The 71,607-nt window shown below is 44.5% G+C and overlaps 2 protein-coding genes and 1 pseudogene across 2 annotated transcripts; 1 reads left to right on the plus strand and 2 right to left on the minus strand.

The window, feature by feature from the left end:
• Window positions 1–9,712: 9,712 nt before the first annotated feature.
• Window positions 9,713–20,975, minus strand: LOC142069422 (ficolin-2-like). Its single transcript, XM_075120410.1, has 10 exons — window positions 20,894–20,975; window positions 18,946–19,059; window positions 18,156–18,209; window positions 17,857–17,892; window positions 16,790–16,834; window positions 15,890–15,925; window positions 14,902–15,029; window positions 13,976–14,105; window positions 13,233–13,367; window positions 9,713–10,107 (listed from the first exon to the last, which is right to left on the minus strand). The coding sequence occupies exons 1-10, from the start codon at window positions 20,973–20,975 to the stop codon at window positions 9,860–9,862; spliced, it is 1,008 nt and encodes a 335-aa protein (XP_074976511.1). The 3' UTR covers window positions 9,713–9,859.
• A 6,259-nt stretch (window positions 20,976–27,234) lies between these two features.
• On the minus strand, window positions 27,235–41,517 carry LOC125623572 (ficolin-2-like). Its single transcript, XM_075120591.1, has 10 exons — window positions 41,424–41,517; window positions 39,671–39,784; window positions 38,711–38,764; window positions 38,413–38,448; window positions 37,457–37,501; window positions 36,537–36,572; window positions 35,577–35,704; window positions 34,446–34,575; window positions 33,721–33,855; window positions 27,235–27,846 (listed from the first exon to the last, which is right to left on the minus strand). Exons 1-10 carry the CDS (start codon window positions 41,503–41,505, stop codon window positions 27,599–27,601), a joined length of 1,008 nt encoding a protein of 335 aa, XP_074976692.1. The 5' UTR covers window positions 41,506–41,517; the 3' UTR covers window positions 27,235–27,598.
• A 29,473-nt stretch (window positions 41,518–70,990) lies between these two features.
• LOC142069455 (ficolin-2-like) overlaps window positions 70,991–71,607 on the plus strand; it is a 3,292-nt pseudogene continuing 2,675 nt past the window's right edge.

Here is a 71,607-nt window from a genome sequence, read left to right on the forward strand (position 1 = left end):
CAAACAGGGAGAACTTTCCCCGCCCCTGTAACAGGATGTCTTGCATCACTTTTTGTTGGCTTTCCCCTCCCTTAAGCAAGCATCGGAATGTGCCCAGAACATACCTGACTCACCCTTAGCAGAATCTCCAGAAATCAGCTTGTATTTCTTACTCTCCTGAAGTTCTGAATTATTTGTACTTGTCAAATAATTTGCTGTCAAAACTCAAAAATCGATGTGTAGCTCACAGTTTCCTGTTAAGCAATTTGGAAATAAAAATAGTCATCCCAATCTTTGGGCTCCCTTTTGGTTCACATAGGTTGATATCCCAGGCCAATCATTGTCTTTGCTTTTACTGGCCCAAATGTCATCATCTGTACCAGCAGCAAATTACAACGCTCTTTGCACCAGATCAGCTGTGCTGCTTCCATAAGGCCCTGGCTCTACCCACTCTTTCCACCTGCTCTGGTAGGACTGTGGAAGTATCCTGACAGTGTTCAGATCCAGGTTGCCCTTATAGAGGTGTAAGTGGTGGTGATGGTGGTAGCTCTTACTCCTCCTTGTATAGCCCAAGACACAAACTACCTCTACCTCTGAGATTCCGGTTTGATCGTATTTATAATACGTGCATGCTGAAAGGTGTTAATGGCTGCCATCAAGCATGACTGCTCTGTAGCTCAAAGACACAGTTCTGATTAGAGCTCTTTCATTCAGGCTAAATGGATGGAACAATTAAATTTCCCTTTCCATTGTGATTGCTGACATCATAAACCAACCCGGTAACATGCTGCTGGTTTTCTGCCTCCTTTTCCTTCACGCTCAGGTCCGGTTCTCTGGCTTGCTGGTTTCCTTCCTACTTCTGGTGGTCACAGTCCTGTTCTCTATTAGTCATTTCCATCCTTTTGGCCCACTCTCCCAGACTCCCACCTCTGATGTCTGTAATTCTGTCTCAGCTAGTTCAAGTTGTGTGCTCACTGAGGGCTCTCTGTCTTTGTCCACATTGCCTTCAGCATGTCCACTCACGTTTACACTTCCTTGGTTCTGTTTGCTCACCTGAAATAAACAGAAACTAACTGTCACCTTTCTGGAACTTTCCCCAGCCTCTGCCCTTGAGAGTCACCTACAGCTGTCTTACCAGTGCTGGAAGTATAAATCTCTGTTACAATAGCAAGCTGTGCGTAAATCCTGTTCAGCTACACCCAAGTAGCATATTGCTGCTGGGGATACCCCGAGCTGCGAGCTGCTGTTACCCTCTGCCTCAGCAAGAGTGAGCTTTGCTGGAGATTAGGCTTGTCAGCTCCCCGCCACGCCGCAAGGCTCTCCTGGCCCAGACCTTGCCTAGAAGGTAACAACCAGTCAACTCCAGGCTGAGGCCCAGCGGGAAGGCCTAAGGAGGTACTCGGGCTGCAGGGAGACAGCTGGGGCTAGAAAGGCAGCAGGTCCAACCCCCTTGCCAGTGATGTTTGGCCATTACAGGTGGCAGTCTGCCCCAGGGGGTGGGGGCGAGATGATGACTGGCAGTAGCCATACAGGCAAGGTGGGCTTAGAGGGTTGAGGGTTCCCCTGGGAGGGGAGACCTAGAGCATAAGGACTGAGGTGGGGCAGCATCTCAAGGTACAGGGCACCGGGGTTCGGGAGGGACATGGGGCCTGAGGCAGGTGAGACACCGGCCAACAGCGGGTGCTCTGAGGCTGAAGAGCTAATTCCCAAGATGACCAGCAGGAGGTGCCATACCACTGAGTCCATGAACTGCTACAGCTGTACTCATAGGTATGTTTCTCTTTGCCAAAAAAAAAAAAAAAAAAAAAAACCAACAAAAAAAAAGTCTGCAGGGTTCTTACTCTTCCCTCTCTCCCACAAAAATGAACTTTTCTGTGATTTAAACAAACTAGATGGAGGAAAGCAGCTGATAAAACTACCCCCAAATCTCCTGCAGTTAACTAAACAGGCCAATAAGTAGAACATCTGTTTGTTTTTTTGTGCTTTATTCAGTTACACAAATGATCAGCAGGGCAGAATAGATCGAGAGGGAGGGTGTCCCATGGCATAGTTTCCCCCTTTCCACCATGCAGTGAAGGTTCATGTTGCATTTTGTGATTATAAAGAAATAACACAAGAGTGAAACATCCCTAAAGCTCAGCTGTCACTCCGTGGGACAGCAGCACACCGTGATTCTACACAAACTAGGCCCTATAAAGTACCATGCAGAACTAAAGTCAGCAGAGTAGTCCCCTGAAACATGAGTCCTACAAACAATGAACTGTTCCCAGGGCACAGACACTCCTCAGGGAGCCCTTTACAGCTCTGATCAAGTGGGCTGGGCTAAGTCAGTCCCAACCTTGCAGTGAGTGAGAGTAGCCTGGGGGTAGCTCTAATTTATACCAGAGGTAGAGCCAGGTGTTAAACTCCCAGAGCAGGGTGCTGTTTCAAACTGGAGTATTTTATTGACAGTTATGCAAGAATCAAGCAACCAACACACCAGCTTCCAGAAACCTGCTGCTTGAGCATCTCCCAGGAGCTCCACCCTCTGCTGTGACTATGCTGGGCTCACCAGAGCGGTGTCTTCCTGACCTGTCAGCAGACTGCTGGGAAAGGTAACCCTGGCATTCTACTCACTCTTGTGTAAAAGCATGTGTGTTAGCAAAACAGTAAGCTACATTTACACTGTTCTATACAGCATGACTTTTGAGTGCTGCATGCAGTGGTCCCTGAGGAACCACATGCCAGTAGAGGATCCACATAGCACAATTTTGCCAGCTCTCACAATGTCATATTTCTTAAGGCCCCAGCTGCTGGAGTCAAGTGAAGATGTGAGAATCTGAGTTTTCATTCCAAGAACCAGTGGTTGTAAAGAAATGCCAGGCAACAGCATGAAAATGAATGCACTGTAAAGGTTATGGAAGGCAAATAAAAATCAACCCCAAACATATTTTATTTTTAAAGCCACTTTCATGATTGTTGAGGGGCGGGTTTGGGCTGACTCGTGATTGTTGAAGGATCGGTGTTGGCAAAACCAGTTAGTCTAGCAGAACGTTGCTCTGCTCCTATCCTGCCACCTCCTTGCTCCCTGTGATGGGAGGGGGCGTGGGCAGAGGAGGTAGATCCACTAATGTAGTTGTCTTCACCCAGTGATATCTACAGAGAAGTTCTGGCCAGGGGCAGGCTCCTGGGCAGGACCTGAGTGTAAAAGAGGATCTGGCCCAAGAGCTACGTCTTAAGCTCAGGAATAAGGGTTGCTTGAAAATTTTCCATCTATTTTTTCAGTGGAAAATTGGCTTTTCAACTAAACAAGCATTTGCTTGCCATGGAAAATTGTGAGTCTAAGTTTGTTTTTTTTGCCAGAAAGTCTGATTTCCCCTCCCCCCAATGAAAAGTCAAACCTTTCCACATAAGAGCCCATGCCCCTGTTTACCAACCAGTTCTTTTCAGGTGGTAAGGGAAGTGCTTGTGTTTTTGGTAACGGATCATGGGCTCCATCCCCAACCATCACTATGCTGTCCATAGATATATTCAAGCATCAACTGATTAAACTTACACTTGCACAGAAATCCCCATTCCAGGAGACTCTAGATAATATGGTCCAGTTATGCCCTCACTTACATAGGCATATGTCACACGGGGCCAACAGAAAGGGATAAGCAAGTGTGATCTAAAAAGAAACCAATTCACCTAAAGAGACCTCTCTAGCTGTTTGCTGTTGTTGACTAAGTGCTGGGCTCAATAGACCTAAATTTCATTTTTGATACTGTGTAGGAATAGTAGTCCCCTTTGTTGGTCTCCCAGTTCACCCCATCTGCTTAGCTGCTGTGGGTTCCCAGCCAGTACATCCCATTCAGGTTGGTATTTTGGCAATTATTGTACCACCAGACTCCTTTAAACTTTTTGGCACAGTTACTTGACTGCTGGTCATTGTCACAGTCTCTGGTTGTAAATGGTATGTCCTTGTGGTAGGATAATGAATCCCTGTGGAAAACAAGTGTGTTCACTTAATAAAAGTCATTGCAGTTCAGCTTCCCATAACCTGGCAGATCAGTTCTGTAGTGGAGCCACTAGCTTCTCCTTTCACCAAGCAAGAGGAACCTCTTGGGGAACAGAGAAGACTGTGGTCATGCTTGGCTTCATTAGTGGAAGGAGGTGAACAGGGGCTACTGCTCAGGTTCTGACCACAGCTGTAGTGGTGTAAATCCAGGGGAACCCACTGAAGTCAATGGGATTCTACCAGACTCATGATGACATAACCCTGATAGGTACCGTCCAGTCTATTTTGGGATTTTAAACTGCCATCCATCTCTATAGTATCTGAGGCCCAAATCCTCAAACATGTTTCGGGACCTAACTCTCATGGATTTCAGTGGTAATTAGTTGCCTAATTCCTTTGAGGATATTCTTCTGTATGTCTACTCAGTAATTCAGAACTCTAGTCAGCTGACTGAGCTTTGCTGCCTGATCATGTGATCATCGCATGTGCCTTTGCTGCACAGAAACCGATGAAATTATGGACTGATTAAAAGCATTAGGTTGGGTACTAAAATGAGAACTTATCAAAGCAGCGTGCGAACAGTATTGCTGTAGGGTCCAGAAGCAGCTGCATTAAGTGACAGACATTCAGGTAGGATTTTCATATATTGGGGTCTGATGGAGAGCTCCCAAATCTCAAACCTTATTACATAAATAATTCCCAATTCTAACCAGGGCAAGTTCCCACTCAGTCCCTTGTTGAATGCGTGGCATTCCTGCAGCTCTGGGTTCTCCTCTGGGACCAGCAGCTCCAGCAATCCCAGGGCATCCTTGGAGAACAGTGAGTTTATCAGATCCACGGTGACCCACTATCCTTACCTCTGGGGAAAGAAATGAATCAATAAACAATCTCTGTGATGGACCCAGGCTCTGAAACATTCTGCAATAACTGGGAAGGAAATGAAATCCCCAAACAAGAACCTCAATATTTTCTTCACTTTATTTGAATAGGCTTTATTAGTTGTATGTGTTGTGGTAGTATCTAAAAGTCCAAGACCCCACTGTGTTACACTATGTACAAATATAGAACACAAAGATGGTCCCTGCTCCAAAGAGCTTACAGTCTAAAGACAACTATGAGTTTCTTCAGTTTTACGAATTAAAGAGACATTGTCCCATGGTTGATGCATAAAATTTGCATGGGTTATTTCTTAGCCTTTTGCACAAATAAATGTTAAATGCAGTCACAAAACTTTTTTAAAAGTGGAAGTGGCTTTTTCTATTTGGATGTGATGAAGAATATTCTTGGTTAAACATCAATGAGCTTGAAAGAGTAAAATTAGATTTTCCAGAACGTGTTAATAACTGGAACTAGACAGACGGTGGGTCTGTTACTTTTCCAAAGTGAAATATTTTGTCACCAATGTATTATGGTGGTGGGTGTGTTAGAGAGATTCCAGCAGAAGTGGGGCAAGGCTAGAAGTTAGGAAACTAGTCTGAACTGCACTGCTCTTCCAGCTCTATCAATATATTTAAAAAGTAATTTCAAGGAGCAGCTATTAGTGTTATTTATAGAATAGCAACAGTAAGCAAAGCACTTTACAGAAATGTAGGGAACATGGTCCCTGCTCTAAATAGTGAATACAATGGAGATTAATTAATCAATTCCCAATTCTGCAAAGTATGAAATGCTGTTGCCAACAGATTTCTCTCCCTCACCTGGGCAGGTGTCCTCAGCCTCGCAAACTGCTGCTGCTACACAGAGTAAAGCAAACAGGGTTGATTGCCCAGCTCTCCCCATGGCTGGTGCTTGTCTCTGCAATGGTAGTGCCACCTCGACGTCTCACCGCAATGATTTACGCTCTGCAAGCCTTTCATATGCAATTAACATACAGGCCTATTCTCTGCCTCTGACATCTCAGCACCACCCTCCTCTTCTCTGCATTCCAGCCGTTCCCCCTGAGATTCTCATGTTGCAAATTTCCCAGCCCATAGCTCATTAACTGATTATTTCCAACATGGTCAGACATCAGATTAACAGCACGAATGGGGGATTAAAAATATTTGCTGTTTTCATCAACTTCACAAAAGTGTTTGATTTGGTTTGGAGGGAAGCATAAAGGAAAGTAGCAAAATCATGACGTTCCAGATAAGATAATAGCAATGATAACAGCTATGTATGAAGACTCCTCCTGTACAGTAAGAACTGGTGGAAAATTAAGCAAATGATTCTAGCCAAAGCCTGGTGTAAACTGAGAGGTCATGGAATCGCCATAACTTTTTGTCCAGTTCTTAAAGTGGACATTAAGAATGTTAGCAGAGTTGACGGCAATAACATTGGATGATCTAGAGTTAAGTTCCTTAATTTATGTAGACAACATTGTGCAACTGGTAGACATATTTGAATTAATGGCACCTGGGAAAATTGGTGAAGCCAAGAAGAAAGTGTCTGCATCTTGGAAAGGGATAATGGATTGTGTTGAAATGTTGCTACGCTGAAGTTGTAGAGCAAGTAGAATCTTATGTGTACCTAGGAAGATTGATCACTGCTGATGGCTCCGTCAAGATGGTTTAGTTGGTGTTCATCCTGCTTTGAGCAGGGGGCTGGACTAGATGACCTCCTGAGGAAGCATGGCTGGCGTTAGACTCGCTAGGGCCCAGGGCAGAAAACTGAAGCCTCACCATGGAGGACTGCAGCCCGGGGCCCTGAGCTCCAGCAGCTGGGGCTGAAGCCTGAGCAACTTAGTTTTGCGGTGCCCCTTGTGGCGTGGGTCCCTGGGCAATTGCCCTGCTTCCTGCCCCTTAATGCCAGCCATAGATTTTATATGGAGAAAAACAATTGTTGTGGTACAGGTGGGCCGTGGAGATTTTAAAGCATGTTGGGGAACCTCAGAAACCCTGATCTACAGGGTCTTTGGGTTTTATTTGGTTATTAAGATCATCTTTCGCTGTGTTGGTTTGTAGCGCATCTGGTCTTCAGGTATGCAAGTTTCAAGCAAAGTTTCTCTGGAAATATCAGCTACTACTACAGCTGCAACTTGAGTGGTACTGAACAAATTGTTTTCCTGACTTAAACCTTACCACAATGACAGATTCATGTGCCCTGAATTGAGATGCGGCTCACACACTTCTACTTTACACTCCAGGGATTGATCAGGCTGTTTACAAAATGATAGTTTCTGCTTCTTAGAATATTTGGAGGTCGTTTGAAAGAACAAGAAATCACTTTTTCTTTTCATGCTCTAAAATCAGACCCGTATTTTTATTTATGGCGTTCATTTTCAGACACCACCCAGTATGAGAGTAACTAAGCTGGCAGTGTAGGCCTAAACGAAGTGTGTTTTTTGTGCTGCTTAATTTATCCTTCATTCTGGGGGGAATCCTTAAAAAAAAAATGTGGATTTTTCCATGCAGAATCTAGCAGAGATCAGCAAAGCTAGAGTGGGGCCGGGGAGAGGCTGTAGCAGGCCGATACACACCTCTCAGCGTCCCACTGCTTGAGACGGCTACAGACCCAACACATCCCACCAGCCGTTCGGTCAGCACTGGTGCATGCCCAGAGGCTGTGGCCCCTGCAGGACGGGAAAGGAAACGTCTCCTAGCAGCAGCCAGTGCTGGGCAGGCTCAAACGCGGTGGAGTTTCAAAGGCATTGCAGGGCAGGTGGCCATGGGTCCCCTGGGAGCAGCAGCGATATGTAGGGCGCTCATGTGGGACCAAGTGCCCCCCTCCCCCGATTGGCCTGCTGAGTTGTGGGGCGGGGAGAGGGGCTCTGCCCTCCTGTTGCGCCTGCCCAGCCGGCACGCTTGGCCCCTGTCCCCGGCAGCAGGGCCCAGGCAGGGGGCAACCCACCGCTGCTGCCAGCTCCCCAGCCCAGCTCTCTCAGGCAGCCGCTGTGCTGCGTGGAACAGAGACCTGGAGCGGCCGGTTCCAGCCGGCGTGAGACGTGGCTCCATCCCGCTCTCCACTCGGCCCAGCTGCCGGAGACAGTGACTGATCATGCCTGGGCGGGGGGGGCACCGTGGGAGAAGGACAGAGCCTCTCCCCAGGCCCCGGAGATAATATGGGGTGGGGAAAGCCTGGGCATAGGAAAGTGGGGGGTGGCTTGGGAGATACGTGGGGCGGTCACGTGCCCTCCCCTTTAGATTGTGCCCCCCCACTATGGGGGAGGAGCAGGAGTCGTCTGTGCCTGGGAGCCCTATAAGAATTGGGGCTGACGGCCAGGGACGGGGTTAGACACGTGCAACCCGTGCAATGGCAGGAGCCCAGAGGCAGCCAAGGGGCCCCCTGCCATGGTGACTGCGTCGGGTGCTTGTGAAGGTGGGGTCAGGAATCGAGCGGGAGAAGGTAGACGACAGGGGCAGATGAATAGCTGGGGCAGGCTCAGGGCTGCTTGGCCGTACAACGTCTGCCCAGCGCAGGCCGCTGCTGTTGTTGGGGGCCTGCTGGAACCCCGAGGAAGAGCCGTGCCCTGAGCCCCACGGCCCACATTTGAATGTGCCCCGCGGGGGTGGGGACGGACTGCAAAAGGGTGGCTCTGCCGTGAAGTCTGATGAGTGGGACTGGCAATGGCAGAGCCTCCATTTTGGTTGGAGGCCCCCCTGTCTCCCCCCGCTGCCTGCTAGGGCTCTGACTCCAGCTCCGCTGGCAGCAGCAGCTGTGGTTTGCGGCGCTGACTCCCGCGGTAGCAGGTCTGGCTTTGGCAGGAGCCGTGCTGATGGCTCTAGCAGCAGCAGCTCTGGTGCAGGGCATGGACCTGGGTGGGGCGTTGGGATGGGCGGGGGAGCAGAGCAGGAGGTGCAGAAGCAGGGATTGGGGGGGTGAGGGAAGAGAGAATGTGGGACTTGTGGTGGCATATGGGGGTCCACAATAAAAGCCTGCACCGAGGCCCTTCTTTTTCTTCCTCTGCCCCTGGCACATGGAGAGGGAGATGAGGGGAGGGGGTGGGACTAGGAGTCCAGTCAGCATTTGCTGTTAAATTGTTAAATCTTCTGCTGGGCATAATACCAGCATAAAGAGGGGAGATTATGGCCTGTTCTGCCTCACAAGGCACCATGGGCTGGGCGATGGGACTTTCTAGTGCAGGTTTAGCCTGAGATCGTCTCAGTGCTCTTCTATTTCCACCCTCACTCTATTTCGACATGACCCTTCTGCAGCTGCAACGCTGCTGGCAGAGGTAGCTCCCCTCTCTTGTACTCCCCAGGGTAGCCAGGCAAATAATGTCCCCTTCTGCCCAGGGCACGCTCTGCCCACAATGTTCACAACGCAGGGCCTGGCACATTTGGTCTTTAATGCTATTGAACTGTCTTGTGTGTACAAACAAATCTGAGACGTGGAACTCATTGAGCAGCCCTTGCTTTATTGACAGAGGGGAAGGTTCTCCAGAGGCAGACGCAGCATCTGAGGGTAATGAGTCCCGAACACCACAGGAAGAATTGCATGGCAGTGGTAGGAGCTGTCATGGTGCTTCTGGTAATGGAATCAAGAGACAGCAGAGCCATGCGGGAGAGGAGACATAACCTAGACAGAGCTGGCTGACATTTCTCAAATTATGAGCTTTTCTATGGACAAACAGCCTTTGAAAAAACATGAAAATTTTCATGAAATATCACTGATGTGGTTGTAATGTTTTGTTTGGCAGGAAAAGAAATCATACTTTTTTAATGCACAAAACATAAGAGCTAAAATAGGTTAATTTATATTCCTTTGAAATGAAAACAACTGAAAAATTCAGTGTTTCCCCACAAAACTATTTTAATCTTTTTTTACCTGCTCTAGTCCTAGTGCACTGCACTGGGTAAGTGTCTATGATGATGTCTGCCCCCTCGTGGCTGGTGCATAAAGAAAAGATCTTTAGTGTCATCTTCAGATTAATGTTCATTATGACAGGCCGATAACTGCTATATAAAAGCTCAGTATAATTGGCTACACGGGCCTGATTTTCATCTCTGCCATATTGTAGGAGTAGTTGTACCCTTTGGATGACTTCCAGTTTACCCCATTAGCATAGCTTTCATGGGCTCCTCTCAGGTATAATCCATTCAGGTTGGATGTATGACAATCCCTGTACCACCAGGCCCCTTTAAAGGCTTCAGCACAGTTAGCTGGAGACCAGTCGTTGTCACGGTCGTAGGTTGAAAACATCATGCCGTTTTGCGTTGTTAAAGAATCCCCTGTGGGAACAATTGGGTTTATTTATTACATGTTTTTACAGAGACAAGGTGGGTGAGATTCTCTTCTTGTTTGTTTACGTTTTTACTGTTCAGTTCCCACAGCCCAGCCTGGTGACTCTGCAGTGGTGTTACTAAATTTCTCCCTTTCCAGGCATCAGAAATCTCCCTGGGGTCAGGAGAGAGATTACAGTTCTAGTTCTAGTAAGGAACATTTTTCACCAGGCCATATTCGGAGTGTATCTCCACACAAGATCGGATAGGAAACTCTTCAACCTGTCATGACTTAACTCAAAGACCAAAGTCAAAAAGGTGCTGATCAGGGAACATCGATTATGCTGCCCTCATAGCCCGTGATGAAGATCTGTTACAAGAATTCATGGACCTCCTTTCAAGTACCTGTCAGGCATTTGCACTCACCATCAGCATGAAGGAAATGGTTGTATTACAACAGAGGGTTCCACAAGATCCTTCAATCGCCTTAAATGCAAACCAGCTAGAAGTAGTCCAAAAGGTTCAGCTATTTAGGTTCTACAGTGACCACCAACCTCTCACTGTATGAAGAACTAAATGTTTGCATTGGAAAGGCTGCCACCACCTTTAGCAGACTAACTAAAAGAGCATGGAACAACTCAAAGCTGACCATCAAAATGCGAGTGTGCCAAGCGTGCGTCCTCAACACTCTCATGTGTGGTGGGCAAATTGGAAGACGGACACATACGCAAGGACAAGTGATACGGGGAGCTCTCAGAGGGAACAAGAACATCAGGACATCTCAAACTTCACTATAAAGACACACTCAAGCGAGATATGAAGGGATTTGGAATTGATCCTGACCAATGGGAAATCTTGGCAAGTGATCGTAACAAGTGGTGCCATCAGCTCCATCAGAGTATCAAAGTCCGGGACAGGAGCTATCTCCTACAGCTAGAAGAGAAAAGAGCCCACTGGAAGCAAGCAGCTCCCAACCAAGATAGATATATTTGCAGCAACTGCCAAAGAGCAGGCAAATCTTGGATTGGACCATTCCATCACAAGAGACATTGCAAACCAATTACATCAGAGGCTGCAATTCCCACCGTCTCTCGTAGATGAAAGGATGCCAGAAAATGATAGTCTGAGTTCAGTTACACCACTATAAATCCGGAGTAACTCATTGTAGTGAATGTGTTCAGTCCTTATGTGTCGTGAAATCAGTTTGCACCATTGTGATGGTATAATGTGAGCCCAATATGCTCCTAACACTAATAGCTTAGCAAGGAGTCTGTGGAGGATTCAGGATCATAGATTCACAGAATCATAGAAATGTCGGGCTGGAAGGGACCTTAAGAAGTCATCTAGTACAACCCCCTAGGCAGAGGCAGCCCCAGGTAAATCTAGACCATCCCTGAGAGGTGTTTGCCCAATCTGTTCTTTAAAACTTCCAGTGATGCGGATTTCACAACCTCTGTTGGAAGCCTATTCCAGAGCTTAATTACCCTTATACTTAGAAATTTATTTCTAATATCTAACCTAGATCTCTGTTTCACAGATTAAGCCAGTCACTACTTGACCTACCTTCAGTGGACATAGAGAACAATTGATCACAGTCCTCTTTATAACAGCTCTTAACGTATTCAAAGACTGTTACCAGATTTCCCACCCTCAGTCTTGTTTTCTCAAGACTATACACATCACCAGTTTTTAAACTTTTCCTCATAGGTCAGGTTTCCTAAATGTTTTATCATTCTTGTTGCTCTCCTCTGAACTCTCCAACTTGTCCTCATCTTTCCTAAAGTGTGGTGCCCAGAATCGGACACTGTTCTCTGGCTCAGGCCTCACCAGTGGCTTTTTCTGTTCCTTCCTAGGTGTAACTTATTTTGTGCCTTAATCTTTTTGATGTTGTCCTTACATGGATATGCTTCTCTTTTGTACTTCTCCTTCGCACTTTGTCCACGTTTTCACTCCTTCCTTTCCATAGAATAAAGACATCTGTGATTTCATGAACACTTTCACCCAAATTGTCTTCCACCTTCAGATTCGCTACCATTTCCTCCCTGTTCGTCAGAATTAAGTCTAAGATGGGTGGTCCCCCCTGGTTACTTCCTCCACAAAACGGTGTCCGCAATACATTCCAAGGACTTCCAAGAAGTTGTGTGTTTTTCTTTATTACTTTTCCAACAAACGTCTGTGTAGTTAAAGTCCCCCATTACTATATTTATTATCATTTTTTTCTTTACCCAGAGACTATCAATTGGTCTGCCTCTCATCTACTCCTGCAGCAGAGAACAAGTGTACATATTCTTGCTGTATAATTCAACACCTTCTCCCTCTTTACCTTGCCTGTCCCTCCTAAACAAGCTATATCCCACTATACCAATATTCCAGTAATGAGACTCATCCCACCAAGTTTCTGTGATGCAACTTAAGAAGTAAATTTACAGTTATACTAATCCTTCCAGTTTATTCCCCATCCGCCTGGTATTTACATATAGGTATCTGAGATGTTGAATATATTCCTCTACTGGTTACCCTCTTCTTCCTCCTCTGACCCTACATACCCCCTCCCCCAAAAAATCTAGCCCTCTGTTAAGGCGGCCCTTTTTTATGCTTAGCTGTTGGCTTTTGTCCCCTGCCCCTTTTAAACCTACTTAAAAGCTCTTCTCCCTAGGGGGCTTGTGGGTGTGCCTGAGCAATCCTGCAGTGGTGTGTAGCAGACTCTGCATGCCACAGAATATTCCTGTCTCTGGTATCCGTGAGTCTGGATGAATAGTTTGCCTGAAATGGGGCTTATCTACCCACCCAGTGACTTGTACCAATCCTGGTGTGCCTACTTAGTTTAATTCAGATATTTCTATGGGGCATTAAGATCTAATTCAGGAAAGCAACACAGCAGTAGCTGTGCCTACCTCTGCTTGTTATTCTGCGTTCAATCCCTCACTCGGCAGGATATCCCTATGATACTATATGTTCTGTTGTCACTAGACCGTGTGTTTCTCCTCTAATAGTTCAGCAGGAGAATAACTGATGTTTCCTGACAGACATCACCTCCACAGATTACCTTGCCTTTTGCTTCTGCCATTGACTATTCTGCATCACTTTTGCTTTCCATTTTTCCATCTGCCATAAAGGATGAGCTCAGAACCTACCTGCAGTGCCATTCACAAAGGGTCCAATGATCAGCGTGTATGTCTCAGCCTCTCTGGCAATTTTGAACGATGAGAATGTAGCAAATTCATAGTTGTTGTCAAAATCTCTGAGATCGATGCGAAGCTCGTTGGGAACTTTAGAAAACAATTTGAAAGCAAAATGTTCAGCACCTTCCATTAGTGTTTATTACTGTTATTGAATGTTTTTATTGCAGAACCCTCAAAAGACTCTACGCTCAAATCAGGCTCCATTATGTTGGGACCAGTATGATCATCTAGTTTGAATTGCCTGCATCACACACATCACAGAATTTCACCCACTGATTCTTGCATCAAGTCAAATATATTCGTATTGACCTTTATCAATTCAATTTCCATCCACCAACCTGACCTCACTATTAAAAACCTGCTCTATGTTATGCTTTGCGAAGGTAGTTCAGAATCGATGACCTCATCCAGGCTGTAGTATCCCTTATTGCTGTACTGTGGGCGAACCACCCGAGGACAAAATGCTGCTCCAGGAATCATGACTGGATTCAGCCCATCTACAACAGCATTACTGGTTTCAATAGCTTTGTGTGGCAGGCCTGGCCTGTAAGGAACAGGAAGGGGTGTCTGCAGCGGAAGTGTTACCTCTACCGATTAGTACAACTCTATACCCTGTGTCCGTGGCTAAAGTGTGGGAACAAAACTTGGTGGAGAAGGTTGCTGTAAGGAAAAAAATGCATCAGTGATGTCTTTACCAAGGAATGATAACAGATGGATATTTTCGTTTCCCAGCCAGAATTCTGACAGCTGGCTGCCAAAACCTCTTTTGTATGTATTCCAGTCACGGAAAAAATCCACAGAGCCATCCACCCGTCTCTGGAACACCTGCAGGGAAACAGGAGGTTCTTAGTTGGGAAATCCCACATTGTTTTCCATCCTACATAGAGCAGAAGACCAGAAACTCTGAGACTGTAAATCATTGGATAAGATTTAACGTGGTCAGATGTATTTCAGCCTCAGGTGACTATCGCAGAGGGAGGCTTGTCTCAGAGGATCATATTAAATCTTGGCAGCAACAGCATTAGGTTAAAGGATCACAAGGTCCAAAATCTACAGCACTGGACAAATGTCCTCTCAGACAGGATCTTTTAGACTCTAAAGCTCCAGGTTCCCTCCATGGAACCCATTGTGATCACAACCAAGTTATCGCCAGAACCAAGGACTAGGGAGGATTAGAAGGGCTCAGGAAGTGTCTGTGTTTTTATTTCAGCTAACCATGAGGAGCTAACAGCTTCAGAGCTTCTGTCCTCATGCTTTTCTGCTAGCTGCTACCCACTGGCTAAGGGCCACCTCCCATTCTTGGGACAGTAAACTGTTTGCAAAAAGAAAAGGAGTACTTGTGGCACCTTAGAGACTAACCAATTTATTTGAGCATAATCTTTCGTGAGCTACAGCTCACTTCATCGGATGCATACTGTGGAATCCACAGTATGCATCCGATAAAGTGAGCTGTAGCTCACGAAAGATTATGCTCAAATAAATTGGTTAGTCTCTAAGGTGCCACAAGTACTCCTTTTCTTTTTGCGAATACAGACTAACACGGCTGCTACTCTGAAACCAGTAAACTGTTTGTTGTTCAAGGAAAAAACATCCAATGAGCTTCATTATGCTCTGTTCTTACAATCCATCCTCCGCCATCTGTGTGCATGTCACACAGCACGGTCATGGCTTTACAGTCACTAGGGTAGATGGTGTACCAGCCGCTCATGCGGATCCCTCTAGCTAACAGCTCCTTGCAGTTCTTTGCTCCTGGTTGAAAGAAGAATTGAAATATGTAAATTAGTTGTATAACTCTCCTTGGAATAGGGATTCATGGGCTGCTTTACCTTGCACTGAGGGCCAGATCAATTGCAGAATCAGGAAACTGGAAAAGAATCTTTGAGTCACCATCTCCTCTCCTCCCCACTGTACTGTTTGGGAATTGGGTAGTATCCCTTTAAATAGAACTCAGAGGGATCACACACTATCTTTGGAAACCTACCACAGTAGTGTATGTACCTAGCGAGGCTTTCCATGCTCTCTGTAGTTAGCAAACCAAATGATTTAGACTCCAGTGTACCAGTCTGGTTTGTATTAACTTTATTTGGAAGAGGAAAAGATGCAACCACCTGCCTAACCCCATCTGTTCTGTGTGAGACCAGCTCAACCTGAACAGGGGATTGGCTCAAAGCATATTAAAAACTCATGGAAATTGAAATGTGCACAAAGATTTTTACTGTAAGTCCCCATGCAGCCATTTTGAAATCTCTGTGAGTGAGAAGGGCTTTGGGTTATCGTGTGACTTGCGTGAGCATTCACCCCCCAAAAAATATCAGATACTCACAGGAATATTCACATCACAGTTTGTAAGTGAACCCATCAGCTGAAATGTATTTCCACAAAAGATTCACTGGCTAATTGCTAACAGCAAAACACCTTCATTTTAAAAGATCAAAGTCTCCTTGCTGATAGTTTGAGAACAGCAAATGGTGAAAATCACGTGTGTGTGTGGGTGGGTAGTGTGGGGTGTTTTTTTTTTCTTTTCTTCAAATTTGTCTATCTCTAATGGTTTTTGATGTTTGGGTCTCTGGATGGAATAAGATGACATTTAGTGGTCTTAAGAAACTCACCTTTCTTACACTGTCTTTCTTCCAGGTCTTTCTCCACTAGTCATGAAAAGAAACACAGTAGAAAGTGAAATGGAACCAGAAAACGTTCTACTGTCTTTTAAACTATGTAACTGGCCAACAGTGACAGCTGGGATAGCAAAGTACTCGTTATCTTGAAAATGCACAAGACAGGTTTTTAATTGTGAAAATCCAAGTGCTAATGGATTCACACACACCTCTGATCTGAGCCTTCCAGCCTGAACCATCAAGATAGCTCTCATTAGGTAGCTAATGCTATTTTATAACCCTCTCATGAGGCTCCTACTTGCAGGGCTAAGAATTGGTCCTTAATAGACAAAGTTAATTGCTGGTCAGTTCGTAGGAGCAATGCCCACTAAGTCAGGGGAGTTGCATGTGCTTACGCTAGCTGTAAATTTGACTCAATATTCTTTTTAAAAAAATTCCAAGCAATAACAGGAGAATAACAGTTAAATAAAGTACTGGTAGAAAAAGGGTCATTCCTTTAACTGGAGATATAAATAGGATCCATTTCTTGTGATTCATACTCCATACTCCTGGTATGTGGGAAATATAAGGAGGGGTAGGAGAAAGTAACCTTCTCTAGGATACACCTCCAGATCTACAGATTTCACTTACATTTCAGCTGTTCTCTCTCATACCAAAGGTCATCTGGCTAGTGTTGTTCCGGATGTTACAACACATGGATGACCACCTGTTTTTATAGGCACAGCTATTCCTTTCTTTATAGAGCCCAAATCTTACAGGAGGATCAGTGAGTTTGATATTGTGGACATGGTAACTATTCAAGAAACAAGCTTCTTCAGCCACTTAATTTTTAGTGCTGCAAAAATGGAACTGAAATGATGTGCTCAGTATAAAGGAGAGTGCAGAGGGTCTCACCAGGTGTTCCGGGGACTCCTGTAGCTCCCGGGGCTCCTTTATCTCCTAAAAAAAGAACTCAGAATAAAAACCTTGTTTTACCTGGAGGTCACCTCCATAATTCACCATCTCACTACAGCAATCGCTTGGGTTTCATTGTGTGGAGGGGCTAGTTCAAGGCCTATTTACCAGCTACACTCCGCACAAATCTGCTAAAGTTGGCGTTTTGTGGGACTTAAGTGATGTTGTTGCCAACTCTCAGGATTTGGTCATGAGTCTCATGATAATTATTGTTTTCCTTAAAGCCTAAGCTCCTGGCATCAAGTGGATGTGACATGATTTCAGCCTTTGGTCTTAAAGAAAAAGTAAGTTTCTAGCCCTCAAAGCTACAGTGAAAGCTTCAAAATGTGACCCCCAGTGACCCCTAAATACTCAAAAAGCAGAAGGCAAATAAAAAGAACACCAGATCTATTATTTTTACAAAAAGAAAAGGAGTACTTGTGGCACCTTAGAGACAAAGGTGCCACAAGTACTTCTTTTCTTTTTGCGAATACAGACTAACACGGCTGGTACTCTGAAACCTGTCATTATTTTTACATAATCTCATGATTCTAAAACCAGTCTCCGGATTTTTTATGAACCTAACTTAAGTTTTGGGGTTTGCAGTAGTGCATTTATCTTATCTTGTCTTCTGCATTGACTGAAATGAAATAGGCTTAGCCTATGTCTACACTGCAGTTGAGATCTATTTCCTGTGACTGCATTGGACCTCATGACATATCAGACATTATACTTAGAGCTGGGTGAAATTTTTCAAGATAATATTTTATGCAGAATTTTGAAATGTTCCAACTCTTCATTTTGGAACAACGCTGTGTTTTGTCATTTGGCTATTAAACAAAAAGGGGACATTCTTGTTTAACCAGAACCAATTTCATTTCAGCTTTTTTGTTTCGCAAGAAGCTTGAAGGAATACTTGTATAATGAAACGGGGCAGGGGGATTGTTGGTCCCAATTCCTCTATCACCGTGAATAGCACCATAAAGTGCCCTGCTCTGAAGTGAGAAGAATCATCTGAGGTCTCTCACCTTTCGCTCCAGGGGGGCCAGCAGGACCTCTTTCTCCTGATTGAACAAAAAATAAGTAAGTAAAGACTGATCAGAGATAGCGAGATCTTGACACTCTATCAGAACTGAAGTTCTGTTACAATAATAAACCCTTTATTGTCAAATATAGAGTGAGGGGAAGTTATGGTGGTTTTTGGAGCCCAGATATTATAGGAATTGGTATTTTATAACTAGCTCTAATTGATATTTGATTAAAAATTTATTTCCTGTTCTTAGGTCACCTATAGGAAAACACAGTTCTCTGCCCTTTGTTACTTTACCTTTTGGGCCAGTTTTCCCCTCCTTTCCGGGGATCCCCGGAGGTCCCCGTTCTCCTGCAAACACAGAAAACTGACTGAATATTTTCCAAGGTAGCGTAAATACTGAGTACATAATCCCCACCCACCGCCCCAATCTGGAATTACAAGAACTCATCTGTGTCGAAATTCAAAGCCTGTATCTGCATCTGACTCGCTGAGTCCCTGATCTCACATCAGGATTCCCTAGCATGGACTCTTACATGGAGGCCCATTGAAGTCAAAGGGACAAGCATATCTTGCTGCCAGGTGAGAACCAAAGCTGATAAACAACCATTTTATACATGCTACCATTAAAAGTGTCATGGCTCCTGACAATAATCATGATTTGCTCTTCTCTATACCCCTCATCCAAACTTCTCAGAGCGCTTTTCACAGATCAATGAAATGTGCCTCAGATAACCTCTGGGAGGTAAAGGACCATTATCGCCATTATATAGAGGAGAAAACTTGAGGCTCAAAGAGAGTGACTTGACTAAGGTGACACAGCGAGCCAGTGATAGAGATGGGGAAAGAACCAGAGGACTTGGTTGCCAATCTGACACCCCAAAGGGAATGGACAGTATTTCAGAGCTTGGTTATTCTGAAGCTCCAATCCCTTGCCATAGGATATGGGAGATGCCATGTGAGTTAGCCAGAGTTTCCTCATATCAGGGTTGAGGGGAATCTCCAACGTCTGAGCATATTACAAAACTAATTCCCATTTACATCAGCACCAGTCATGTCTGATTCCCATTCAGTGCCTGGAACGTACCTTTCATTCCTACATTTCCTGGGTATCCTCTGGGCCCTGTGGCACCTGGAATTCCAGGGAAGCCTTGGAGAATATAGAGTTTATCGGTACTCTTGTGACCCACTAAGCTCACCTCTGGGGAAAGAAATGAACCCATAATCAATTATTGTTTGCTTCTCAGGATCTGAAACATTCTGCAGAAATCTAGAGGGATAAACCCAGCAAATGAGAGCCTAGATAGTTCCTTGATTTTCTTTTCTCTATTAGTGATAAATTCAACATTTTCTTCAGTTCTTTGCATTTCAGAGACAATAGACTAATATTAAAAGTTGGGGGTTGTTACTATTAGTCTTTGTTTTAAGTTATAGTGGAAACAAAAGTTAAAAAGAAGTTATTAAATATTTGTATTCAAAGAAATCACTTCACACTTAATTTTGATGTACACATCCCTCTGCAGTGTTTGCAACCTGACCATTGCAGCATTGTGTCAGTTCATGAGAATCTTTCAAGGAAATTACCTACAGAGAAACAGAAGCCCTGGAATGAGTTACCTAGGGAGGTGGTGGGATCTCCTTCCTTAGATATTTTTTAAGGTCAGGCTTGACAAAGCCGTGGCTGGGATGATTTGGTTGGGGATTGGTCATGGTTTGAGCAGGGGGTTGGACTCGATGACCACCTGAGGTCCCTTCCAACCCTGATATTTCATGATTCTATGAAAAGTGGAATGAAATGCAGAGGAAAAACAAATAGCTGCCATTCAGTGAAGAAACTGTGCAAAAGTAAAATAATTTAAAAAACAGTTGTTCTTACAAGCGCAGGAATACATTTTAAAGAACTAAATATGTTTTTTAACCTAACAGCCCCTCCCTATATTGTACGCATTGTGAGATTTAAAATTATTTATAGGGACATCAGTGGAGAAAAATAGGGACATACCGGTCAGCTCTGTTGATGTGGAAATTTTTGAGGTAACAAAATGTGGACATGGGTAATATTGCCTGTGATATAGGAACCCTACCTCCTAATCTGGAACATTTGGGCATAAATTGTACATAGAAACTGATTTTGAAAATGATCATGAACGTAAGGAGATGAACCGTGAAGGCAGTACTGCTCTGAAATAATACATTAATTTATGCATAAGATGGCAGAGCCTGTATTCAATCCTTGTTTAGCAAACCACCCATTTGCTTCAAAGAGACCATTAGCCTTAATGAAGTCTCCACAAATTTGACTAAATCTTGCATAAGGATCACAGGATTTCATGATGAACTAAAATAAACCTTCAAATGCTGCTGGATTCTCAACCCAAAGCGCAGAAATGAAAGTGTTGACATGGAAAGAGTTGTATAGTGGATTTGCAGTGATAGATACACAACAGTTGCAATTTTATAAATAATTATCTTAATTTGGTAAACATGAATTTTTAAAAGCAGAAGGATCTTAAATCACAGGCTCACTCTGAGCTTTGAAGATTGAGATTTTATTTTCCAGAATTTAGCTCATCTGCCTGTGTGGGTTGGTCAGTCACCAGATTAGAAAGGCTTTGGCCCCAATTTGCAAAGGAGATGGGAGCTTTAGACAGAGATTCCAGCAGCAACATAGGGAGGTTAGAAGATAGTAAATGAGCATGAGGGAGAAGAGGTCAAGTCAAATTTTGAAGAATCTCAATGGAGACAAGAGACAACGTTTTCACAACATGGTTTGCAAAAACTGTGTCCTATTTTCTGAACACCTCTCGTCTGTGTTGTGCACTTCTATTGATTAATTGATTGATTAATTTCTACAAAGGAATTTTGTACAAAGAAGCTGTTCTTTTTATCATTTTAAAAGCACCCTGAGCAGACAAAGCACTTTATAGACGTGTAGGACAACAAACATTCCTGAACAGTTCCCAGTTCTCCAGGGTCCAGGTTGGCAAGAGCCACAGTATGAAACGCTGTTGGGAACAGGATTGTCTTTCACTCACCTGGGCAGGTGTCCTGAGCCTGACAAACCGTTGCTGCTAGACAGAGTAAAGAGAGGAGAATTTTCAGAGCAGTTCTCCCCATGGCTGGTGCTGGTCTCTGCAAGGACAGCTCCACTTGTCTTCTCACCTTCTCCTCTCCTTTAGTATTTCAGTCCCTTTAAGCCTTTTATATGCAATAACAATAGAGCCTAGAGCAAATAAAGCTCTCTGCCTCTGGCATCTCAGCGCCTCCTTCCCACTCTCCACATTCCAGCAGTTTCCACTGAGATTTTTTTGCTGCAGTGGTCACAACTGGAGCTGATTAAATGGCCTGATAGGAGACGTTCAATACTGGACTAGCAGCCGTTGCTTCCTCCGCAGAGTAAATGCAGTATCGTGCAATGACGATTACTGAACGGAGCCAGTCTGAATCTTTCCTCACAAAGTTGATTCCTGTTTATGTGTCTTCTGAAATAGTAAAATAGGGTGCCAAATAATGAGCCCAAACTGACTTTCTCCATCCTGTCGAAGCCCCCTGTTGGCTTCAGTGGGAACCTTTGGGAGAACAAGGAGAGCAGGATTGGGTGGATTTACTCACCAACTGCTCTATTACTATTATGTGTGTGACAGTAGCCACAGGAGGCCTCGTGTCAGATTGGACCCCCCTGTGCTGAGTGCTGTGCAAACTCGCAGTAGGAGCCAGTAATAGAGGGATTGGTTCCAAGACCAGAAGTGACCATCGTGATCATCTCGTCTGACCTCCTGTATAACGCAGGCCACAGAACTTCCCCAAAATAATTCCGAGGGCAGAGCTTTTAGAAGAACACCCAATCTTGATTTTAAAATGGTCAGTGATGGAGAATCTAGCACAACCCTTGGGAAATAGCTCCAGTGGTTAATCACGCTCACCTTTAAATATTTACACTTTATTTCCAGTCTGAATGTGTCTAGCTTCAACTTCCAGCCATCTCTGCCCCAAAGACTTTACGATCTAAGCAGCCAAGACGAATGAGTGATGGGGGGAAATAATTATTATCCCAATTTTTGCAGTGTTATGTGTGCCTGTGTCATAGAACTAATAAATAATAATGATGCATGCCCAGGCCATATCTGCTGATATACCACTGCTGCATTTTCCTACATGTCCATGTGATTTTTCAGTGACTGCTGCACGGCAGATGCTCCAGATGGCAGATCACTGCCAAGGTTCATTTCTTTATGTGCACGTGTGTTTGCATGATTCCAGTCTATACAGCAAGAAGGCAGCTGCTATTCTGGCTGTGTGCAACAGATATTTCCTCTCTTTGCACTGGGGAAGCAGGATGACACTTCCCACTGTGGTATTGTGGTTTGTAATTGGAATCAGAGATCCAAAGCTGCAAAAGAGAATATTGGACGATATGAATAAAGCCGTAAGACTGTGTCAGGCAGCAGAAATCATTCAACAGCATAAAAATAATAGAAGGAAAACAGAACACTGCCACACTGGATAGAGTGACGTGAGAGACAAAAAACTGGCAAGCAGTCAGTCAGTACAAAACAAACAACAGAGATGCGTGAAAAATGCAAAGCACAAGAGTTTGTAAAAACTTCAAAGATTGCTCAGGATGTGGACAAAAAATGACCTCAACAATGCCCAGCTTTTGGTAATTGCTGCAATATTTGCAAGAAATACAGTCATTGTGCCAAAGTCTGCAACCAGGTTCAGCAACTGCGGAAGAGGAAGCAAAGCCTGTGTGCTTATGCAGTCACCCAGGAAGACAGCACAGATAATAGCTCAGAAGATCCATGTAGGACAGGGTTGGGCAAACTACGGCCTGGGGGCCGCATTCGGCCCTTTAGACATTTTAATCTGGCCCTACAGCTCCCAATGGGGAGCGGAGTCTGGGGTTTGCCCTGCTCTGCATGTGCTGGGGCTCTGCGCAGCTCCCGGAAGTAGAGGCATGTCTGCACTCCAGCTCCTATGGACAGGGGCAGCCAGAGTGCTCTGCACACTGCTCCTTTCCCAAGCGCCACACCTGGAGCTCCCATTAGCCAGGAACTGTGAGCATTCATGGCCCTCCATAAAATTTCCATACCCAGATGTGACCCTTGGGCCAAAAAGTTTGCTCATCCCTGATCTAGGAGCTATATCTGAAAGGAAGGAAGAAACGAATGGACAATTTCCTTAGACACTAATGGGATTCTTATAACCTACAAATTGTGCACTGATGCTCAGATAAATGTTCTTTCAGATATTAGTGTTAAAAGTTTGAAAAAAAAATAGAGAACATGGCTAGCAAACAGGTTAAACTGAAAGCTTATAATGGGCGACCTCATTCCTACTTGTGTACTACCAGTGACAATAAAAGATCAAACACAGCTGATAAACTTTGAGATAGTGAAAGGGAATAAAGCACCTATACTGGATTTAAAAACATGCCCAAGGGCTGATACAAAGAGTGCACGTGGGAGAGGAAGCAAGGGACACGTTGTCCAGAACATTTGATAAAACTGTAATAGAAACAGGGGTGGAGTCAGACATAGTGCATGTCAGACGGATCAAAAAAGAATTGTCCAGCCTCAGACAGGAAGTGGAAAGAATTTTCTCGGGCAACAGCTAATGATGGTACTTTACAGAGGGTATTAAGGCTATTATTACAGGGTGGCCAGGACATTCCATACCATGTCCCTATTTACAGTTTAAAGCAGAACTATCTGTTATTGATGGCATGTGGCTTAGAGGAAGTAGGAGAGTAGATGTTACAAGCTGACATGCTGACTAGTATACAGGAAGGGTACTTGGGTATGGCAAAATGTAAATAAAGAGCAGAGAGAGACTGTACTGGCACAAATGAACAATGATAGAGAAAACTGTTAAAACGTGTTAAAGATGTCAATAATACCAACTAAACAGAAAAAAGATCCTATGTTTTTACACAATGAACAGTTAAGAGCATGGTATGAAATTGGCATGGATTTATTTACCTATGCTGGTAAAAGCTATGTTTTGATGGTGGATTGTTATTTTCTTTGGCTTCAGTGAGGATCCTGGTGTTAATGCCGTGATCTTCCCACTTGATGCAAAGGATATTCCAGAGGCATCGTTGGTGGTACCTCTATCCCCCAGGAGCTGTGGCCGAAAATGAGGGCCACTTCCGGGAGCGGCGCAGGGCCAGGGCAGGCAGGGAACCTGCCTCAGCCCCGCTGTGCCGCTGGACTGTTAGTGGCCGATATCCCAGTTTGGCCGCAGGAGGGTTGGCAACATTAGGGAGCCTGAGATCGACTGTCGATCATGCTCTACCTGTTGGTGACCACTGCTGTAAAATGAAGATGAAAAATGGAGGTTTGTAGAAAAAAATGAAACTGTCCACCTGGCTTATCACATTCATTGTCCTGGCAAGGACGAAGCTGTACAAGCTACGCAATTGCTCCAGTGATAAAACTGAGTCTTGAAAGTGCCTTTTGTCACTTGGGACCTTCAAACCTATTTTCACAGGAAGACTCCTCTGGCCTGTTTCATAATTGACCTACTCATAGGTAAGGTCTTAGGTTTTTCTCCTTTCAAGGTCATCTACAGCAGTGGATCTCAATCAGGGGGGAGGCTGCGAGCTGGTTTCAGGGGGTCCGCCAAGCCTGGCTGGCGTTAGACTCGTTAAGGCCCAGGGCAGAAAGCTGAAGCCTCACCATGGAGGACTGCAGCCCGGGGCCCTGAGCTCCAGCAGCTGGGGCTGAAGCCGAAGCCTGAGCAACTTAGTTTTGCGGTGCCCCTTGTGGCGTGGGTCCCCGGGCAATTGCCCTGCTTCCTGCCCCTTAATGCCAGCAGTAGATTTTATATGGAGAAAAGCAATTGTTATGGTACAGGTGGGCCGTGGAGATTTTAAAGCATGTTGGGGAACCTCAGAAACCCTGATCTACAGGGTCTGTGGGTTTTATCTGATTTTAAGATCATCTATGGGAGCTTTTGCTGAGTTGGTTTGTCGTGCATCTGGTCTTCAGGTGTGCGAGTTTCAAACAAAGTTTCTCTGGAAATATCATCAGCTACTAAAATCAGACCCGTATTTTTATTTATGATGTTCATTTTTAGACACCACCCAGTATGAGAGTAACTAAGCTGGCAGTGTAGGGCTAAACGAAGTGTGTTTTTTGTGCTGCTTAATTTATCCTTCATTCTGGGGGGAATCCTTAAAAAAAAAATGTGGATTTTTCCATGCAGAGTCTAGCAGAGATCAGCAAAGCTAGAGTGGGGCCGGGGAGAGGCTGTAGCAGGCCGATACACACCTCTCAGTGTCCCACTGCTTGAGAAGGCTACAGACCCAACACATCCCACCAGCCGTTCGGTCAGCACTGGTGCATGCCCAGAGGCTGTGGCCCCTGCAGGACGGGAAAGGAAACGTCTCCTAGCAGCAGCCAGTGCTGGGCAGGCTCAAACGCGGTGGAGTTTCAAAGGCATTGCAGGGCAGGTGGCCATGGGTCCCCTGGGAGCAGCGGCGATATGTAGGGCGCTCATGTGGGACCAAGTGCCCCCCTCCCCCGATTGGCCTGCTGAGTTGTGGGGCGGGGAGAGGGGCTCTGTCCTCCTGTTGCGCCTGCCCAGCCGGCACGCTTGGCCCCTGTCCCCGGCAGCAGGGCCCAGGCAGGGGGCAACCCACCGCTGCTGCCAGCTCCCCAGCCCAGCTCTCTCAGGCAGCCGCTGTGCTGCGTGGAACAGAGACCTGGAGCGGCCGGTTCCAGCCGGCGTGAGACGTGGCTCCATCCCGCTCTCCACTCGGCCCAGCTGCCGGAGACAGTGACTGATCATGCCTGGGCGGGGGGGGCACCGTGGGAGAAGGACAGAGCCTCTCCCCAGGCCCCGGAGATAATATGGGGTGGGGAAAGCCTGGGCATAGGAAAGTGGAGGGTGGCTTGGGAGATACGTGGGGCGGTCACGTGCCCTCCCCTTTAGATTGTGCCCCCCCCCACTATGGGGGAGGAGCAGGAGTCGTCTGTGCCTGGGAGCCCTATAAGAATTGGGGCTGACGGCCAGGGACGGGGTTAGACACGTGCAACCCGTGCAATGGCAGGAGCCCAGAGGCAGCCAAGGGGCCCCCTGCCATGGTGACTGCGTCGGGTGCTTGTGAAGGTGGGGTCAGGAATCGAGCGGGAGAAGGTAGACGACAGGGGCAGATGAATAGCTGGGGCAGGCTCAGGGCTGCTTGGCCGTACAACGTCTGCCCAGCGCAGGCCGCTGCTGTTGTTGGGGGCCTGCTGGAACCCCGAGGAAGAGCCGTGCTCTGAGCCCCACGGCCCACATTTGAATGTGCCCCACGGGGGTGGGGACGGACTGCAAAAGGGTGGCTCTGCCGTGAAGTCTGATGAGTGGGACTGGCAATGGCAGAGCCTCCATTTTGGTTGGAGGCCCCCCTGTCTCCCCCCGCTGCCTGCTAGGGCTCTGACTCCAGCTCCGCTGGCAGCAGCAGCTGTGGTTTGCGGCGCTGACTCCCGCGGTAGCAGGTCTGGCTTTGGCAGGAGCCGTGCTGATGGCTCTAGCAGCAGCAGCTCTGGTGCAGGGCATGGACCTGGGTGGGGCGTTGGGATGGGCGGGGGAGCAGAGCAGGAGGTGCAGAAGCAGGGATTGGGGGGGTGAGGGAAGAGAGAATGTGGGACTTGTGATGGCATATGGGGTCCACAATAAAAGCCTGCACCGAGGCCCTTCTTTTTCTTCCTCTGCCCCTGGCACATGGAGAGGGAGATGAGGGGAGGGGGTGGGACTAGGAGTCCAGTCAGCATTTGCTGTTAAATTGTTAAATCTTCCGCTGGGCATAATACCAGCATAAAGAGGGGAGATTATGGCCTGTTCTGCCTCACAAGGCACCATGGGCTGGGCGATGGGACTTTCTAGTGCAGGTTTAGCCTGAGATCGTCTCAGTGCTCTTCTATTTCCACCCTCACTCTATTTCGACATGACCCTTCTGCAGCTGCAACGCTGCTGGCAGAGGTAGCTCCCCTCTCTTGTACTCCCCAGGGTAGCCAGGCAAATAATGTCCCCTTCTGCCCAGGGCACGCTCTGCCTACAATGTTCACAACGCAGGGCCTGGCACATTTGGTCTTTAATGCTATTGAACTGTCTTGTGTGTACAAACAAATCTGAGACGTGGAACTCATTGAGCAGTCCTTGCTTTATTGACAGAGGGGAAGGTTCTCCAGAGGCAGACGCAGCATCTGAAGGTAATGAGTCCTGAACACCACAGGAAGAATTGCATGGCAGTGGTAGGAGCTATGGTGGTGCTTCTGGTAATGGAATCAAGAGACAGCAGAGCCATGCAGGAGAGGAGACATAACCTAGACAGAGCTGGCTGACATTTCTCAAATTATGAGCTTTTCTGTGGACAAACAGCCTTTGAAAAAACATGAAAATTTTCATGAAATATCACTGATGTGGTTGTAATGTTTTGTGTGGCAGGAAAAAAATCATACTTTTTTAGTGCACAAAAGCCAAAAGCAAAAATGGGTTAATTTAGAATCTTTTGAAATGAAAACAACTGAAAAATTCAATTTCCCCCCCACAAAGCTATTTTAATCTTTTTTTACCTGCTCTAGTCCTAGTGCACTGCACTGGGTAAGTGTCTATGATGATGTCTGCCCCCTTGTGGCTGGTGCATAAAGAAAAGATCTTTAGTGTCATCTTCAGATTAATGTTTATTATGACAGGCCTATAACTGCTATATAAGAGCTCAGTATAATTATTATGGGTGTCTCCCTGATTGGCTACATGGGCCTGATTTTCATCTCTGCCGTCCTGTAGGAGTACCTGTCCCCTTTGGATGACATCCAGTTCACTCCATTAGCATAGCTTTCATGGGCTCCTTTCAGGTATAATCCGTTCAGGTTGGATGCATGACAGTCCTTGTACCACCAGGCCCCTTTAAAGGCTAGTGCGCAGTTACCTACAGACCAGTCGTTGTCATTGTCATGAGTTGAAAACATCATGCCGTTGTGCTCCATTAAAGAATCCCCTGCGGAAACAATTGGGTTTATTTATTACATGTTTTTACAGAGACAAGGTGGGTGAGATAGTCTCTTCTTGTTTGTTTTTTACATTTTTACAGTTCAGTTCCCACAGCCCAGCCTGGCAGTTCTGCAGTGGGGTTACTAAATTTCTCCCTTCCAAGGCAGCAGAAATCTCCCTGGGGTCAGGAGAGAGATTGCATTTCTATTTCCAGTACGGAACATTTTTCACCAGGCCATATTCGGAGTGTATCTCCACACAGGATCGGATAGGAAACTCTTCAACCTGTCATGACTTAACTCAAAGACCAAAGACAAAAAGATGCTGTTCAGGGAACTTCTTTTAGCTGATTATGCTGCCCTCATAGCCCATGATGAAGATCTATTACAAGAACTCATGGACCACCTTTCAAGTACCTGTCAGTCATTTGCTCTCACCATCAGCATCAAGAAAACAGTTGTATTAGAACAGAGGGTTCCACAAGATCCTTCAATCACCTTAAATGCAAACCAGCTAGAAGTAGTCCAAAAGGTTCAGCTATTTAGGTTCTACAGTGACCACCAACCTCTCACTGGATGAAGAACTAAATGTTCGCATTGGAAAGGCTGCCACCACCTTTAGCAGACTATCTAAAAGAACATGGAACAACTCAAAGCTGACCATCAAGATCAATATCTTTGAGAACTCATGGCGATCGGGTGAAGTCCTGGACGACTGGAAAAAGGCTAATGTAGTGCCCATCTTTAAAAAAGGGAAGAAGGAGGATCCTGGGAACTACAGGCCAGTCAGTCTCACCTCAGTCCCCGGAAAAATCATGGAGCAGGTCCTCAAGAAATCAATCCTGAAGCACTTACACGAGAGGAAAGTGATCAGGAACAGTCAGCATGGATTCACCAAGGGAAGGTCATGCCTGACTAATCTAATCACCTTCTATGATGAGATTACTGGTTCTGTGGATGAAGGGAAAGCAGTGGATGTATTGTTTCTTGACTTTAGCAAAGCTTTTGACACGGTCTCCCACAGTATTCTTGTCAGCAAGTTAAAGAAGTATGGGCTGGATGAATGGACTATAAGGTGGGTAGAAAGCTGGCTAGATTGTCGGGCTCAACGGGTAGTGATCAATGGCTCCATGTCTAGATGGCAGCCGGTATCAAGTGGAGTGCCCCAAGGGTTGGTCCTGGGGCCGGTTTTGTTCAATATCTTCATAAATGATCTGGAGGATGGTGTGGATTGCACTCTCAGCAAATTTGTGGATGATACTAACCTGGGAGGAGTGGTAGATACGCTGGAGGGCAGGGATAGGATCCAGAGGGACCTAGACAAATTGGAGGATTGGGCCAAAAGAAATCTGATGAGGTTCAATAAGGATAAGTGCAGGGTCCTGCACTTAGGACGGAAGAATCCAATGCACCGCTACAGACTAGGAACCGAATGGCTCGGCAGCAGTTCTGCGGAAAAGGACCTAGGGGTGACAGTGGACGAGAAGCTGGGTATGAGTCAACAGTGTGCCCTTGTTGCCAAGAAGGCCAATGGCATTTTGGGATGTATAAGTAGGGGCATAGCCAGCAGACCGATGGACGTGATCGTTCCCCTCTATTCGACATTGGTGAGGCCTCATCTGGAGTACTGTGTCCAGTTTTGGGCCCCACACTACAAGAAGGATGTGGAAAAATTGGGGAGAGTCCAGCGGAGGGCAACAAAAATGATTAGGGGTCTGGAACATATGACTTATGAGGAGAGGCTGAGGAGAGGCTGGGATTGTTTAGTCTGCAGAAGAGAAGAATGAGGGGGGATTTGATAGCGGCTTTCAACTACCTGAGAGGTGGTACCAAAGAGGATGGTTCTAGACTATTCTCAGTGGTAGAAGATGACAGGACAAGGAGTAATGGTCTCAAGTTGCAGTGGGGGAGGTTTAGGTAGGATATTAGGAAAAACTTTTTCACTAGGATGGTGGTGAAACACTGGAATGCGTTACCTAGGGAGGTGGTAGAATCTCCTTCCTTAGAGGTTTTTAAGGTCAGGCTTGACAAAGCCCTGGCTGGGATGATTTAATTGGGTGTTGGTCCTGCTTTGAGCAGGGGGTTGGACTAGATGACCACCTGAGGTCCCATCCAACCCTGATATTCTACGATTCTATGATTCTATATGCTAGTGTGCCAATCCTTCATCCTCAGCACTCTCATGTGTGGTGGGCAAATTTGAAAGGCAAATTTACCAAGTGTGACAGCCCTGCTCAAGCAAAGATGACTGCATTGGCTGGGCCATCTTAGTAGGTTGGAAGACGGACGCATACCCAAGGGAACAAGAAAAACAGGACGTCCCAAGCTTCACTATAAAGACAAAGGCAAGCAAGAGATGAAAGAATTGATCCTGACCAATGGGAAATATTGGCAAGTGATCGTAACAAGTGGTGCCATCAGCTCCATCAGAGTATCAAAGTTCGTGACAGAACTGGCTCCTACAGCTTGAAGAGAAAAGAGCCCACAGGAAGCAAACAGCTCCCAACCAAGATAGATATATTTGCAGCAACTGCCAAAGATCATGCAAATCTTGGATTGGAGCATTCAGTCACAGGAGACACTGCAAACCAACTACATCATACGCTTCAATTGCCACTGTCTGTCATAGATGAAAGGATGCCAAAAAATGATAGTCTGAGTTCAGTTACACCACTATAAGTCCGGAATAACTCATTGCAGTCAATGTGCTCAGTCCTGGGGTGTCCTGAAATCAGTTTACACCATTGTGATGGTATAATGTGAGCCCAATGTGCTCCTAACACTAATAGCTTAGCCGGGAGGCTGCTGAGGATTCAGGATCATAGATTCACAGAATCATAGAAATGTCAGGCTGGAAGGGACCTTGAGAAGTCATCTAGTGCAACCCCCTAGGCTGAGGCAGCACCAAGTAAATCTAGACCATCCCTGACAGGTGTTTGCCCAACCTGTTCTTTAAAACTTCCAGTGATGCGGATTTCACAACCTCTGATGGAAGCCTATTCCAGAGCTTAACTACCCTTATACTTAGAAATTTATTTCTAATATCTAACCTAGATCTCCGTATCACAGATTAAGCCAGTCACTACTTGTCCTACCTTCAGTGGACATAGAGAACAATTGATCACAGTCCTCTTTATAACAGCTCTTAACATATTAAAAGGCTGTTACCAGATTCTCCCCTGCAGTCTTGTTTTCTCAAGACTACACATCACCAGTTTTTTAACTTTTCCTCATAGGTCAGGTTTTCTAAACCTTTTATCATTCTTGTTGCCCTCCTCTGAACTCTCTTCAGTTTGTCCACATCTTTCCTAAAGTGAGGTGCCCAGAATTGGACACTGTTCTCTGGCTGAGGCCTCACCAGTGCTGAGGAGAGCCGGACAATTACCTACTGTTTCTTACATGCCACACTCTTGTAAATACACCCCAAAATGGTATTAGCTTTTTGTGCAACTGCATCACATTGTTGTGCATTTGATTTGTCCTTCCTAAGTGAAAAGTGATTCACTTGTCTTTACTGAATTTCATCTTGTTGAATTCAGACCAATTCTTCAATTTGCCAAGGTCATTTTGCATTCTAATTCTGTCCTCCAATGTGCTTGCAACCCCTCCCAGCTTGGTGCCATCTGCAGATTTTATAAGCATATTCTCCACTCAGTTATCCAACTCATTAAGGAAAATATTGACTTCTACCAGACCCAGGACTGACCCCTGCAAAACCCCATTAGAACCTCCCAGTTTGACAGCAAACCATTGATAACTACTCTTTAAGTACAGTCTTTCAACCAGTTATGCACCCACTTTATGGTAATTTCATCCAGACTGCATTTCCCTCGTTTGCATTTTGAGAATGCCACTTGGGATTTTGTCAGAAATCTTACTAAAATCAAAATATATCATGTCTACTGATTTCCCCTTATCCATTAAGCCAATAACCCTGTCAAAGAAGGAAATTAGGTTGGTTTGACATGATTTGTTCATGAGAAATCCATGCTGATTATTGCTAATTAATCCGATTGTCCTCTAGATGTTTACAAATTGATTGTTTAATAATTTGAGTGAGTGTCTTTCCAGGTATCAAAGTTAGGCTGACTGGCCTACAGTTCCCGGGGTCCTGTTTGTTCCTCCTTTTAAAGATAGGTGCTATGTTTGCCCTTCTCCAGTGCTCTGGGACCTCACCCATCCTCCAGGAGTTCTCCAGAAAATTATTCATGGTTCTGAGATTGTTTCAGCTAGCTCTTTTAGTCTTTTAGCTTTTTAGGATGATTTTCACCAGGCCCTCCTGACTTGAATACATCTAACTTATCTAAATATTGTTTAACCTTTCCCCCATATTTGGGCTTGCATTCCTTCCCCCTTGTTGTTAATAGTGTGTTAAGTACCATCACCAATACCCTTTTTAGTGAAGATTGAAACACACTAGTCATGAAACACCTCCGCCTTCTTGATGTCCTCAGTTATTAGCTCTCCATTCCTGCTAAGTAAGGAACTACACGTTCTTTCATCTTTCTCTTGCTGCTAATATATGTTAAGAACCTCTTCTTATGGCTTTTTCTGTTCCTTCCTAGGTGTAACTTATTTTGTGCCTTAATCTTTTTGATGTTGTCCTTACATGGGTATGCTACTCTTTTGTACTTCTCCTTCACACTTTGTCCATGTTTCCACTCCTTCCTTTCCTTAGAATAAAGACATCTGTGATTTCATGAACACTTTCACCCAAATTGTCTTCCACCTTCAGATTCACTACCATTTCCTTCCTGTTCATCAGAATTAAGTCTAAGATGGGTGGTCCCCCCCGGTTACTTCCTCCACAAAACGGTGTCCGCAATACATTCCATTCTTGGAATGTATTGTAAGAAGTTGTGTGTTTTTCTTTATTACTTTTCCAACAAACGTCTGTGAAGTTAAAGTCCCCCATTACTGTAGTACACCCATACCAAGAGGTCACTTCTATTTATTATCCTTTTTTTCTTTACCCAGAGACTATCAGTTGGTCTGCCTCTCATCTACTCCTGCAGCAGAGAACAAGTGTACATATTCTTGCTGTATAATTCAACACCTTCTCCCTCTTTACCTTGCCTGTCCCTCCTAAACAAGCTATATCCCACTATACCAATATTCCAGTAATGAGACTCATCCCACCAAGTTTCTGTGATGCAACTTAAGAAGTAAATTTACAGTTATACTAATCCTTCCAGTTTATTCCCCATCTGCCTGGTATTTACATATAGGTATCTGAGATGTTGAATATCTTCCTCTACTGGTTACCCTCTTCTTCCTCCTCTGACCCTACATACCCCCTCCTGAAAAAAATCTAGCCCTCTGTTAAGGTGGCCCTTTTTTATGCTTAGCTGTTGGCTTTTGTCCCCTGCCCCTTTTAAACCTACTTAAAAGCCCTTCTCCCTAGGGGGCTTGTGGGTGTGCCTGAGCAATCCTGCAGTGGTGTGTAGCAGACTCTGCATGCCACAGAATATTCCTGTCTCTGGTATCCGTGAGTCTGGATGAATAGTTTGCCTGAAATGGGGCTTATCTACCCACCCAGTGACTTGTACCAATCCTGGTGTGCCTACTTAGTTTAATTCAGATATTTCTATGGGGCATTAAGATCTAATTCAGGAAAGCAACACAGCAGTAGCTGTGCCTACCTCTGCTTGTTATTCTGCGTTCAATCCCTCACTCGGCAGGATATCCCTATGATACTATATGTTCTGTTGTCACTAGACCGTGTGTTTCTCCTCTAATAGTTCAGCAGGAGAATAACTGATGTTTCCTGACAGACATCACCAACACAGATTACCTTGCCTTTTGCTTCTGCCATTGACTATTCTGCATCACTTTTGCTTTCCATTTTTCCATCTGCCATAAAGGATGAGCTCAGAACCTACCTGCAGTGCCATTCACAAAGGGTCCAATGATCAGCGTGTATTTCTCAGTCTCCCCTGAAACTCTGAACGATGAGAATGTAGCAAATTCATAGTTGTTGTCAAAATCTCTGAGATCGATGCGAAGCTCGTTGGGAACTTTAGAAAACAATTTGAAAGCAAAATGTTCAGCACCTTCCATTAGTGTTTATTACTGTTATTGAATGTTTTTATTGCAGAACCCTCAAAAGACTCTACGCTCAAATCAGGCTCCATTATGTTGGGACCAGTATGATCATCTAGTTTGAATTGCCTGCATCACACACATCACAGAATTTCACCCACTGATTCTTGCATCAAGCCAAATATATTCGTATCGACCTTTATGAATTTGATTTCCATCCACCAACATGACCTCGCTATTAAAAACCTGCTCTATGTTATGCTTTGCGAAGGTAGTTCAGAATCGATGACCTCATCCAGGGTGTAGTATCCCTTATTGCTGTACTGTGGGCGAACCACCCGAGGACAAAATGCTGCTCCAGGAATCATGACTGGATCCAGCCCATCTACAACAGCATTACTGGTTTCAATAGCTTTGTGTGGCAGGCCTGGCCTGTAAGGTACAGGAAGGGGTGTTTGCAGTAGAAGTGTTACCTCTATACCCTGTATCCATGGCTAAAGTGTGGGAATAAAACGTGGTGGAGAAGCTTGTTGTAAGGAAAAAAATGCATCAGTGATGTCTTTACCAAGGAATGATAACAGATGGATATTTTCGTTCCCCAGCCAGAATTCTGACAGCCGGCTGCCAAAACCTCTTTTGTATGAATACCAGTCACGGTAAAAATCCACAGAGCCATCCACCCGTCTCTGGAACACCTGCAGGGAAACAGGAGGTTCTTAGTTGGGAAATCCCACATTGTTTTCCATCCTACATAGAGCAGAAGACCAGAAACTCTGAGACTGTAAATCATTGGATGAGATCACTGTAAATCATTGGTGGTCAGGTCTATTTCAGCTCAGGTGACTATTGCAGAGGGAGGCTTGTCTCAGAGGATCCTATTAAATCTTGGTAGCAACAGCACTAGGTTAAAGGATCACATGGTCCGAAATCTATAGCACTGGACTGGCAATCAGGAGGCCTGAGATCTATACCCAGTTGTGCCACTTCAGACAGTCACAGCACCTCTGCTTTCTGTCCGGCCCTTTGTCTGCATTGTCTGTGGAGACTGTGAGCTGCAAAGGACAGGGGCTGTCTCTCATTATGTGTGTTCAGCACTCAGCGCAATGGGACCCTGATCTTCATCGGATTCTCTAGGCACGACTGGGATATAAATAAGTGTAATTATAAATTAGAAGGTTTAAATGTGATGTGGTTCAAACCCCTTGCATGCTCAGCTCCCTAGAACGCTCTCTGCACTCGTACTCATAGGTTGCTGGAGCAAGAGAGCAGCGGATGCACTAGAAGGGGAAGGAAGAACAAATTCTGTTTCCGGAGTCTGGGCAGCTATTGAGGAGGCTCTGAGAGCCAGGCAGAGAATAGCCAGGAAAAGGGAAACCTGTGTCAGAGCAGTGACAAATGTCCCCTCAGATGGGGTCTTTTAGACTCTAAAGCTCCGGGTTCCCTCCATGGAACCGATTGTGATCACAACCAAGTTATCTCCACAACCAAGGACTAGAGAGGATTAGAAGGGTTCATGAAGTGTCTGTGTTTTTATTTCAGCTAACTATGGGGAGCTAACAGCTTCAGAGCTTCTGTCCTCATGCTTTTCTCCTAGCTGTAACCCACTGGCTAAGGGCCACTTCCCATTCTTGGGACAGTAAACTGTTTGTTGTTCAAGAAAATATATCCAATGAGCTTCATTACGCTCTGTTCTTACAATCCATCCTCCGCCATCTGTGTCCATGTCACACAGCACGGTCATGGCTTTACAGTCATGTGGGTAGATGGTGTACCAGCCACTCATGCGGATCCCTCTAGCTAACAGCTCCTTGCAGTTCTTTGCTCCTGTTGAAAGAGAAATTGAAATATTTAAATTAGTTGTATAACTCTCCTTGGAGAAGGGATTCATAGGTTGCTATATGTTGCACTGAGGGCCAGATCAATTGCAGAATCAGGTAACTAGAAAATATTCTTTGAGCCACCATCTTCTCTCCTCCCCACTGTAGTGTTTGGGAATTGGGTAGTATCCCTTTAAATAGTTTGTGTTCCCTTTGTGTTCTATCTTTGGAAACCTACCACAGCAGCATCATATGTACCTAGCGAGGCTTTTCATGCTCTCTGTAGTTAGCAAAACAAATGATTTAGACTCCAGTGTGCCAGTCTGGTTTGTATTAACTTTGTTTGCAAGAGGAAAGGCTGTAACCACCTGCCTAACCCCATCTGTTCTGTGTGAGAACAGCTCAACCTGAACAGGAGGGATTGGCTCAAAGCATCTTAAAAACTCATGGAAATTGAAACATGCACAAAGATTTGTGTTGCAAGTCCCCATGCAGCATTTTGAAATCTCTCTGTGAGTGAGAAAGGCTTTGGGTTATCGTGTGACTTGGATGAGCATTCACCCCAAAAAAATATCACATACTCACAGGAATAGTCACATCAAACAGTTTGCAAGCGAACCCATTGGCTGAAATATATTTCTAGAAAAGAGTCACTGGTCAAATGCTAACAGAAAACACCTTCATTTTAAAAGATCAAAGTCTCTTTGCTGATAGTTTGAGAACAGCAAATGGGGTAAATCACAGACGTATTTTTTTGCAATTTGTCTATCTCTAATGGGTTTTGATGTTTGGGTCTCTAGATGGAATGAGATGACATTTAGTGATCATAAGAAACTCACCTTTCTTACACTTTCTGTCTTCCAGGTCTTCCTCCACTGAAAATAAACACAATAGAAAGTGAAATGGAAATAAACGCAATAGAAAGTGAAATGGAACCAGAAAATGTTCTACTGTATTTTAAACTATGTAATTGGCCAACAGTGACAGCTGGGTTAGCAAAGTACTCGTTATCTTGAAAATGCACTAGACAGGTTTTTAATTTTGAAAATCCAAGTGCTAATGGATTCACACACATCTCTGATCTGAGCCTTCCAGCCTTAACCATCAAGACAGCTCTCATTAGGTAGCTAATGCTATTTTATAACCTTCTCATGAAGCTCATACTTGCAGGGTTAAGAATTGGTCCTTAATAGACTAAGTTAATTGCTGGTCAGTTCATAGGAGCAATGCCCACAAAGTCAGGGGAGTTGCATGTGCTTACGCTTGCTGTGAACTTGACTCAATATTTTTTTTAAAAAAAAATTCCAAGTGACAATGGGAGAATAACAGTTAAATAAAGTACTAGTAGAAAAAGGGTCGTTCCTTTAACTAGACATGTAAATAGGATCCATTTCTTGTGATTCATACTCCCCACTCCTGGTATGTGGGAAATATAAGGAGGGGTAGGAGAAAGTAACCTCTAGGATACACCTCCAGATCTACAGATTTCACTTACATTTCAGCTGTTCTCTCTCATACCAAAGGTCATCTGGCTACTGTTGTTCCGGATGTTACAACACATGGATGGCCACCTGTTTTTATAGGCACAGCTATTTCTCTTTTTATAGAGCCCTAATATTACAGGAGGATCAGTGAGCTTGATATTGTGGACATGGTAACTATTCAAGAAACAAGCTTCTTCAGCCTCTTAATTTTTAGTGCTGCAAAAATGGAACTGAAATGATGTGTTCAGTATAAAGGAGAGTGCAGAGGGTCTCACCAAATGTTCCAGGGACTCCTGTAGCTCCCGGGTCTCCTTTTACTCCTAAAAAAAGAACCCAGAATAAAATCCTTGTTTTACCTTAAGTTCAGCTCCGTAATTCACCATCTCACTACAGCAATCGCTTGGGTTTCATTGTGTGGAGGGGCTAGTTCAAGGCCTATGTATCAGCTACACTCCGCACAATCTGTTAAAGTTGGCATTTTGTGGGACTTAAGTGATGTATGTTGCCAACTCTCAGGATTTGGTCATGAGTCTCATGATAATTATTGTTTTCCTTAAAGCCCCAGCTCCTCGGGTCCAGTGGATGTGACATGATTTCAGCCTTCGGTCTTAAAGAAAAAGTAAGTTTCTAGCCTACAAAGCTACAGTGAAAGCTTCAAAATGTGACCCCCAGTGCCCCCTAAACACTCAAAAAGCAGAAGGCAAATAAAAAGAACACCAGATCTATTATTTTTACATAATCTCATGATTCTAAAACCCGTCTCCTAATTTTTGATGAACCTAACTTAAGTTTTTCAAAGATCTGGGGTTGGCAGAACTGCATTTATCTTGTCTTCTGCATTGGCTGAAATGAAATAGACTTAGGCTTTGTCTACACTGCAGTTGAGATCTATTTCCTGTGACTGCATTGGACCTCATGACATATCAGACATTATACTTAGAGTTGGGTGAAATTTTTCCAGCAAATATTTTATTCACAATTTTGAAATGTTCTCACTCTTCATTTCAGAACAACACCGTATTTTGTCATTTGGCTATTAATCAAAAAGGGGACATTCTTGTTTAACCAGAACCAATTTCATTTCAACTTTTTTGTTTGGCAAGAAGCTGGAAGGAAAAATTTTATAATGAAACGGGGCGGAGGGATTGTTGGTCCCAATTCTTCTATCACCGTGAATAGCACCATCAACTGCCCTGCTCTGCAGTGAGAAGAATCATCTGAGGTCTCTCACCTTTCATTCCAGGGTGGCCAGCAGGACCTCTTTTTCCTGATTGAACAAAAAATAAGTAAGTAAAGACTGATCAGAGATAGCGAGATCTTGACACTCTATCAGAACTGAAGTTCTGTTACAATAATAAACCCTTTATTGTCAAATATAGAGTGAAGGGAAGTTGTGGTGGTTTTGGAGCCCAGATATTATAGGAATTGGTATTTTATAACTAGCTCTAATTGATATTTGATTAAAAACTTATTTCCTGTTCTTAGGTCACCTATAGGAAAACACAGTTCTCTGCCCTTTGTTACTTTACCTTTTGGGCCAGTTTTCCCCTCCTTTCCGGGGATCCCCGGAGGTCCCCGTTCTCCTGCAAACACAGAAAACTGACTGAATATTTTCCAAGGTAGCGTAAATACTGAGTATATAATCCCCACCCACCACCCCAATCTGGAATTACAAGAACTCATCTGTGTCGAAATTCAAAGCCTGTATCTGCATCTGGCTCGTTGAGTCCCTGATCTCACATCATGATCCCCTAGAATGGACTCTCACATGGAGGCCCATTGAAGTCAAAGGGACAAGCACATCTTGCTGTTAGGTGAGAGCCAAAGCTGATAAAGAACCATTTTATACATGCTACCATTAAAAATGTCACAGCTCATGACAATAATCATGATTTCCTCTTCTCTAGCCCCTCTCATCCAAACTTCTCAGAGCGCTTTTCACAGATCAATGAAATGTGCCTCAGATAACCTCTGGGAGGTAAAGGACCATTATCGCCATTATATAGAGGAGAAAAATGAAGCTCAAAGAGAGTGACTTGACTAAGGTGAGCCAGTGAGCCAGTGACAGAGATGGAGAAAGAACCAGAAGACTTGGTTGCCAATCTGACACCCCAAAAGGGAATGGACAATATTTTAGAGCTTGGTTATTCTGAAGCTCCAATCCCTTGCCACAGGATATGGGAGATAGAGGGGAGGGATAGCTCAGTGGTTTGAGCATTGGCCTGCTAAACCCAGGGTTGTGAGGTCAATCCTTGAGGGGGCCATTTAGGGATCTGGGGCAAAAATTGGGGATTGGACCTGCTTTGAGTACGGGGTTGGACTAGATGATCTCCTGAGGTCCCTTCCAACCCTGATATTATGTGATTCTATGCCATGTGAGTTTCCTCATATCAGGGTTGAGGGGAATCTCCAAAGTCTGAGCATATTACAGAAGTAATTCCCATTTACATCAGCACCAGTCATGCCTTACTCAGTGCCCAGAAACATACCGCTCGTTCCTGCATTTCCTGGGTCTCCTTTGGGACCTGTAACACCTGGAATTCCAGGGCAGCCTTGGAGAATGGAGAGTTTCTTGGTACTGTTGAAACCCTCTAAGCTCACCGCTGGGGAAAGAAATGAACCCATAATCAATGATTGTTAGCTTCTCAGGATCTGAAACATTCTGCAGAAATCCAGGGGGATAAACCCAGCAAATGACAGCTTAGATAGTTCCTTGGTTTTCTTTTCTCTCTTAGTGATAAATCCAACATTTTCTTCAGTTTTATGCATTTCAGAGACAATGCCCTAACATTAAAAGTTGGGGGTTATTATTATTAGCCTTTGTTTTAAGTTATAGTGGAAACAAAAGTTAAAAAGAAGTTATTTAATATTTGTATTAAAAGAAATCACTTCAGACTTAATTTTGATGTGCACATCCCTCTGCAGTGTTTCCAACCTGAACAGTGCAGCATTGTGTCAGTTCATGAGAATCTTTTAACGAAATTAACTACAGAGAAACAAAAGTGGAATGAAATGCAGAGGAGAAACAAATAGCTGCCGTTCAGTGAAGAAATTGTGCAAAAGTAACATAATTTAAAAAACAGTTGTTCTCACAAGCTCAGGTAATACATTTTAAAGAACTAAATATGTTTTTTAACCTAACAGTCCCCTCTCTATATTATACATATTGTGAGATTTAAAATTATTTACAGGGACATCAGTGGAGAAAAATAGGGACATACTTGTCAACTCCATTGAGCTCTATTGATGTGGAAATTTTTGAGGTAAACAAATTGTGGACATGGTTAATATTACCTGTGATAGAGGAACTCTACCTCCTAATCTGGAACATTTGGACAACTGATTTTCAAAATCATCATGAACGTAAGGAGATGAAACGTGAAGGCAGTACTGCTCTGAAATAATACATTAATTTATGCATAAGGTAGCAAAGCCTGTATTCAATCCTTGTTTAGCAAACCACCCATTTCCTTCAAAGAGACCATTTGCCTGAATGAGGTCTCCACAAATTTGACTAAATCTTGCATAAGGATCACAGGATTTCATGATGAACTAAAATAAACCTTCAAATGCTGCTGGATTCTCAACCCAAAGCACAGAAATGAATGTGTTGACATGGAAAGAGTTGTACAGTGGATTTGCGGTGATAGATACACAACAGTTGCGATTTTACAAATAATCATCTTAATTTGGTAAAGGTGAATTTTATAAAGCAGAGGGATCTGAAATCATAGGCTCACTCTGAGCTTTGAAGATTGAGATTTTATTTTCCAGAATTTAGCTCATCTGCCTGTGTGGGTTAGTCAGTCACCAGATTAGAAAGGCTTTGGCCCCAATATCCAAAGGAGAAGGGAGCTTTAGACAGAGAAATTCCAGCAGCAACATAGGGAGGTTAGAAGATAGTGAATGAGCATGAGGGAGAAGAGGTCAAGTCAAATTTTGAAGAATCTCAAAGGAGACAAGAGACAACATTTTCACAACATGGTTTGCAAACACTGTCCTATTTTCTGAACACCTCTCGTCTGTGTTGTGCACTTCTAGAATATTGATTAATTTCTACAAAGGAATTTTGTACAAAGAAGCTGTTCTTTTTATCATTTTAAAAGCACCCTGAGCAGACAAAGCACTTTATAGACGTGTAGGACAACAAACATTCCTGAACAGTTCCCAGTTCTCCAGGGTCCAGGTTGGCAAGAGCCACAGTATGAAACACTGTTGGGAACAGGATTGTCTTTCACTCACCTGGGCAGGTGTCCTGAGCCTGACAAACCGTTGCTGCTAGACAGAGTAAAGAGAGGAGAGTTTTCTGAGCAGCTCTCCCCATGGCTGGTGCTGGTCTCTGCAAGGACAGCTCCACTTGTCTTCTCACCACCTTCTCCTCTCCTTTAGTATTTCAGTCCCTTTAAGCCTTTTATATGCAATAACGATAGAGCCTAGAGCAAATAAAGCTCTCTGCCTCCGATATCTCAGTGCCTCCTTCCCACTCTCCACATTCCAGCAGTTTCCACTGAGATTTTTTTGCTGCAGTGGTCACAACTGGAGCTGATTAAATGGCCTGATAGGAGACGTTTAATACTGGACTAGCAGCCGTTGCTTCCCCCGCACAGCAAATGCAGTATCGTGCAATGACGATTACTGAACGGAGCCAGTCTGAATCTTTCCTCACAAAGTTGATTCCTGTTTATGTGTCTTCTGAAATAGTAAAATAGGGTGCCAAATAATGAGCCCAAACTGACTTTCTCCATCCTGTCGAAGCCCCCTGTTGGCTTCAGTGGGAACCTTTGGGAGAACAAGGAGAGCAGGATTGGGTGGATTTACTCACCAACTGCTCTATTACTATTATGTGTGTGACAGTAGCCACAGGAGGCCTCGTGTCAGATTGGACCCCCCTGTGCTGAGTGCTGTGCAAACTCGCAGTAGGAGCCAGTAATAGAGGGATTGGTTCCAAGACCAGAAGTGACCATCGTGATCATCTCGTCTGACCTCCTGTATAATGCAGGCCACAGAACTTCCCCAAAATAATTCCTAGGGCAGAGCTTTTAGAAAAACACCCAGTCTTCATTTTAAAATGGTCAGTAATGGAGAATCTAGCACAACCCTTGGGAAATAGCTCCAGTGGTTAATCACACTCACCGTTAAATATTTACACTTTATTTCCAGTCTGAATGTGTCTAGCTTCAACTTCCAGCCATCTCTGCCCCAAAGACCTTACGATCTAAGCAGCCAAGACGAATGAAGGATGGGGGGAAATAATTATTATCCCCATTTTTGCAGTGTTATGTGTTCCTGTGTCATAGAACTAATAAATAATAATGATGCATGCTCAGGCCATATCTGCTGATATACTACTGCTGCATTTTTCTACATGTCCATGTGATTTTTCAGTGACTGCTGCATGGCAGACGCTCCAGATGGCAGATCACTGCTGAGGTTCATTTCTTTATGTGCACGTGTGTTTGCATGGTTCCAGTCTGTACAGCAAGAAGGCAGCTGCTGTTCTGGCTGTGTGCAACAGATATTTCCTCTCTTTGCACTGGGGAAGCGGGATGACACTTCCCACTCTGGTATTGTGGTTTGTAATTGGAATCAGAGATCCAAAGCTGCAAAAGAGACGATTGGACGATATGGATCTCACGTTGGATAAAGCCGTTAAGACTGTGTCAGGCAGCAGAAATCATTCAACAGCATAAAAATAATAGAAGGAAAACAGAACAGACTGCCACACTGGATAGAGTGACATGAGAGACAAAAAACCAGCAAGCAGTCAGTACAAAACAAACAACAGAGATGCATGGAAAATGCAAAGCACAAGAGTTTGTAAAAACTTCAAAGATTGCTCAAGATGTGGACAAAAAATGACCTCAACGATGCCCAGCTTTTGGTAAGTGCTGCAATATTTGTAAGAAATACAATCATTGTGCCAACGTCTGCAACCAGGTTCAGCAACTGCAGAAGAGGAAGTGAAGCCTGTGTGCTAACGCAAGTGATCCAGGCAGGGAGCACAGACAACAGCTCAGGAGTTCTATCTAGGAGCTGTATCTGAAGAGGAAGGAAGAAGCGAATGGACAATTTCCTTAGACACTAATGGGACTCTTATAACCTACAAATTGTGCACTGATGTCAGGTAAATGTTGTTTCAGGTATTAGTGTCAAAAGGTTGGAAAAAACTCAGGGAACATGGTGAGCAAACTGGTCAAACTGAAAGCTTATAATGGGGGAACTCCTTCCTACTACAGGTACATGTGTACTAGCAGTGACAGTAAAAGATCAAACAGAATTGTTGGATTTTGAGATCGTGAAAAGGAATAAAGCACGTACATTGGATTTAAAAACATACCCAGCCCTTGGGCTGATTCAAAGAGTGCACGTGGGTGAGGACTTAAGGGACACATTGTCCAGAACATTTGATAAAACTGTAATAGAAACAGGGGTGGAGTCAGACATAGTGCATGTCAGACAGATCAAAAAAGAATTGTCCAGCCTCAGACAGGAAGTGGAAAGAATTTGCTGAGGCTACAGCTAATGATGGTACTTTACAGAGGGTATTAAGGCTATTAGTACAGGGTGGCCAGGACATTCCATACCATGTCCCTATTTACAGTTTAAAGCAGAACTGTCTGTTATAGATGGCATGAGGCTTAGAGGAAGTAGGAGAGTAGATGTCACAAGCTGACATGCTGACTAGTATACAGGAAGGGTGCTGGGTATGGCAAAATGTAAATACAGAGCAGAGAGAGACTGTATTGGCCACAAATGAACAATGATAGAGAAAACTGCTAAAACGTGTGAAACATGTCAAAAATACCAACTAAACAGAAAAAAGATCCTATGTTTCTACACAATGTTGAGTTAGGAGCATGGTATGAAATTGGCATGGATTTATTTACCTATGCTGGTAAAAGCTATGTTTTGATGGTGGATTGTTATTCTCTTTGGCTTCAGTGAGGATCCTGGTGTTAAACCGTGATCGTCCCACTTGCCATTACTGAGGGAATCCTGATTAGTTTTTGTTTTCCTCTGCTGACTAACATGCTTAAATTCAGCGGGTCACCACTTCTGATCTGAGGTCACAGTTGGATGGGGACCAGGGGGCAGTTCTCATCTCTGATAATGTTCTGATAATGGAAATGAATTTAAATAATTGGCAAGAGAGTATGGGGTTAAGAATGGAACGTTGAGTCCCAGGTATCCTCAATTCAACAGTCTTGTAGAGAATGATGTGAAAATTGTTAAATGGCTTTTGGAAAAGGCCACTGCCACGGGTACAGATCCATATTTGACTATACTGAACTATAAAGCAGCACCAATGAAACATGGGCTGTCACCTGCAGAGAGACTGTTTGGCAGGATGCTGAAAACAAGACTCTGTAACTCAGTAGTGATCCCGAAAGGCAAAACTGACTTAGATGTCCATCTATAAAACGGGAAATAAGGCCAACCCAGGAATTACAGACCATTCAGTTTAACTTCAGTTCCCAAAAAGATAACGGAGCAAATATTTAAACAATCAATTTGCGAACACAGAGGAGATAATAAGGTGATAAGTAACAGTCAGCATGGATTTGTCAAGAACAAATCATGTCATGCCAACTTAATAGCTTTCCTTGACAGGGTAACAAGCCTTGAGGATAAGGGGGAACTGTTAGATGTGGTATATCTTGACTTTAGTTAGGCTTTTGATACTGCCCCGCATGACCTCCTACATGTTATGATGCCTCAGGCTGATTTGCTACTTTAAAAAAGTGCCAGGCAAATGAATAGTGTAAAATTAGAGAGACACGCCGATGAAGTGAGCTGTAGCTCATGAAAGCTTATGCTCAAATAAATTTGTTAGTCTCTAAGGTGCCACAAGTCCTCATTTTCTTTTTGCGGATACAGACTAACACGGCTGCTACTCTGAAACTTTTGGGGAGTGTTGTTTTTAACATGCTGGAAGCACTGTGGAAAATAGAAAGTATGAGACCTGGATAAACAGCATAGCCCACTGCACAAAAAATGCAGCTTCAAGCATTTTCCCTTTAAACATTTACACTTGCCTTGGCATGATATCAATAGGTGAGTGGTTTGTGGTCCCCAGTTATTCACACACTTATCCAGGGACTCTCAACTTTCAATCCAGTTCTCCCAGGATCACCTTTTTCTCCTGATCACAGAAAAAAAAATCAGACCTGTGATATTTGTTGCTTTGAGTCTATGAGCTCAGTTCTCCTGTACAGGCAGTGCCCTGCTTTGAGGGCAGCATGGAGCCCAGCCCTGGTGGGAACTCCATGTACACCAGGGAAGTGCAGTGCCCCAGAGACCTTTAAGAGTCCACCTACTCTTCCACCATGAAGGTGACACAGCAGATGCATATCCTCTGGCCAGTGTGGATGGGAGGGGAGGACACAGTCCCTGCCTGCCCTGGCCCTGTGCCGCTCCCGGAAGTGGCCAGCATGTCCCTGTGGCCCCAGGGTCTCCACCCGCTGCCGGAATGCAGTTGCGCAGCTTCCATTGTCCAGAAATTGCAGCCAATGGGAGCTGTGGGGGTGGTGTCTGCAGGCAGGGGTAATGCACGGAACCTCCCCCCCACCAGGGGCCACAGGGACATGCTGGCCGCTTCTGGGAGCGGCGCACGGAGGGGGCAGCACGCAGAGCTCCCTAACCTCGCTTACCTCAGGAAGCTCCTGGGCAGCCGTGTGCAGTGGGGCTAAGGGAGGTTCCCTGCCTGCCCTGGCCCCACGCCACTCCCAGAAGCCACCAGCGTGTCCGGATGTGGCTCCTGTGGGGGGGGAAGAAGGGCAGGTGGCTCAGAGCCCTGCCCCCATCCTCAGGCACCACCCCCGCAGCTCCCTTTGGCCATGGTTCCGCATTCCCAGACAATGGGAGCTGCAGGGGCGGTGCCTGCAGGCGAGGGCAGCGCATGGAGACCCCCTTCCCCTACCCCCCAGGAGCCGTGGCCGAACATGGAAACCTGCCTCAGCCCCGCTGTGCCACTGGACTGTTAGTGGCTGATCTCCCAGTTTGACTGCAGGAGGGTTGGCAACGTTAGGGAGCCTGAGATCGACTGTCAGAGGCTCCATGATCGACCTGTCTATCACGCTCTACCCGTTGGTGACCGCTGCTGTAAAATGAAGATGAAAAATGGAGGTTTGTAGAAAAAAATGAAACTGTCCACCTGGCTTATCACATTCATTGTCCTGGCAAGGACCAAGCTGTATAAGCTACGCAATTGCTCCCGTGATAAAACTGAATCTTGAAAGTGCCTTTTGTCACTTGGGACCTTCAAACCTATTTTAACAGGAAGACTCCTCTGGCCTGCTTCATAATTGACCTACTCATAGTTAAGGTCTTAGGTTTTTCTCCTTTCAAGGTCCTCTGCAGCAGTGGATCTCAATTACTTCCAACCCCAATCTTCTGTTTCTATGATTCTATGAGGTGAAAAGGAGATGCGCCTTTGCTGCAAGTGCTACACAGAAACTGATGGAATTATGGACTGATTAAAAGCATTAGGTGGGGTACTAAAATGAGAATTTATCAAACCAGTGTGCTAACGGTACTGCTGTAGGGTCTGGACCAGGGCTGGCCTTACCATGAGGCAAACTGAGGCGGCTGTCTCAGGTGCCAGACTGTGTGTGGGGGCGGGGGTGGGGGGCTGGGGGCGCCACTAGGACCCAGAGTGTAGAAAATGGTGTCTGCTGCTGGTGCATATGTATTCTCTCTGCTCTAGATGCACAGAGATGGGGGAGCGCTGTGCTGGAGGGAGGAGGGCACAAGAGACAGAACAGGCAGGCAGGAGAAAAGGGGAGAGGGAATAACAGAAAGCAGCAGGAGCTAAAGGGAGAGAGAAGAGGAGGAGCCTCTTATGTCCCTCTCTAGCACCCCCAGGAGCCTGGACTGATTAACCCCAGCTTCTCAGGGAGCTTCCTGTGTCCTGCTGCTTCCCTGAACCCACTTGAGGAGAACAGGCAGTCAACTGAAGTAGTAGGATCCAGTTAGGCCCTTAAGACACTGATATCTTCCCTCACTCAGGCCCTCCTACCAGCCTGCTTATTTGTCCCCTTCAACTAAGTGTTGAAAGCCACTATAGCTGACCTAGAACAGCAGTCATGAGTGAAAGAAAACGCCCCTCTGGGGCAAGCATTCAGAAAAAGAAAGAAAGCAAAGGAAGCTTTTCTATCTAAGCAGGAAGGAGCTCTCCTAAGAGACATAGACACAAATGGTCACGGTGAGCCTTCCGGCCCCAGTGAGGATGTGAGTGGTGAGGAGATGCCTGATCTTCCAGTTAGTCAAAGTGCAGGTGACCTGACAGCTACTGCAGCATCCGTATCTCCATCTCAAATGCATGTAACCATGCACATTCCTGAATAAAACTGTAGATCAGAGAAGAGTGTGGTGGAGGCGCAAGAAACAGCTGTTGCTGAGTTTAGTTCCTTAAGTCTAGATGACCTAGGACTGTGGACCCACTTGAGCAGTAGCCTGAGGGACTTCCTTGTAGTGCATGGGCCACAGCAAGTGAAAAACTTCATGTTCCCGAAAGACAATGAAAATAGAAGTTTCCATCCAACACATTACTGGCGTGAAATCCCCAATGGTGACAAAGTGGAGAGGCCATGGCTTATGTACTCAAAAACCCAGAGTACTGCATACTGTTTTTGTTGCAAACTCTTCCAGTCTAATGTTCCAGCCACATTGGATTCTACAGGAACAAAGGACTGGAAAAATCTGGCTAGAAATCTGGCATGCCATGAGAAGGTAGCAAATCACCAGAGAGCATGAGATGAGACTAAGGTTAAAGGCCACTATAGATGATCAGCATCAAGAGAAGATTGCATCAGAGTTTCTTTACTGACAAAATGTTCTGAAAAGTCTCATTGCCATTGTGAGAATGCTTGCTATCCAAAACCTAGCACTGCGTGGCACTTCAGATCAGCTGTATGTGCCAAACAACGGAAACTTCCTTAAAATTGTGGAGCTGATGGCTGAGTTTGATGCTGTACTCCAGGAGCATCTTGGAAGAATCACCACCCAAGAAATGTACACACACTACTACTGGGAAAACAATTCAAAATGAGATCATACAGTTACTGGCAACAAAAGTCAAACAGAAGATTGTGGCAGATCTGAAGTCAGCAAGATATTACTCTGTTATTCTGGACGGCACACCTGACATCAGCCATACGGAACAAATGACTTTAATGGTGCATTTTGTAACAACAACAGAACCTAGTGAAAATGTCCCTGCAATGGTGACTGTCAGAGAGCATTTTTTTGAATGTATTGACATTGATGATACTATAGGAGCTGATATGACAAATGTGCTTCTTAAAAAGCTGGAAGATACAGGAATTGCTATAGCTGACATGAGAGGTCAGGGCTACGATAATGGTGCCAACATGAGAGGAAAGAACAGAGGAGTGCAGACATGGATACAAGTTAAACCCTCGAACTTTTTTTGTCCCATGCAGTTCTCATTCATTGAACTTGGTGGTCAGCGATGCAGCATCAGCTTCTAGTGAGGCTGATGAATTTTTTAATGTAATTCAAAGCATCATGTATTTTTCTCTGCATCAACTCATCAATGGCAAATTTTGAAGCAACATCTGGGAACATCCTCTTTGACACTGAAACCACTGAATGCCACATGATGGGAAAGTCGAGTGGAAGTGATAAAGCCCATCAAACACCAAATTGGGAAGATAGATGATGCCATAGTTGCCATTATGGAGAATTATGCTATGACAGGTACTGTTCATGGGAGAACAGTGGCAGAGGGAAATGGAATCACCAGAAACATACATAACTGCAAATTTCTGTGTGGCTTAGTGTTGTGGCATGACAGACTGTTTGAAATAAATATTGTAAGCAAGAGACTCCAAGGTGTTGATGTTGATATATCTGGAGCAATGGAACGTCTGGACAAAGCAAACTCATACCTACAGTCTTACCGGTCAGATGAGGGATTTCAAAAGAGTGCACAGAAGTTGGCAGAGGAACTTCACACTGAAGCTATTTTCCCACCCATTCAAGAATACAAGAGTCACCGAAGAAGAAGATATTTTGGTTACAAAGCACGGGATAATCTCATAAGAGACCCCAAACAACAATTCAAAGTTGAATTCTTTAACCAGGTGCTAGATTGTGCAATATAGTCAGCTGAAGAATATTTCATGCAGTTCAAGGAACATAACAGTATATTTGGGATGTTGTATGATATTCCAAAACTCCTTACTATACCTGAAGAAGACCTACACCAACAATGCAGGGCACTAGAGACAGTGTTGACACCTGATGACATGCGCGATATTGATACAAGTGATTTAGGTGATGAACTGAAAGCCCTTTCAAGATACATTTCAGCAGAATCAACTCCAAAGGCTGTTTTGGAATATATGTGCACAAATAAGATAACCACCCTCTTTCCAAATGCTTTTGTTGCTCTGTGCATACTTTTTCCTATAACAGCTGCCAGTGGAGAACGCAGCTTCTCCAAACTGAAGTTAATAAAAACACATCTACACTCCACAATGACACAGGAGAGGCTGGTTGGCCTTGCAACCATCTCAACAGAGCATGAGCTGGCCCAGACTGTGGACCTGCAGCGGGAAGCAGTTCAAATCTTTGCAACCAAGAAGGCATGGAAAGCACCTCTTTGATTATTCAAACAGATACAAATGCCAGTGTTTACTATGCAGACAAGAAAAGTTACATTTGCTGTTCAGGTGTTTGAAAGTTAAGTGTTACTTACAATTTTCAAACGAGGCATTTTAAGTTGTTAGTTCTCCTTTATTCGGGTAGGTAGCAGAGCAGTACCATGAGAGGAGTAGAACAGGAAGAAGGCAGAATTGAGACCTTTCAAAGTTTTGGCCCAAGCGAGGGGGTATGGGGGCATCATTTGAGCTCCCCGCCTCAGGTGCCAAAATGTTGTGGGCCAGCCCTGGTCTGGAAGCAGCTGCATTAAGTGACAGAGATATCAGAAGGCTGGAGGCAGTAGAGATGAGAATTCTTAAAACGATGACAGGTGTTAAAGTGGAATTTCTTTAAGACAAAAGAAGTTAGAGAAGGATGTGAAATCCAGTTATGGGGTTGGCTATAACAGAAAAGATTACAAGGGTGGGGACCCTGCATTTCTTTCTTTGGCATCCTATCGTCTTTGTGTCTTCTGCAAGCACAACCAAGGTGAGTCCAAACTAGCCGTCAGCCACCAACTAGATGCACGAGCAGGAAGCAGCTAGCCAAGGAGTCACACCCTTGCTCTGCCCTACTACATCAGCACTTCAGGGGGCAGAGCTAAATGGAAGGCAGAAATCTGGGGGGGAGCACATGACCCCCCCCCCCATGCGTCACTTCTGACTAGGAAGTTTACGCTGGGCAGAGGGACTTTCTGCACCTCAAGAACAGTTGGAGCCAGTGAACCCCTGAGTGCTCTTCATTCTGTGCTGTCACTTCACTCACACATGCTCTCTCTGGAGCCACAACGCTGCCGGCAGAGACTGCTACCTTCTCTTGTGCTCCCCAGCATCGCCAGACAGATTGTCTGGGTCTGGCATGGTGCACTCTGCCCTCACCCTCTAATGTCCCCAGTGCAGAGCCAGGCACATTTTGATGCTAGTGCTATTGAACTGTCCTGTGTGTTTAACAAACATAGCTTGGCTGAACCCACTTCTTAACGTTCGTTGCTTTGCTGACAAAGGGGACAGCTCTCCAGTGGCAGATACAGCCGCCGAGTGTAATGTCCCGCTATCAGCAGGGGAAGACTTACGTGAACACGGTGGAGCTACAGTGTAGCTGCTGCTTCTGGTGCTGGGAGCGGTGGATTGCAGAGCCATATATGAGTCGAGGCATGAGCTAGCTAGAGATGGTCAAAAGTTTTCAGAGGCTTTATGTAGGAAAAACAGCCCTTTCTCCCCCCCGAAAATGAAAATTTTTGCAAAATAGCGACAGGGTTTAATGTTTCTTTTGGCAAAAGCTCCCTCCCCCCTCTACATTTTAATGAAATGTTGGATCGTAATGGTTACTACAGGTTTTTTCTTTTATTGAAAACTGGGTGTTTGGTAAATGTGAAATTTCAATGGTGGTTTTGACAGTATATTTTGGGGGGATGATAAATTGTACTAAAATTAAAAATCAAGCAAAAATGGGTTTATCTGGAACCTTTTGAACGGAAAACAACTTTGGAGGGTTCTAAGTTTTTCATAAAATTTAGGTGTTTTATTTTTCAACCAGCTCCAGTGCTAGTGCAATGCAGCAGCTAAGGGTGCGTCATCATGCTGCCCCCTAGTGGCAGTTAATTGCTTACACTTAAGGGTTGCTCCTTTAGCTCTGGTGGTAATGAGTGGTGCTTGCAAAGCTAAAGGTCGCGGGTTCTGTACCTACTGATGTGGCTAGAGTGTGACCTTTATGTAGCATCTGTGTCACCTGGATTCTTCAGAACTGGACTGAAAAACAGCAGTGGACCTGTAATGTAATTTGGTCTCTTTTGTGTGCGTGCATTATGAGATGGTCTTTAATTACACAGATCAAATAACATTTTCCTCCATGAATTCTGTGCCTAATTCAGTTCACAAATTGGACTAGTGACAGAGGATGTGGAAAAAGCTAATGTGCTCAATGCTTTTTTTGCCTCTGTCTTCACGAACAAGGTCAGTTCCCAGACTGCTGCACGGGCAGCACAGCATGGGGAGGAGGTGACCAGCCCTCTGTGGAGAAAGAAGTGGTTCGGGACGATTTAGAAAAGCTGGACGAGCATAAGTCCATGGGGCCGGATGCACTGCATCCGAGAGTGCTGAAGGAGTTGGCGGATGTGATTGCAGAGCCATTGGCCATTATCTTTGAAAACTCATGGCGATCCGGGGAAGTCCCGGACGACTGGAAAAAGGCTAATGTCGTGCCCATCTTTAAAAAAGGGAAGAAGGAGGATCCTGGGAACTGCAGGCCAGTCAGCCTCACCTCAGTCCCTGGAAAAATCATGGAGCAGGTCCTCAAGGAGTCAATTCTGAAGCACTTAGAGGAGAGGAAAGTGATCAGGAAGAGTTAGCATGGATTCACCAAGGGCAAGTCATGCCTGACTAATCTAATTGCCTTCTATGACGAGATAACTGGCTCTGTGGATGAGGGGAAAGCAGTGGATGTGTTGTTCCTTGACTTTAGCAAAAGTTTTGACAGGGTCTCCCACAGTATTGCCACTGGAGGCTAGAGGTAAGCCAAGGTCTGCTTGGCGGAGGCTCCCCAACTCCCTAACAATCCCCCCCTCCAAAAAAACCCACTGTTCCATACTTTTCACACACACACACACACACACACACACACACACACAACAACAACCCTCCTGGTTCACTCCCAGGCTCCTTCCCAGCAATTACTTCCTTCTCCCTCAGCTCCTTCATTACCTCTGACTTCTATTCTAGTTCTCTTCCATAAGAACCTGCTTTAGGAGTTTCCAAGATAAAAAATATATCAGGCAAACTTCAACTGTACAGACCTGTTATTTGGTAGAGTAAATAATGAATAAGAGTCTCAAGATTTGGGCCAGTGTAAACTAAAGTTGACAAAAGCCAAATCTACCCAGAATTACAAAAATTTGATTCAACTCAATACTGGGTTGCTCGTGTAACTCCCATGCTTTTATACAACAAAGATTTTATTTTTATTCCAAATTAAGGGAGGGCAGTGGTGGGGAAGAGGAATAGATTTGTTGGGAGGTTGCAAAGTCAAGCACTCAAAATATAGGACATGTAAGAACATAAGAACTGCCATACTGGGTCAGACCAAAGGTCCATCTACCCCAGTATCCTGTCTTCTAACAGTGGCCAGTGCCAGGTGCTTCAGAGGGAACAAACAGAACAGTAACCATCAAGATTGAAGATTGCCCATGCAACCTTATTTCAGGTCTCTTTTGAGTCATAGAATCATAGAATATCAGGGTTGGAAGGGACCTCAGGAGGTCATGTAGTCCAACCCCCTGCTCAAAGCAGGACAAATCCCCAACTAAACCATCCCAGCCAGGGCTTTGTCAAGCCTGACCTTAAAAATATCTAAGGAAGGAGATTCCACCACCTCCCTAGGTAACGCATTCCAGTGTTTCACCACCCTCCTAGTGAAAAAGTTTTTCTTAATATCCAACCTAAACCTCCCCCACTGCAACTTGAGACCATTACTCCTCGTTCTGTCATCTGATACCATTGAGAACAGTCTAGAGCCATCCTCTTTGGAACCCCCTTTCAGGTAGTTGAAAGCAGCTATCAAATCCCCCCTCATTCTTCTCTTCCGCAGACTAAATGATCCCCTAGGTCCTTTTCTGCAGAACTGCTGCTGAGCCATTCGGTCCCTAGTCTGTAGCGGTGCATGGGATTCTTCCGTCCTAAGTGCAGGACTCTGCACTTGTCCTTGTTGAACCTCATCAGATTTCTTTTGGCCCAATCCTCTAATTTTTCTAGGGCCCTCTGTATCCTATCCCTACCCTCCAGTGTATCTACCTCTCCTCCCAATTTAGTGTCTTCTGCAAACTTGCTGAGGGTGTAATCCACACCATCCTCCAGATCATTTATGAAGATATTGAACAAAACCGGCCCCAGGACCGACCCCTGGGGCACTCCACTTGATACCGGCTGCCAACTAGACATGGAGCCATTGATCACTACCCATTGAGCCTGACAATCTAGCCAACTTTCTATCCACCTTATAGTCCATTCATCCAGCCCATACTTCTTTAACGTGCTGGCAAGAATACTGTGGGAGACCGTGTCAAAAGCTTTGCTAAAGTCAAGGAACAACACGTCCACTGCTTTCCCCTCATCCACAGAGCCAGTTATCTCGTCATAGAAGGCAATTAGATTAGTCAGGCATGACTTGCCCTTGGTGAATCCATGCTGATTGTTCCTGATCACTTTCCTCTCCTCTAAGTGCTTCAGAATTGATTCCTTGAGGACCTGCTCCATGAAGTAGATCCTTCATTTTTGTCTTGGCAGTGGACACTCACAGGCCAGACAAATAATTTTACCTTCAAGTTTTTTGACAATCAGCATGGAATATGGGAGCCCCGGGAGGTCAAAGGGAGTTTTGTCTGAGTAAGGACTGCATGGTGAGTGAAGATGTCATTTTGCCAATGACATTTCTTAACATCGTTTTCCTTTTGATCTCATACTAACGTGTAAATTTTGGATTTGGGTTTGGGATGAAACCTGGACTATTGGGGAGTTTCAGAGTGAGTCCTAAAAACAGATTCTCTAATTGTAATGGTCAAATGTTTAATCTGAGGGATTTTTTTTAAAATTATGTTTTAGGAGAACGGGGAGCTCAGGGGATTCCTGGAAAAGTGGGACCTGCTGGGATGAAAGGTAAAGTAATAAACAGCAGGTAACTTTGTTCTCTCTGTAGTTCGGGCTTGGTCCTGCTTTGAGCAGGGGGTTGGACTAGATGACCTCGTGGGGTCCCTTCCAACCCTGATATTAGATGATTCTATGATATACAGTATGTGATTAAAATACAGTAGAGGGTTTAACACATTCCCATTTTCACTTCATGGCATGTTTGCCAAAATTAGAGATGGACTCTCAAGCTGCAAAATTCAAATCCAGGACTAGACATTAAACACCACATTGGGAGTGGATTGGATCCAGGTTGATTTTAGAGTCATTTGCAAAATATGGATCTGGATCTACCTTCCATTCCTTTCACTTCACAAGATTTAGGGGTATTTGTATCCAGGATTTGACTGTCTCCTTGTAAATCCAGTCTGCTGTTGGTTGAGATCATTGAGAACCCGAGTTATGAAATATCCATCAATTATAGCTACATTCTTGCTAAATCTTTCCCTCTGTTCATCAGGAGAAAAGGGAGATGCTGGCTGCACTGGACCGAAAGATGAGGGAACTCAAATGATTCTTATCACTGATCTGTGCACTGGCCCTTGTGCCATTCATGGCAACAGAGAGAATGTGTCCACATCAATAAAATATCGAGATACTTCATTCCGCCCCAAACAAAACCCTGTGACAGCTTCATGAATCACCCCAGCTTGACTAACATGCTCACAGACCTGGGCACTGGTAGTTTGCCTTTAACTCCCCATCGCCTGAGTTCACACTGGTGGGTGCAAAGTTTAAAGTAGTAACTTTTTTTTCTACTTAGCACGTGACTGGAAGATCCAATGCCACATAACAAGAGAGGAATTTCAGCTCAGAAAGGTTACGCGTTAGTTTCTGGCCTGAAAGTGTAGCGGTTGCTCTAAGCTCAGATGGTCAGATCCCTAAATTAGCAGGGCTGGGAGACCGGTGGAGGCAGCGTCTGGCCTCACCACTGAGGAGAATGGGCTAAAAAATAAAAATGTGGAAAACTAGTAAATTTAGATCCCCCCCCCCAGCATTTCATGGGGTTCTAAAGACTTGTGGTTTTTCCTTCTTTCTTTTTTAATATTGTGAATTTAAAAAAGTAATCAAAACCATTATTGATATTTTTGTTTACCGAAAACCAAGTTTTTGGTTAAAAAAAACAACCACAAAGAATGTTCTTGAGAATGTTGTTGTTGTTTTCAGTTAATAAAAAAGGTCACAAAAGTGTCATAAAAAATATGTGCTTGTAAGAAATAGAATTTGCCTGGTTTGCCTGGGCATGTCACAGTTCAAGCCCCACAATGTTTCTGGGTAGACTGAGTCATCTAGAAGAACTTCATTATGAATGACCTAACTGAGCCTTCACTTGGTTCTGCTAATGTGATGAGAGGTCAGGGAGTTTTCTCTGAGGCCTGGTCTACACTACAGACTTAGACTGATGTAAAGCAACTTACATTGACCTAACTCTGTAAGCATCTACACTAAAATGGAGTGCAACTACCAATGTAACTCACCCATTACACCGGCTTAATAACTCCACCTCCGTGAGATGCATAGTGTTTCAGTCGATGTAGTTAGGTCGATGCAGTGTCCGTGCTGACACTGCCTTGCTTCCATGGACTGTTGCTGCCTTTCAGAAACCATCCCACAATTCCCAACATGGGCAGTTCCTGGTGAGGACGCACCCCACCCACCCAAGGGGCATAGTATGAACGTGTAAAACGGATTTCAATGACTGCAATGGCTGGTTGCCAATGTAACTTAGGTCGACTTAATTTTGTAGTGTAGATTTGCCCTGAATAATGCAAGGGTCTTTCTTTAGGAGATAAAGGAGCCCCTGGAGCCTCAACAACAATGGGTAAGAATCTCTCTTCTCAGAACAATGGTGATAAGCAAAGGGTTTGCTCCCCTGCTCCTTTGTGTCTTAGATACTTGTGTAGTTCCCTGCCACACCACGTCATGATCTTTAAAACGTATATATCCTCACTACACCCCTGTGAAGTAGAACAGTGCTATTATCCCCTTTGTACAGATGGGCCAATCACATACAAACTTTGTAGGAGAGCCAGGACTTAAAATGCAGCTTTCCCAAGTTTTAGACTAGCTGTCTTACCTTTCTCAGTTTGCTGCTCCCCACTCTATATGTTGCTCATATGAGAAATCCAGGTCTTGTCTCTTGTACAACATGTATTAAGTTAAGAGCTGAGAGAGCTCGTAGGTAGAGCTGAGTGAGATTTTTTTAAACAAAACTTTTTTTTCCACCCAAAAATGCAGATTTGGGGCCACCAAAACATTTTGCAAATTCAGGATGAATTTGCCGAATTGTTTCATTTTGAACCCTATTCACCCCCCCCCCCATCGGAAAAAGTCAAAATGTTTTGTTTTGACATTTTGAAACAAAATATTTTGACTTTTCAGTTCAAAATGAGTTTCTGTTTTTGAATTCCACTTCAATTCTAACATTTTAAGGCAAAAATATGAAAACAAAAGGAAACAAAATGATTCATTTGACCCAAAATTAATTTTACTTTTTCAGTTTGAAAATTTTGGGCAAAGTTTTTTGGTTTTGTTTTTTGTTTTGGGTCAACTTGAATGTTTTTATTGAGAGGCTGAACTGAAAAAATGGTTATGTACTCCCGGTCCATATCTCTGGGTTGTCAAGGGAGACAGCCATCCAAACCGAGAAGACAAGGCACAACATGCTATTTCTAAGGTCAAAAGCCAGCAGAAGAAAACCCCAAGAGCTAAAGAAAAAGTTTGGGCTTCCTTAGACATCACGAAGAAGTGAAAAAAGGCAAAATCTCCTTCTTTTCCTCTTCAAATCACTATTCAGTGTAATTTATAAAGCATTAGCACTTAAATAACAAGGAATCCTTCTAACTGTAGTTTTCCTCTGTGCACAGTAAGGAGCTCTCTAATACTGGCACAAATGATGTGATGCATGAAGAGCATAATAACCATGCTAGTGTGTGGCCATCCACGTCTTGCATCATCTGCAATAACTGCCCAAAGACCAAGCCTGTAAATTCATCATCCCTGCTCCTAGAGAATTCCCATGTGTGAGGGTTATGAACTCAGACAAGGAGGGTTTTTTTCCCTGTGATTATTTAAATAAGTGATTCTTTCTTAGCTTTGTTCCTATTATGGATATTTCATGCTTTATGCAGCTCTGCTTTTCAACATATTGAGCACCGCTTTATAGCATCTCTTGTCTTTCTTATTACTTGTTTGTTTCTTTTGTTTAGGAAAGTAATTATTTAAGTGATGGGAATGTGTTCATCCAGGTTAAAGAAAAACAACAACAAATCATGGAAATACAACACAAAGAATCTGTGAATCAGTGCCTTTCCTTTTAAAGGCCTTTTGTGAAAAGAGGAGCATAGTCTAGCAAATAAGGCACTGGGCTAGGAATCAGGGGTCCTGGATTCTAATCCTTACTACTACCACCTGCTGTGTGATCTTAGGCAAGTCATGTTGCCTCTTTGAGCCTCTTTTTCCACACACACTCTTTGTCTTAGCCATGACTGTAAGTAAAGTGGTTGGGGGCGGGGGGAGGAGGGATAGTGCACAATTTCAACATTTTGTCAAAAAAACAAAGAACATAAATTTTTGTGTTTTGGTTTTCCAATGAGAAATTTTGACAAAAGCAGACACTTCCCATGGAAATGTTCATTTAGTTGAAAACTCAATTTTCTGTTGAAAACAGTTTTCACAGAAAATTTCAGGCCAGCCCTAACTGTAACCTCTTTGAGGCAACGACAGTATCTTACATGTGTACAGCATTTAGTGTCAGGACTGGGACATGGGCAGTCTGAGGTAGTGGTTAGACCCAGGGACAGCCACCAGGAATCAAGCCAAGGGTCAGAGCTGGATCCAGAAGGTAAGCAAGGGAGCAGGGTGGGGTGGAGCAGGAGTGATCAGAGCTGCCTGCATAAGCATTGAGAAGCCAGCAACCTGCTGCAGCTGCTGAGCTTAAATGGAGTCCTGTTGGCTGCTATCGGGTGGGCTGGCCAATCAGGTGATTCTGCCTATCTGGGCTCATTAACCTCCCTGGAGGCTGAACCTGCTAGCCCCAGGCTCAGCTAAGGGAATTCAGCCCCATGATTCCTGACACCTAGCACCACGGGGCTTGAGCTCAGTTGGGGGTCTGTAGGTGCTATTAATAATAATTAATAAAGAAAAGCACAAGTAATAGATGTAGCAAGTTACTGCTTCCCAAGCTGACATTTCCATGGGCTTGCCACAGTGGCATCTGATTGCTGCTGACAGTTCTTCCCAGGACAGTAGGAACTTGTGATGTTTTTCCAGTGATAAGTTATTTATCATGTGTAGTATTTTGGGGTTTTCCATGATTCCTTCAACATCACCACAGACAGGATTCCCTTCTTTTCCTTCCCATGAATCTCTGGTGTGGTCCCTTTTTCCATCTGCAAATCCATTTGGGGCATCAGGACTTGTAGGAGGCCTTGGCTACTAGTTGAAATTTTGAGTCTGGGACTGTAGAAAGTTGTTACAATTTCTTGTACTCTGGTACATGTAACCCCCTGGGAACACATGTGCTCACCTCACATGACTGACTCCTGGTTCTAGTCCTGTCTCTACCACTGAACACTCTGAGAAACAGATATCCCATTTGTAAAGGGGGATAATGATGCTTTGCAAAGCATGTTGACACACAGATAAAATACCCTGGGGGGTTGATCCAAAGTCTCTGGGAGTCTTTACTTACCTTCAGAGGACTTTGGATCAGCCCCTAGAAAAATGCTATATATTATTTTCCACCAAGTTCTTCCCTACAGTCACAGGGTACAGAGCAGGGTTGGAAGTCCTGTCAAAGGCATCTGTCTCTTTACAGCCCTGCCAGGAAAAGCTATCATAAATAAATTGCAGAGAGGAATGGGATTAGCAGATTGAAAGAGTTACTAAAAGCAATTGTGCATGGTACACATGCACCTGAATCTCCCATGGCTAAAATCCACCAGCAAAGCGCTCTGAAGTCTGTGCAAAAACCTTAATGGAATCTGCTGACCATTTTATTAACAAATTGTTTTGTAATAGGAACCCATGAACTACACATAGATCTCAGGGATTTTGAAGACAACCGTGTATTTGCCAAGTACAAGTAATTTGAAATATTAGGGGAGACTGAGAAATACAAGCTGATCCTTGGGGCCTTTTTGTGGCACTGCAGGTGGGTTCTGGATTTATTCTCTAGTGTTCATAGCAGCTGGAAATCCTGCACAAGCGAAATGGATGGTATCCTCTGCCAGAAGCAAAATAAATTACTCCCCATTGGCGAAGCCTCTTTGGGAAATATGTACCCTTGAATCATTGCATTAAATGTAAAGGTAAAGCTCTGGTAAGTCTAGATCTAAACACTGCATTATCAAGAGGTCTCCTCAAGCAACCTATGGATTTAGAGAAAAGGATTGCTGTTCAGCCATTATACTTTATAATATTTGCTCTCAGATCTTCTAGAGCTGCACATCTGGAGAGGCAATTTTTTGTTTTTAGGAATTCTGAACATGATAAAATTAAAATGGATCTGAAATTATAGGAGGGTCCCATTGGGAGTAGAGAGGTTGAGCTAGTTTGCCACAGTCATACCTATCTGATCTAGGCTAAAGCCTTCAATGTAAACTAGTCTTTCCCCAACCCTCCCAACAATTTCCAGTGCTATATCGAGAATGATGGAGATTTTAAAGTACAATAACCTCATTTGTAGATCATTCGCTCTATTGACAACACATGAGGAGGTTGATAGTTCTCCATTTTAGAAAGAGTGGGGAGCAAAATACTCATAAACCCCAAATACTCCCTCCCCCCCCCAAAGGCAATTAGGCTAATTGTTAGATAAAAGCAGCTTTTTTCCCGGAAAAAAATTACAATTAAATTATATATAGTGATGCTAGCTAACATGGGGTGACTGTATGTCTTTAAGAAAAGCATTATTTTTCTGAATAGTGAGAGAACAGGAGAGAACTCTACAGTCAGCTCCCACAGGGACAATTTGTGTGTAATCCGTTTGTATAATACAGCTAGCATAACCCTCAAGATGAATGCAGAATGCAAATATTAAAAATGAGCAAAACCAGTTAATAGGGGTTGATATTATGGACCAGGTTTGCTAAAGACCTTAGCTCCCATTTTGGCATCTAAATAAGTGCTACAGTCTCCAAGAAAGATCAGCACATTGGGTGCTTACAGAAATCTGGCCCTTATTTTGTTGCCAAATGGGAGCAGAGGTCTTGAAAATCTGGCAACAGTTGTGGCTGCTGAGCCTGGGGATATCTGGCCCTGAAATCTTTGGAAAATCTGGCCTCGCATAATAAAAACGACATGAAAAAGAACAGAGAAGGGTCAGGCCCAGCAGCCGGAGAACTAAAGTACAATACTAGCCAGCAATAAATGGAGAGAAAGGCATTTGTGTTTTTCCCTCGGGGATTCTCTGTCAGTTCACAAGGGCAGGGCCTTTTCAACCAAGACCGTGACAATGATCAGAGCACAGAAACCCGTGCTACAGCCTTCCTGGGGGCCTGGTGGTACAAAGGGTGTCATCACTCCACCCTGAATGGATTTTACTGGCGGGAGAGACAAGAGAAGCATGCTACTGGCATAAACTGGTTGGCAGGAAAAGGTCATGGCTATTCCTATAAGTTCTCTGAAATGAAATTTAGGCTCGTTTAGCCCAGCTGGAGAACATTCAGCTCTGATCGGGCCACAAAGGACTTTTGTCCATGTGAAGATTCAGTTCACGGCAAGCTGGGGTGTGAACTTACCTCTCATTAACCTGACAGGCACTAACCGTGGACTCACCCGACACCCACTAACAGTTCTTTAGTGCACGTCGAAAGGGGCATAGGTTGAAGCACGCTAAGGAACTGTTTTGTGTCCATCAGCAGGGGCCACATGGATAGTTAGTGCATAGCAGGCTACTGTGAGGTAGATTCACACCCCAGCTTGCTGCAAACTAAATGTTCATGTAGGCAAGCCCTTAGATGGTTTTTCTCCATATGTTTTTTTTTAAATGCATGTTCTGAGTTTTTGTGGACAGGTCTCCCCTGCCTGAGGGTAGGAGATACCCACCTCTTTTTGCAGCCACTATTTTTCACTTGATCATTTCTCATCCATTTCCACCTGCTGCCACCACTGACAGCACAGCGCCCCTCCAGCTAACTGAGCTTCCCCATGCACCCAGTGGTACAGATGAAGGAGAGAGATGAGAGTTGTGGAGAGAGCACTGGGTGGCTCCCTCCTCTTCCTGAGACACCAAGCTTGTCACTTCTGCCATCAAATCCATCTCCAGACACTCAGGCAACAGAAATCCTAAAATGCTTTAAAAACCAGGCTTGTGCCCTGTATAGCTGTGTCCTCCCTTGCCACTGAAGATGCTACCACCCCTTCATCAAGGGAACGTGTGCTGTCAGGACTTCTGGTCTCCTGGCTGGATCTGCTTTTTCAAAGTTGACTTTTTGTGTTCTTCTCTCAAGTGTTTCATTTTTTTTTTTTTAGGGACAATTAATATTAATGTGGTTAAGATGAGAGATTGGCCCATGCTTACAAATTCAGATTTGGATCTGAACTTCCCCACATTTCAGAGCTGTTCAGTTCTGTGATCCTGATTTTAGTGCATCTTTTGCTGTGATTTCCCAACTGTGAGAAAGAAAACAAATGTTGTTCTGCTTGGAGAGCAGCTTCCTCTTAATGCAATCAATGTCTACACAGCTCGGTAACAGCTGGGAGTTTGTTTTCTGTGTAATGCACCTTTAAATATCTAGGTGTCTGCAGTCTATGGAGAGCTACCGTTTTGTGTTTGGTTTAGCTGCAGACTTTAAGGAACAGAAGCAAACACTGCTCTGTCTCCTGGAGACTTTGCTTTTGTTCTTTCTTCTCTTATTATTTTCCCTTCTTCTAAAATAAAAGCCGTTTAGGCTGCAAATGCATGGCTGGGCTTTGTTTCTGGATAACTTACCAATTAACATTTCAGCTGTTCAGTTTGTGCCTTTGGTTCTGTCTAAGTATTTGGGGAATGTTGTGTGGATAGTGTAGACTTCCTGTCCTGTACATCACTGCCCACTAAATAGTCAGTAGGGAGTTCCCCTTATGAAACAAACACATTTCCTTAAGTTGGTAAGATGCAATCAGAGCTGTCACCACATGTTTCACAACACTGGAAAATCCTGATACACTGACTGTTTGGCTTTTTGTATATATATGTGGCAGTAGAGTAAAACATTGGCTGCATAAAAAGAAGGTGGATTTTGTCTTTTTCACTTGACTGGGGAAGCTATGAAAATAGGCTTATAAACACACTCTGCTCTCCCAGAAATAGATAAGATCCAAGCAACCAATTGGCACTGTGACAGGTTGTCACCCCCTGGGTGCAGTCTGGGAGCCGGGGGAACCACTTTGCCCCCTAACATTCAGCTGGTCTGATCTAACTCACACTGCTTTGTTGGTGATACTGCCAGCCTCTTCAGGCCCTGTTGTCATGCAGCACAACAGCAGGTGGCACCACACGCCCAACTGAGCTGCCTGAGTGCTTTACCTAAGCCACTCAAAGACAAGCAGGAGACAACAGCCAATTTCGCAGCTACCTGGCCATGCAGCCCTGCTGGAGTGTAAACCCAGAATTATAACATCTTACACTGCACAGGGATTTGTACAATGTAAGCTCATTAATATAGCTTGTTTTCCCTTCGATGTGAGAAAGATATGCACAATAAGCTTGTGTTAACCAAGCTGAAATTATCCCCAGACACTTTACTTAAAGGCACAGTGGTTAGATTAAAACATTAAACAAGTTTATTGAACTACAAAAAGATTTTAAGTGATTATAAATGATAGCAAAGAGATCAAAGCACATTACCTGGCAAATAAACAAAAATGCAAACCAAATCTAACATACTAGATTGATAGGATTTGAATTAGCAACATCTAACCCTGACTGATGATACAAGCAGTCCACCAAGTTTCCATACACAGGCTAGAATGCCCTTTAGCCTGGGACCAGCACTTCCCCAGTTCCGTCTTTGTTCCACGGGTATTTCCAGGAGTTCTCTTGTGTGGGGAGCGAGGCCAAGAGGTATCATAGAATCATAGAATATCAGGGTTGGAAGGGACCCCAGAAGGTCATCTAGTCCAACCCCCTGCTCAAAGCAGGACCAATTCCCAGTTAAATCATCCCAGCCAGGGCTTTGTCAAGCCTGACCTTAAAAACCTCTAAGGAAGGAGATTCTACCACCTCCCTAGGTAACGCATTCCAGTGTTTCACCACCCTCTTAGTGAAAAAGTTTTTCCTAATATCCAATCTAAACCTCCCCCACTGCAACTTGAGACCATTACTCCTCGTTCTGTCATCTGCTACCATTGAGAACAGTCTAGATCCATCCTCTTTGGAACCCCCTTTCAGGTAGTTGAAAGCAGCTATCAAATCCCCCCTCATTCTTCTCTTCTGCAGGCTAAACAATCCCAGCTCCCTCAGCCTCTCCTCATAACTCATGTGTTCCAGTCCCCTAATCATTTTTGTTGCCCTTCGCTGGACTCTCTCCAATTTATCCACATCCTTCTTGAAGTGTGGGGCCCAAAACTGGACACAGTACTCCAGATGAGGCCTCACCAATGTCGAATAGAGGGGAACGATCACGTCCCTCGATCTGCTTGCTATGCCCCTACTTATACATCCCAAAATGCCATTGGCCTTCTTGGCAACAAGGGCACACATATCCAGCTTCTTGTCCACTGTAACCCCTAGGTCCTTTTCTGCAGAACTGCTGCCTAGCCATTCGGTCCCTAGTCTGTAGCTGTGCATTGGGTTCTTCCGTCCTAAGTGCAGGACCCTGCACTTATCCTTATTGAACCTCATCAGATTTCTTTTGGCCCAATCCTCCAATTTGTCCAGGTCTTTCTGTATCCTATCCCTCCCCTCCAGCGTATCTACCACTCCTCCCAGTTTAGTATCATCCGCAAATTTGCTGAGAGTGCAATCCACACCATCCTCCAGATCATTTATGAAGATATTGAACAAAACCGGCCCCAGGACCGACCCTTGGGGTACTCCACTTGATACCGGCTGCCAACTAGACATGGAGCCATTGATAACTACCCGTTGAGCCCGACAATCTAGCCAGCTTTCTACCCACCTTGTAGTGCATTCATCCAGCCCATACTTCCTTAACTTGCTGACAAGAATACTGTGGGAGACCGTGTCAAAAGCTTTGCTAAAGTCAAGAAACAATACATCCACTGCTTTCCCTTCATCCACAGAACCAGTAATCTCATCATAAAAGGCGATTAGATTAGTCAGGCATGACCTTCCCTTGGTGAATCCATGCTGGCTGTTCCTGATCACTTTCCTCTCATGCAAGTGCTTCAGGATTGATTCTTTGAGGACCTGCTCCATGATTTTTCCAGGGACTGAAGTGAGGCTGACTGGCCTGTAGTTCCCAGGATCCTCCTTCTTCCCTTTTTTAAAGATTGGCACTACATTAGCCTTTTTCCAGTCATCCGGGACTTCCCCGGTTCGCCACGAGTTTTCAAAGATAATGGCCAATGGCTCTGCAATCACAGGTGATGTCACTCCCACCTTATATAGCTTTTCCATATAGCGGGAATCCTTTGTTTCAAGCTCAGTTCCCAGTCCAGTTTGTGGGAAACTACAAGCACCAAAATGGAGTTCAGTGTCATGTGGTCTGGTCACATGCCCTTGCATGCTCTGCTGAGTCACGGCAGCCATTACTCATAGGCTGTCTGGAGCATTCACAGGAAGACCAAACTCTTCCATAATCCATTGTCTTTGCTGATGGACCATCAGCACAGTCTAGCTTCTTCATTGTTGTACCTGAAAGGCTAGTTGTGGGTGCTACCCAGAGTAAGCACATTTGAAATACAGATACATAGTCAATATTCATAACTCCAGATACAAAAATGACACATGCATGTGAATAGGATTATCATATTCAGCAAATCCAACCTTTTCCATGGCCACCTCACAAGACACGTTTTGTACAAGATGGATTATAACCATGTCATAATAATATCATAATGATACCACTATGATGAGTATGAGGTGTAGTGTCACAGCCACCATTTACCTTTGCAAGTAAATGCAAAACTGTTAATGTACAGGGCCGTGTTCTTTCCAGGCTTACAATGGGCTGTAAATGGTATCCATTTGCATGTGGCAGGCAACTTGTCTAACTAAAATGGAAAAGACACGCAGGAAAGATTTCATTGTGACTCATTGGTATGACAGATTTCAGAGTGGTAGCCGTGTTAGTCTGTATCAGAAAGAAGAATGAGGAGTACTTGTAGCACCTTAGAGACTAACAAATATATATCTATCTATCTTCCTACTGTATTTTCCATTGCATGCATCTGATGAAGTGGGTTTTAGTCCACAAAAGCTTATGCCCAAATAAATTTGTTAGTCTCTAAGGTGCCACAGGTACTCTTTGTTCTTTTTATTGGTATGACAGGAGCACTAAGAGACTCTAACCACAATCAGGGGTTCCATTGTACTGCAACAATGGGGCTAATAATATTTCCTTTCTCCTACCCTTCTCTTAACTTATCTATTTATGTTGTAATATCTTTGGGGTAGGGACTCTCTCCTAGTAGGGGTATGCACAACAGCTAACATAATAGGGCTCCAATCTGAGATGAGACCTCCAAGGGCTACTGCCATGCAAATAACATTATACCATTTCAGTATTAGAAGCTGGGACTAGACATCAGGGGATGGATCACTCAGTAATTTCCCTGTTCTGTTCACTCCCTCTGAATCATCTGACCCTGGCCACTCTTGGAAGAGAGGATATTGGGACCATTGGTCTGACATGATATGGCTGCTCTTATGGTCTCATTAAATTCACCCAGTCCTGTTCTCCCTCTTCACCCAAAGGTTCCCACCGAAGCCAACAGGGGACTTGAAGTGATGAAGAAGGTCAGATTGGGCTCATTACTTGGGACCCTATTGTAATGTTCCAACAGACTTGTTCACATGAATTAACTTGGGGTGGAAGGGTTAAGACTGGCTCTTCAAAAATTGTCATTGCAGGAGAGTGTGTTTCCCATGTGGATGAAGCAATGGCTGCTACTCTAATATTTGAATGTCTCCTATCAGACCATTTAATTAGCTACGGCTGTGAAGCCTGCAACATAAAAATCTCAGTGGACACTGCTGGAATGTGGAGAGTGGGAAGGAGTTGCTGAGACACCAGAGGCAGAGATTAGTGCTCCATGGCTAGTGCATATAAAAGCCTTGCAGAGACTGAACTGCTAAGCAGAGGAAAAATTGGTGAGAAGACAAGCAGAGCTGCCATTGCAGAGACCAGCACCAGCCATGTGGAGAGCTGCCCAGAAAACACTCATCGCTTTACTCTGCATATCCACTGTTGTTTGTGCTGCTAAAGATACCTGCCTTTGGTGAGTGAGAGACAAATGTGTTAACAACAGCATTGCATATTATGGTTCTTGCTAACCTGGAGCCTGCAGAACCGGGAACTCCTTGCATTCAGCTGCTTTAAACATGCCTTCACTACCAAAGGGCAAATGATCATAGAGTCACAGAAACATAGGGCTGTAAGGGACCTTGAGAAGTCATCTAGACTACCTTCCTGTACTGAGTCTCTGATCTTGCATCATTAGCCATTAGCATGGACTCTTGCATGGAGGCCCATTGAAGTCAACAGGATGAGCAGATCTTGATGCAGAGTTGGGACCTAATCTGCCAAACAACCATTGCCTACATGCTACCATGTCAGCTTACTCTCCACTCCTTTAACCAAGTCATTAATGAAAATATTGAACAATGCTGGACCCAGGATTGACCCTCCCCTCCCAGTTTCACAGCAAACCATTGATACCTATGCTTTGAATATAGCTTTTCAACCAGTACTCAAACATGATAACTTTTATCATTGTGAGCCATGCAATTTTTTATGGTAGCATGTAGACAATGGTTGTTTGCCAGATTAGGGCTCCACTCTGCATCAAGATCTGCTCATCCTGTTGACTTCAATGGGCCTCCATGCAAGAGTCCATGCTAGTGGCTAATGATGTAAGATCAGAGACTAAGGAAGACTGATACAGATACATTATTTGGTTTAGGCAGAGGTGGGTTATTTTATTTCCAAGTTTTGGGGTTTCATTCTTAGTTCACCTTGGAGAATATTCAGTCTGCGTTTTCTGTGTTTGTAGGAGAACGGGGAGCTCAGGGGATCCCTAGGAAGGTGGGGCCAGCTGGCCCAAAGGGTAAAGTAACAAAACATAGACAACTTTGTTCTCTCATAAATAGATAACTTCATTTTTAAATAAATATTAATTATGTGGTAAACCCAGGACAAACAGTGTGGTGAACCCAGGACAAACAGCTACAAAAAAGGAAGGGGTAGTAATTAGTCCCAGGGGATGAAAAGGCCTCTCCCTGTTCACTGGGGATATAACCACCAGGAAATAAGGTTCAGCTGGAAAAGGGGTTGCTAGGGAGCTAATGAGGTTCAGCTGGCTCCAACTGGTGGAGACCTTTTTAAACCCTCCCCAGCATGGACGGAGAGGGAGGAGAGAGTGAGAGAAGCTGCTAGTAGGCTAAGGGCAGTGAGACACTGAACACTTCAAGGAAGGGAGGCTACACTCTCCTGCCCCAGAAGGGAAGGAAAACAAACACAAGGGACTGATCAGGGAAAGGATTAACTGGACCCTGTGCTACCTATAAGGATTTGCCTTGCCCAAGCCGGTGTCTCCAAGGCTAAAAAGGATTGAGTCTGCTGAGGAGAACAAGGTACTTTGCCACAATTAGAGCTATTTGTAAAGCACCCATCCCTATAATATCTGGGCATCCAAACCGCCATAGCTTCCCAGCTTCCCTTCACTATATGTTTGAAAACAGTGGGGCCAAATTCTCCTCAATGTCACCAGTGCAACCCTGTTTATTATCACAACAGAACTTCCATTCTGATCCACTATCAAGATCACTGCCTCTCTCGTCAGTTCTTATTGTTTATTCAAGGGGAAAGTGGTCCTGCTGGTCCCCCTGGCCTGAAAGGTGAGAAAACTCAGAGGTTCCTTCTCACTGCAGAGCAGGGCACTTTATGGCACATGGTGAAAAAGGGACTGGGAGCCACATTTTCCTCTCTGTTCCATTACACAACCCTGCTGAGGTATAGGAGGGCCTGTGTACTATAGAGGGCAAGGCCAGGCCACATTATAATGTCTGTTTCACAAGTGCCCAGTCAGTCAAAGGACATAACTGCAGGAGTCAAATCACATGTGGCTAATATAGCTTCACTCATTACTTACATTTTATTTTTTATTATGATTAGATAAATTAATAAATACTCTTATTTATTTTATTGTGAATTTGTATCACTGTAGTGTGTACAGTCCCCATTTATGGGTCAGGGCCCCCTTGTGCTAGGCACGGTATAAACAAACACAGATACAACCATTTAGCTTAGGAACACCGGAGCCATACTGCATAATGTGTTTTCTTTGCCATATGTATGAATTGGTGGAATTGTTGTTTGGATTTAAACAACAATTTGTTAGTACTTAATCAATGGAGAAATGAGGGCAATTTGAGTGAGTGTTTTTCTTGCAGCAGTTCAGGATTAGCACTAAGGGGGAAATTCAACCAGTGCAGAAGGCAAGACAAGGTAAATGCATTCCTTAAGCCCCTCTTTGGTGTACTGAGTGGAAAGTAATTGGTACATAGGCCTTGCTCTGGCTCCCTGCCCAGTTAAAGCCCAAGTGGGTGCTGAAGTTAGAACTTGGATCAGGGGGATGATCTCTAAGCACAACAAGGATTTTATTGTGTATTCTTCTCGGCAAGAAAGGAGCCCCTGGAGGACTGTAAAACAATAAGCGAGACCCTCTCCGTTATACTCGGAGGATCATTCCAGTTTCATTTCTGAAAAGCTAAAATTCAAGGGGCTCAGAAAACATCCTTTTTGAGTAATTTCCACACCAGAGTGAGCTCACCAATGTTCCTCTAGGTGAGTCTATGCCAGAGTGAAATAGCCCTGCCTGCAAAAACAGGCAGCCATCCAAATGTTGCAGCATCTGCTGTAACTCCAGGCACATGGCCTTGGGTGTTAGAGAGAATATTTATAATGTAAGTGAAATCTATAGATCTGATGGACACCCCAGAGAATGTTACATTCTCCTACCCCTCCTTATACTTCCCAAATGCAGGAAGGGGTGTGTTTGAATCCCAAGGACTGGATCCTGTTTAAATGTCCATTTAGCATTATTAGTACTTTTTACAGATATTTTACCCTTCATTTGACCAATATTCTCCCCTTTTCACTTGGAAGCATCATGCTTCTTCAGGCTGGATGGCTCAGGTAACAGATGTCTGTGCCATTATCTGAACGTAGTTTATACAACTGCAAGCCTTTTCTAGCTAATACTTTGCTATCCCAGCTGTCACTCTTGGGATGGTTACGCAGTTTAAAAGGAAACACATTTTTTCTTGTTTCATTTCATTTCCATGATGGAGGAGATGGACGATATACAGTGCAAGAAAGGTGAGCATTTCTTAGCACCAGTAAATGTCATCTCATTCTCTCCAGGGAACCCAGACCCGAAGGCATAATAGAGCTGGACAAACAAGTTGCAAAGAATAAATTTGTGATTTACCCTTTTCCTGGTCTCAGGCCATTGCCAAAGAGACTTTGTTGTTTTCAGAATGAATGTGTTTGCTGTTGCCAATTGGTCAGTGAATCATTTGTGGAAATACAGTTCTGCCAAGGGGTTTGCTCAGCACCTAATTTATAACGAAAGAGGTGTCAGGGCTCAACCAATTTTTTTACTTTCATATCTGAGGTGACAAGCCCAGAAGCGCTGGGGCTATGAACTGCCGAGCCTAGAGGTGCTGGGGCTCTGGCACAAATTAAGCACTGGGTTTGCTTGCAAACTGCTCTCTGCAAGTATGGGTAGAAGCATTTGATATTCATTCCCTCAGTGTAATTTCTCACCCACGTCATGTGATGATATTTCTCATCCCTAACTGGAAGATCTTCTGTCTCAGAGAGAGATTTCAAAACGGCTGCACAGACACTTCCAGTGGAAGTTTTAAGACAATTTTCCGATCCATGAGTACTCAAGTCACTTTGAGCCAGATCCTCGGTTGTGGCTGAAATCTTCTTGCACAGAACACACAGGGCTGAATGGGGTGTAGTGTCTTTTATTCTTTACACCTCAAATTTAACATAAAGAAGCTGCACAGGCACAATGGAGTCTAAATGACTGTGTTTGCTAATTGTTTACAACATGTGAGGCCTGGCTAGAGTCATACGCTGCAGCTCTGGTACGTTTCTAAATACAGAAACACTAGAGGGCTCACACACTATTTGAAGGGATACTCCCCAGTTCTTATACACTTTGGGGGGAAGGGAGGAGAGGGTAACTCAAAGATATCTTTCCACTTACCTGAACTTGCGGCTCATCCAGGAGCAAAGAATTGCAAGGAGCTATTAGCCCGAGGGAACCTCCTCTATCCCCATGACTGTAACACTGACCGTGCTGTGTGACATGGACACAGATGGTGGAGGATGGATTGTAAGAACAGAGACTAATGAAGCTCTTCATACACTTTTTTCTTGCAGAATAGGTTTCTGTCATAACACAGAGAGATGCCTCTTAGCCAGTGGGTTGCAGTTTGGAAATAAATATGAAAACAGAAACTCAAACAGGGAGCTGTTTGATCAGCCTGATTAGCTGAAAAAAATATCGGCACTTTCTGATCCCTTTTGATCCTTTCCCACAATGCCCTGTTTATCACAGTCTCCAGGTACATTGGTTGTGAACACAATGGGTTTCATGCAGCCTTAGAGTCAAAAAGTCCCCCTTTGTGAGGGGACATTTGTCACTGGCCTGACACAGTAAACCAGGTTTCCCTTCTCCTGGCTATTCTCTGCTCGGCTCTCAGAGCCTCCTCGATAGCTGCCCCAGACTCTGGAACCAGAATTCCTTCTTCCTTCCACTTTGGTGACAGTCATCAGCAGCTCTGTCACTCAGGCAGCCTCTGAATATGAGTGGAGATAGTGTTCTAGGGAGCTGAGGAGACAAAGAGTTTGAACCCTGTATATACACATCACATTCAAACTTTCAAATGTATT

This window comes from Caretta caretta, chromosome 16 (genome assembly GCF_965140235.1).
Source record: "Caretta caretta isolate rCarCar2 chromosome 16, rCarCar1.hap1, whole genome shotgun sequence".
Taxonomy (NCBI): domain Eukaryota; kingdom Metazoa; phylum Chordata; order Testudines; family Cheloniidae; genus Caretta; species Caretta caretta.

Coding starts and splice junctions, on each gene's coding strand:
- LOC142069422 (XM_075120410.1), bottom strand. CDS start 20,975: ATGGGGAGAACTGCTCTGAAAATTCTCCTCTCTTTACTCTGTCTAGCA. Junction 16,835..17,856: donor TGGCCCCCCTGGAGCGAAAG/GTGAGAGACCTC, acceptor TTCTTTTTTTAG/GAGATAAAGGAGCCCCGGGA. Junction 15,926..16,789: donor AGGAGTCCCCGGAACACCTG/GTGAGACCCTCT, acceptor TTTCATGACTAG/TGGAGAAAGACCTGGAAGAA.
- LOC125623572 (XM_075120591.1), bottom strand. CDS start 41,505: ATGGGGAGAGCTGCTCAGAAAACTCTCCTCTCTTTACTCTGTCTAGCA. Junction 34,576..35,576: donor CAGATGGCGGAGGATGGATT/GTAAGAACAGAG, acceptor GTTTCCCTGCAG/GTGTTCCAGAGACGGGTGGA. Junction 27,847..33,720: donor CTTTGTGAATGGCACTGCAG/GTAGGTTCTGAG, acceptor TTGTTTCCGCAG/GGGATTCTTTAATGGAGCAC.